The 70,269-nt window shown below is 35.9% G+C and overlaps 1 protein-coding gene across 1 annotated transcript; it reads right to left on the bottom strand.

Moving 5' to 3' along the window:
• Positions 1 to 12,672: 12,672 nt before the first annotated feature.
• On the bottom strand, positions 12,673 to 69,102 carry LOC128554064 (uncharacterized). Its single transcript, XM_053535281.1, has 13 exons — positions 68,970 to 69,102; positions 68,722 to 68,809; positions 59,019 to 68,481; positions 56,695 to 56,873; positions 42,045 to 42,296; positions 34,527 to 34,667; positions 33,098 to 33,433; positions 27,810 to 27,905; positions 21,270 to 21,388; positions 20,534 to 20,705; positions 17,272 to 17,538; positions 14,721 to 14,882; positions 12,673 to 12,716 (listed from the first exon to the last, which is right to left on the bottom strand). Exons 5-13 carry the CDS (start codon positions 42,202 to 42,204, stop codon positions 12,673 to 12,675), a joined length of 1,497 nt encoding a protein of 498 aa, XP_053391256.1. The 5' UTR covers positions 42,205 to 42,296; positions 56,695 to 56,873; positions 59,019 to 68,481; positions 68,722 to 68,809; positions 68,970 to 69,102.
• Between the last annotated feature and the right edge of the window lie 1,167 nt (positions 69,103 to 70,269).

The following is a 70,269-nucleotide window of genomic DNA, read 5'->3' as shown; positions in this document are numbered from 1 at the left end:
GATCAATACCTTGAGCAGTTTTGCAGTTTGCTTTGTACACAAAATACAAAGTACAGATTTGACATTCAAGCTAAAATATGTGAGAGTGATCTTGACGTTTGACATCATATGTTCATGGGCTCTGCAAATCGTCTCATCGCCATCTACCTATATGTAACGTTTGAAGGCAACACCTTGAATGATTATTTAGTTATGCTCCGGACACGAATTATTACTGATAAAGTTAACATTTAAGCTTATTCTGTGACCTTGCCCTTTGACCAACCGACTCATTTCATGGGCTCTGCACATTGTCTCATTGCCACCTACCTATATGCTAAGTTAAAATTTATTACCTTGAATGGTTATTAAGTTATGCTCCAAACACGAATTATGACGACCGGACAGACAGGTGGACGGACATATGCACTCATAATCATGTACATGTTATACGTCAGCTTTTCCAAAATTCGCGTATAGAAATTAAACATACGAGGTGTATTCAACTTATACGAGGGACGTTCTAAATCAAAAGGGTCATTATGGCCCTAGATCGTTTACCTGAATTACGCTGCTTGGATGAACAGTTTTAGTAAATGGTTATGCATGGAAAAAGTCTGTAAACGTATACTGAAATAGTGCCAGTGTTTCCTGACAAAAATATTTTAAAAGTTTCTACTAAATAAATATAGACAGGCAATGTGTAAGTGTGTTTTGGGAGGAGGTAAGGTAAGAAGTTGGGGGAATGATATGATATGACAAAATCAAACAAGAAGATTTTCCCCCTACAAATCAAACAAGATCTTTCCACTACATATCTGTAGGGAAAAGTGAATACACCCAAGCGGCCTGCTTTCTTTTTACGAAACAGAATAATTTGTACAATCTTCCAAAAGGGTTACCCAAGAAACGTTTTATGACAAATCAAAATAATCAGAACAATCTTGGTACATGGACACACACGGACCATTTGAGTTAAATTATTTTAACATCTGGCTAGCACTTTCATACACTTTCATAAAAGAAATTGTTTTAATTTCCACTATATACATATAGGAAAAGTGACATGCCCTCTTGCGGTCATGTTTTTAAATGAATCGAAATAATTTTAACATTCTTGGTAGAAGGTCACACAAGGATCACTTGTGTAAAACTATTTCAAAATCGGGCCATATACATATAGGGAAAGTGACCACGCCCTCTGGCGGTAATGTCTTTAGATGAATCGGAATAATTTGAAGTTTTTTCCTATATAAGTCTATGTAAAACTTGGGACCCCCGGAGCAGGGCCTCTTTTTAACCCAGAGTAATAATTTTAACAATCTTGTTAAAGAACCACTAGGCAATGCTACATACCAAATATCAAAGGCCTAGGCCTTGAACTTTTACACAAGGAGACTTTTATAAAAAAATTTTCCCATATATGTCTATGTAAAACTTGGGACCCCCGGGGTGGGGCCTCTTTTCACCCCAGGAAAATAATTTGAACAATCTCGATTGAGAACCATATGGCAATGCTACATACCAAATATCAAAGTCCTAGGTCTTGTGGTTTCAGACAAGAAGATTCTTAAAGTTTATTCCTATATATGTCTATGTAAAATTTGGGACCCCCAGGGCGGGGCCTCTTTTCATCCCAGGGACATAATTTAAACAATCTTCAAATTGGTAGAGGACCACTAGATGTTACATATCAACAAGAGGGTCATGATGGCCCTATATCGCTCACCTGAGTTTAGCTGCTTGCTTGAACAAATTTTCTTTGCTATAGCTTCAAAAACAAAATAAAACAAAACAAAACAAGAGGGTAATGACGACCCTTGATCGCTTACCTGAGTAATATGAGCTACATGTTTCAAATGCCAAAATGATGATAAAATATTAAGAAAGTCAGTAGGTCACATTCAAGGTCAATGATATTCAGTTTACGATTTGTGTGCAAAACTGTGTATGTCATCAAAATTTCAAGGCTGTATCTTAAAATACAAGAAAGTAGGTCAGTAGGTCAAGGTCACAGTAAAGTACCATAAGACAGTTCTACAAACCAAATATCAAAGGTCTAAATGTTTTGTAGTTTCAGACAAGAAGATTTTTAAACTTTTCTCCTATATGTCTATGTAAAACTTGGGACCCCTGGAGTGGGGCCATATTTGACCCTAGGGGGATAATTTGAATAATCTTGGTAGAGGACCACTAGATGATACTACGTTCCAAATATCAAAGCCCTAGGCCATGTGGTTTTGTACAAGAAGATTTTCAAAGTTTTCCCTATATAAGTCTACATAAACCATGTGACCCCCGGGGCAGGGACATATTTGACCTTAGGGGGATAACTTGAACAATTTTGGTAGAGGACCACTAGATGATGCTACTCACCACATATCAAATTCCTAGGCCCTGTGGTTTTGGACAATATTTTTAAAGTTTTTTCTTTCGGTTGCCATGACAACCAGAGTTCTGCATGGAACTCAATTCTTCGAATAATTTTGAAAGGAGGCTACCCAAGTATCATTCCTGTGAAGTTTGGTGTAATTCTGCCCAGTGGTTTTCAAGAAGAAGATTTTTTAAGAAATTGTTGACGCACGACGGACGACGCACGACTGACGACGACGACGCACGATGGGCATCAAGCGGTCACAAAAGCTCACCTTGTCACTTTGTGACAGCGACGATTGAGCTAAAAACAAGAAAGTAGGTCAGTAGGTCAAGGTCACAGTCAAGTGACATCATATTACATATTTATCCTAGGGGGATAATTTGAACAATTTTGGTAGAGGACCACTAGATGATGCTACATACCAGATATCAAAGCCCTAGTTTTGCCATGGCAACCAGAGTTCTGCATGGAATTCAATTTTTGAACAATTCTAAAAGGGGGCCACCTAAGGATCATTCATAAGTAGTTTGGTGTAATTCTGCCCAGTGTTTTCAAGAAGAAGATTTTTTTTATAAAATGTTGACGAACGGACGACACACGACAGACATTGAGCGGTCACAAAAGCTCACCATGAGCCTTTGGCTCAAGTGAGCTAAAAACTAGGTGAGTAGTTCATGGTTAAAATTATTCAAGATAACATCTGAAATCTGTTAAAAACTATACAGATGGTAAAAATCTCTTTACCTTGGTGTAAAATCAAGAATTAGGCCTGTAGATCAGGGTTAAGAATATTCAATAAGCCTAGGCCTTAAAATTTCAGACAAGAAGATCTGAAGAAAAAATCCTATATAAGTCTATGTAAAACTTGGGACACCCCGGGCTGGGCCTCTTTTCAACATAGGGGCATAATTTGAACAATTTTGGTAGGGGACCACTAGGCAATATAACACACCAAATATCAAAAGCATAGGCCTTGCAGTTTCAGGCAAGAAGATTTTTAAAGTTTTTTCCTATATAAGTCTATGTAAAACTTGGGACCCCCGGAGCAGGGCCTCTTTTTAACCCAGAGTAATAATTTTAACAATCTTGGTAGAGGACCACAAGGCAATGCTACATACCAAATATCAAAGGCCTAGGTCTTATGGTTTCAGACAAGAAGTTTTTTTTCCTATATACGACTATGTAAAATTTGGGACCCCGGTGCGGGGCCTCTTCACACCCCAGGTGCATAATTTAAACAAACTTCATAGATGACCATTAGATAATGTTACACGCCAAATATCCAGGCTCTACGCCCTGCGGTTTTGAACAAGAAGATTTTTATTTTTTTTTCCTTTTGGTTGCCATGGCAACCAGAGTTTTGTGTGGAATTCAATTTTGAAAGGGGGTCATCCAAGCCGTTTCAGAGGAGATGTTGTTAAAAGGAAATTGTGGACGGACGGACGGACGGACGCCGGATGGTGAGCGATCACAAAATCTCACCCTGAGCGTTTATCAAAGCCATAGGCCCTGTGGTTTTCAACAAGAAGATTTTCAAAGTTTTTCCCTATATAATTCTATATAAACCATGCGACCCCGAGGGCGGGGCCATATTTGACACTAGGGGGATAATTTAAACAATCTTAGTAGATGACAACTAGTTGATATAACTCTATATAAACCATGCCACCTCCAGGGCTGGGCCATATTTGACACTAGGGGGATAATTTGAACAATCTTGGTAGAGGACCACTAGATGATGCTACATACCAATTATCAACGCCCTAGGACCTGTGGTTTTGGACAAGATGATTTTTAAAGTTTCCATTATATATATATATATATATATATATATATATATATATATATATAGGGAAAAGTGACCACGCCCTCTGGTAGCAATTATTTTTGAATAATCTTGGTAGAGGGTTACATAAGGACCATTTGTATCAAATTATTTCAATCGGACCTGCCGTTTAGGAGATGTCTTTAAGGATTTTTTTCTATTTTTAGCCCTGGCAGTCCCTATGTACTACGAAGCAGAACCATTTGAACAACTTTGAAAGAGGACCACCCAAGGAACATCCAGGCCAAGTTTCATCAACTTCCACCAAACGGTTTCTGAGGAGATGTTTTATAAAGGAAAGTGTGGACGGACGGATGGACGGACGCCTGACGGACGGACGCAAGATTTGCTCAGGTGAGTTAAATATCAAAGCTACAGGTCCTGTGGTTTTCACAAAAAGATTTTTAACGTTTTTCCCTATATAAGTCTATATAAACCATGCGATATCCAGGGCGAGACCATATTTGAAACTAGGGTGATAATTTGAACAATCTAGGTAGATGACTACTAGATGATGCTACAAACCAAATATCAACGCGCTAGGACCTGTAGTTTTGGACAAGAAGATTTTGAAAGTTTCCATTATATACAAATAGGGAAAAATGACCACGCCCTCTGGTAGCAATGTTCTATGACGAATCGAAATTATTTGAACAATCTTGGTAGAGGGTTACATAAGGACCATTTGTATCAAATTATTTCAATCGGACCTGCCGTTTAGGAGGAGATGTTCTCTAAATATTTTTCTATTTTTAGCCCTGGCAGCCCCTATGTGCAACGAAGCGGAACCATCTGAACAACTTTGAAAGAGGACCACCCAAGGAACATCCAGGCCAAGTTTCATCAACTTCCATCAAACGGTTTCAGAGGAGATGTTCTTTAAAGGAAAGTGTGGATGGACGGACGGACGGACGGACGCCGGACGACGTACGAACGGACGCCGAACGGTTAGCGATCACAATAGTTCCCCCTGAGCCTTTTGCTCAAGTGAGCTAAATATCAAAGCCATAGGCCCCTGTGGTTTTCAACAAGAAGATTTTTAAAGTTTTTCCCAATATAAGTCTATATAAACCATGCGACACCCAGGGCGGGGGCCATATTTGACACTAGGGGGACAACCCAAGGAACATCCAGGCCAAGTTTCATCAACTTCCACCAAACGGTTTCAGAGGAGATGTTCTATAAAGGAAAGTGTGAACGGAAGGACGCCGGACGCCGGATGGTAAGGGATCACAACCGCTCACCCCGAGCATTTTGTGCTCAAGTGAGCTAATTAGAATTTAGGACGGACTAATGATAATAGTGGTTAACTTTAAAATTGGTTTATCATAAAATAGAACAAGCCAATTCGATGAATTGGTATCCTCCGCCGAATGGGTTTGTGGTGAGGAATGGCAAAGAAATATATCCGGTGTAACGTTGTAAACTGACCCCCATAGAATGACCCCCGGTCATTATTTTATATAGAATAATGACCCCTATTCTATAAAATACTGACTCCCCTTATAAAATAATGACCCCCGATTTTATCTATAAAAATTGACCCCTCCCCCACCCCCGCCTAACCTACCTGTTACTAACATACTCTTTATCAATTCAAGTCACTATCGTATTTCTATTGCTTGTTGTTGTTGTTGCTTCTGCTGCTGCTGCTGCTGCTGCGTCTATAACTGACATAACAGCAGCATATCTTACAGGCCCCGCTAAGAAATAAACGTACATCTATTGAAAATTTAAATTTAAACGGGTTTTTATTTGAATTATCATTGTTGTGCATAAAGAGAAGTATTACAATAATAGGAGAAATACCAAAGTCATTTTTAGGTTACTATAGAAATAGAGAGAACCGATATTTAGGCTGGAGTATAATTTGGTTTTACCAACAGTGTATTATCATCTTTTATTAGTCATCTGAAATTATTCTGGTCATGTTTTCTTGATAGCAAATGAGATCATCCTTTAGAAATAAAGCAAAAGCCTCACCATACAAACTTTGGTGAGAGATTTGGCCTACGGAAAATGACCATTTGTCACTTACAGTGATTTTGCTTAAGTATTTGGTTGGAGTTGCCGAGTGGTTAAGGTCGTTGACTCCTAATCCAGCGGCCCGGGTTCGATAATGAATGAGGAGTTGCGGTTACAAAAATGTTGCACGGACCCACGCACGGACGGGTACCATTACCATATTCTCCTCCGATGCCTATCGGTGGGGATAATTATGCTGTAAGTGTACCTTAGATGGGTTAGAATTTGGGGTAGGGGTCGTTATTCTATGGGGGTCACAATTCTATTTGAGGGTGATTTTTCTACGTGCCGGGGAGTCATAGTATTATGAACCCCCCGGTCATAATATTATGACCAGGGAGTCATTATTCTATATAAAATAATGACCGGGGGTCATTATTCTATATAGGATAATGACCGGGGGTCATTATTCTATGGGGGTCAGTTTACAATGTTACACCGGCAAAAAGTTAAGAATGTTAAGCAGCAAATAATTTCATTAGTCCGGATTAATTTAACAGAAAACTAATGTTTTAATTGACATAATAAACGTATGCTACGTTTTGATCCTGACTAATGAAATTATTTTAAATGGAATATGTTTACTGTAATAAGCTTAACTTTTAGAAATGTATGGAGTTATTTGAAATGTGAGCTTGAAGTATAACTAGAACGAAATATTGTATTCGAGAAGTTTGGCACCAAGTGTCGCTGTTTAACATGTACATTTGAACTTTAAAAGAACAGATGCCCTTTAAAGAGAGCACAATCAAGTAAGAAATCTAGAACGTGGGTGGTGGCGGGGCTGAGGGGTGGGTGGGTGTTGTGGTTACAACTACACATGCTGATAAATATTCATGGAGGGTTTAAGAAATTTAAAAAAAATGGAATGAAAAAAAATGTTTGTATTTTTTGCGGAGGGAGGGGAGGGGAGGGGGACCGGTTGAGGGAACAAGACCTTACATGTTGATAATAAATTTTGATGGAAAATAAAAAATGAAGAAAATAAATAGTTGGGGGAGTGGGGGTGAAGGATGCTGCATGATCGGGGTGGTGGGGGTGACTGGATGGAGAAGCCAGGTGGGGGAAGGGTACAACTTTGCAAGTTGATAAATATTCATGGAGCATTTGATTTTTTAGGGTGGGAGGGGGTGGGAGGGGGAGGGGTGACCAAGGCGGTGGTAGTGACCAGGTGTGGTACACAACTTCATATGTTTACAATAAATGTTCATGGAAAAGAATGAAAGAAGTTTAATATGTACAAATATGTGGATTTTTAAACAATTAAAGGGCAATAACTATGAAGTAATTAAAGAGATCTTGACGAAATTGTGTGTGCACTAACATATTATGGTGATCTAAATTCAGTTTAAGTTTCATAGTTCTAGGTCAAATATATCACAAGTTATGAAGCAGAAATTGCCATATTTATTGTACCCTATATAGTTAACGCTAGGAATTTCTAAGGGCCATAACTCTGGTGTTACTGACTGAAACTTGACAGGCCGCGTAAACTCAAAGTGGTGAACATGCATATGAAGTTTTATTTAAATATTCCCAACCACTTCCTAAATATGTTTCCGGACGGACGGACGGACAGACAACGCCAAAACTATATCCCTCCGCCTTCGGCGGGGGAAAAAAGTGGAAACCCTCAGGTCGTCCAACACGACATGTTGCAGTCAAATGGCCTGTCCTTTTAAAGGGGTGAACTACAATAAATGACACATCGCTTCACTTTTACATTATGAGCTTTAATCACGAACAAAGCCTTTTCGAGCTTGTTTCTATCTTTCAATAATAATCGTAACTTTAATGCAATTTAATTCTAGTTTGTCTGAACGATTTTTGACGGAAAAAAGCGACAAGAAAATGACTGCAATATTTTTTTGAAAACATTATGACTAAGCTCCATTCATAAACCTCGAGAAAAAAACTAATTTCAAACGGTTTCAGAGGAGATGTTCATCATTTGATGTGATCATTTGACCCAAGTTTCATGAAAATCCTTCAAGGGGTTTAGGACATACAGAGCTCAAACCTTTGACCTTCAGTTGTGACCTTGATCTTGAGTTGACATGGCTGACTTATAAGTTCTTGATGAGGTGATCATTTGACCCAAGTTTGATGAAAATCCTTCAAGGGGTTTAGGAGATACAGAGTGGACACAAAATGGAAGGCTCAAACTTTTGACCCTTAGTTGTGACCTTTACCTTGAGCCGGCCTGACTGACTCATAATTTCTGCACATCAATTTGATGAGGTGATCATTTGACTCAAGTTTATAAAATTCCTTCAAGGGGTTTAGGAGATATAGAGCGGACACGAAATGGAAGGCTCAAACCTTTTACCTTCAGTTGTGACCTTGACCTTGAGCGGACATGGCTGTCTCATAAGTTCTGCACATCGCCTTGATGAGGTGATCGTTTGACCCAAGTTTGATGAAAATCCTTCAAGGGGTTTAGGAGATACAGAGCGGACACAAAATGGAAGGCTCAAACCTTTGACCCTAAGTTGTGACCTTGACCTTGAGCTGGCATGGCTGACTCATGGGTTCTGCACATCGTCTTGATGAGGTGATCATTGACCCAATCTTTTTAAAATTCCTTCAAGGGGTTTAGGAGATATAGAGCGGACAAAAAAGGCTCAAACATTTTACCTTGAGTTATGACCTTGACCTTGAGCCGACAAGGCTGACTCATGGGTCTGCACATCGTCTGGATGAGGTGATCATTTGACCCAAGGTTCATAAAAATCCTTCAAGGGGTTTAGGAGATACGGAGCGGACACGAAACTGTTACGGACAGACGGACGGAAGGACGGACGAAGGCCATTCCTATAAACCCCCACCCCCTCCCACCACTTGTGGCGGGGGATTAATAAATTTATATGTAATACTTTTTGAGTTAAGCGTGTCACAAGATGAAAATGTGCATTTTTGACTAAGTCAGGGGCCATAACTCTGGATATAGGGGGGAGGACCCAAATGAAAAAATAGGAGGTGCGCAAGTTCATATCATGATAAAGACTCATGCAAGGTCTAATAAATTTATATTAAATACTTTTTGAGCTATGCGTGTCACCAGGTAAAAACGTGCATTTTTGACTATTTCAGGGGCCATAACTCTGGAAATAGAGGGCGGACCCAGATGAAAAATAGGAGGTGCGCAAGTTCATATCATGATTAAGACTCATGCAAAGGTTTAATGAATGGATAATTCTATATCAAATACTTTTCGAGCTAGGCGTGTCACAAGGTAAAAATGTGCAATTTTGACTATTTCAGGGGCCATAACTCTAAACATAGGGGGCGGAACCAGACGAAAAATAGTAGGTGCGCAAATTTATATCATGATAAAGGCTCATGCAAGGTTTCATCAGTTATATCAAATACTTTTTGAGCTCGGCGCGTCACGAACTTCGGACAGACGCACAGACGAACGGACGTACAGACGGACGGACGGACGGACGGACACACGCACCCACGCACGGACAAGAGCAAATCTATATGCCCCCACCACTCGTGGGGTGAGGGGGTGGCGGTACAAAAACTAAAATGATATCAAATACTTCCACGTGGTCGGATATAGTAAAATGCGCTTTATAAAAAGCTTATAACAAGTACCTCAATCAGCTTATCTGCAAATGTTCCAACCAGTATAACAGGAGGTTCTCTTGACATTCCAGATGCGCAGAAAGTGTGTATTGAGTTTAGCCAGAAGGTAACGAAATCTAAAACAAGCAAGAGGGTTATGATGGCCCTATATCGTTCACCTGAGTACCACTGCTCTTAATGATAAGATAAAGTTTTGACATAGATCACATAGGCATACACTTTAAATATCATCAGGATGAATATTTTCTTGTAACAGCCCCTTTTGACCTATGGGTCATGTACTAGTCATAGCCAATCTCCATACCAAGTTTGAGGGTCCTAGGCTTAAATGCTGCATTTTTGTACTAGCATGACTATTCCTTACCCTGGTAGACTTAAATAACATTTAAAACCAATCTCATTAGATGCTGCTGAGGTATATTCATTTACATGAAATAAAGGGAGGTAATTTGTCATAAATTCAGTCAAAAGTTATCTACCCTGATTGTCCGAATCCATCTGATGGCATAAATGACATTTCAAATCAGTATCTTCATTGGTTACTGAGATAAACCTATTTTAATTTGAAACAAAGGGAGGTAATTTGACATAGATCAGTCCATAGTTATCTACCCTGATTGTCTCAGTCCAACTTAAGACAATAATGAAATTTCAAATGAGTCTTATAAATACTTATTGAGATAAATCCATATTTATTAAAATCAGGGGAGATAATCATGCATCGGTATATGCATGTAGAAAATACAGAGCACAGACCTTTACAACAATATATTAGAAAAGTAAGTAAAAGTAGAAATTTCTTACCATGGAAGACATAAATAACGTTTCAAACCAATCTAATTAGAAGCTGCTAGGTATATTCATTTACATAAAATATAAAGGGAGGTAATTTGTCATAAATTCAGTAAATATGTATCGTCACTGATTGTTCAAGTCCATCTGATGTCATAAATGAAATTTAAGATCGGTATCTTCATTAGTTACGGAGATATACCCATTTCAATTTGAAATAAAGGGAGGTAATTTGACATGAAAACAGTCCATAGTTATCTACCCTGATTGTCTGAGTCCAACTAATAAGTACGTACTGCTATAAATCCATTCTGATTAAAATCAGGGGAGGTAATCAAATATAAAATAACTCCAGAACCTATGATTGGATCTGACAGATTCATCATAGAATCCAAGATTTTGTATTGTTGAAGATATTTTGCAAGTTTGTATCAAATCAAACCATAAATGAAATCTCTATATGGCTGCAAAAGCAAAAAATAACAAATATTGGACCTTTAAGGGATCATAACTCTGGAACCCATGATGTGATCTGGCCAGTTGTCGAAAGGAACCGAGTTATTATGCCAATACAAGTTGTGTGCATTGTGTGCATGTGTGCATGTTTGGTTAAAGTTGATTGCAAAATCTTGTCTCTATCGTGTTCACAAGCCAAAAAAAAGCAAATTTTGGCCCTTTAAGGGGCCATAACTCTGGAACCCATGATAGGACCAGGCCAGTTTTCGAAAGGAACCGAGATATTATTACCATACAATATGAGTGCAAGTTTGTTTAAAATCAAATACAAAATGTAGTCTCTATCGTGTTCACAAGACAATTGTAGACGGACGACGGACGACGGACGTACGGACGACGGGTGATCACTAAAGCTCACCCTGTCACTACGTAGCAGGTGAGCTAAAAACGATATATATAATTTTCATAAATTTCGTTTCTTATATCTTCATAATAAATGTGCATGATGTATTACAATGAAATAGGTTTTAAAACAATATGTCAAGTTGAGGACTGTGTGGTCTTACCTGAAATTTTACGTCGTGTTTCTCCCCTGAATCGATGTAGCAGTCGATGTTACGACATGTCCTGTGAGGTCTGTTACCAATTATGGCTCGAAAGATTCTGTGTGTCCATACATTGCTGCGAATAGGAAGGTAGATGTTAATTTGGTGCAGCTTTAATGTCTCATTATAGATCATTATTGGCTGCTTTCTTGTAAAAGACAGTAGACGTCCATGATTGTGCCATAAGAATGAAACATAATTGTCCATGGAAATCCCAGACGAAGTCACGATGACTTTTGAATTGTGAGGCAAACGCTCAAGTGCCTTAATTATCATCCACACAAAACGGCAATTTAGAGCATGCTGTTCATAAAATTCTAACAACGAGTACGTCAGACCGATCCAATATCATCTGGCATTACGATTCAAGTACTTTATATATGTTTAATATACATTTTAACAGTTTTGATCATTTCAGAATGAATTTTTTTTGTTGGATTTAACGTCGCACCGACACATGACGACTTTCCAGCTTTAATGGTGGAGGAAGACTCCAGGTGCCCCTCCGTACATTATTTCATCACGAGCGGGCACCTGGGTAGAACCACCGACCTTCCGTAAGCCAGCTGGATGGCTTCCTCACATGAAGAATTCAACGCCCCGAGTGAGGCTCAAACCAACATCTCCCTATTGAGCTAGGCAGGTCTGCTTTTTCACCTATACTAGTACCATACCCAAAATTCCAGTTTAGTTGAGGTAAATCAGGAGTTAATTTGTATCTCCAATTGTATGTTTTCGAACACATATTGTAACGGCGATTAGCAACGAATGTCAAACCCGCAACAGCGAAGTAAATGTCTCATAGCAACAGTGAATAATAAAAACATATATGCTTATTTCCGTCAAAATTCTACTTTAAACAGTAATCTTTGATTCTTTTGATTTCTCTTGCCCTCATCGATGTGGGTTCGAGCCTCTTTCGGGACTTAGAATTCTTCATGTGAGGAAGCCATCCAGCTGGCGTACGGACGGTTGGTGGTTCTACCCAGGTGCCTGCTCGTATAATAATTCAACGTTCCTCACTCGCCTTTTTGTTGTTTCGAGTCAACCGCTTGCTTTTGTTCTGAAACAGCATATACATATACAATCATGAAAAAATGTAATGTATCTCAAATGTCACACATAATGTAAGCGATAAGCGTGTAAACGGAGTAGTACAACCGGTAAACAGATACCTTTAACAAATCTGTGCCTTTGTTTCAATTTGATCCCGTTCATGAGATAGCTTTCAGTTTGTCTCAGCTTTCGTCCTTTGTTGTCGAGGTCATCGCTTGCTTTTCTGAAAAGCAGTATTATCAATAGAAAAAATAGATCGTCAAACCACATACAATGGAAATGTACAGCCAGTTTGATTGAGCCTGTTCAAGGAGGTAGTGCATTGCAAGCTTTCGTCCACGCTTTTTAGCCAGGGTTGAAATAAACATGATACATGTTACAAGAATAAATACTTATTTAAGAATCTGCAGATGTATTCATTCGGTGTTGCACATTGAACGGTTTAACTGTGACCTTGACCTTTGACCTACTGATCTCAAAATCAATAGAAGAAATAGGCAATAACTCAATAGGAGCAAAAGTACAAGAGACACCGATGGTTTGTTGCAATAAGGATCATATACTCGGCATGTCCTATTATCCCAAGAAGTTTCAACATTATGGGCCTAGTGGTTCTCAAGTTATAAATTGGAAACGGTTTTCCATGTTCTGGTCCCTGTGACCTTGACCTTTGATGGAGTAACCCCAGAATCGATAAGCGTCATTTACTATGCATGTCCAATCATCCTATGAAGTTTCAACATTCTGGGCCAAATGGCTCTCAAGTTATTGATTGGAAAGTGTTTCCATGTTCAGGCACCTGTCACCTTGACCACTGCTCAAGTGATCCGAAATCAATAGGGGTCATCTACTCTGTAAGTCTTGTCACCCTATGACGTTTGAAGGTTCTGGGTCAAATGGTTCTCAAGCTATTGATCAGAAACGGTTTTCCAATTTCTGGCCCCTGTGACCCAATGAAGTTTGAAAGTTCTAGGTCGAATGGTTCTCCAATTATTAATCAAAAATGAAGTGTGACAGGCAGATGGCCCCTGTGACCTTGATCTTTAATTGAGTGATCCTAAAAAACATCAGGGATCATCTACTCTGTACAACCTATCACCCTATTTGGTTTAACGGTTCTTGGTCAAATGGTTCTAAAGTTATTGATCGGAAACAGATTTCCATGTTCTAGTCCCTGTGACCTTGACGTATAATAGAGTGATTCCAAAATCAATAGGGGTCATCTACTCTGCAAGTCTAATTATCCTATGAAGTTTTAACATCCTTGGTCAAGTTGTCTAGCTATTGATAGGAAATGGTTTTCCACGTTCAGGCCCCTGTGACATTGACCTTTAACAAAATGACCCCAAAATCAATTGGAGTTTTCTACTCTGCATGTCCAATCATCCTATGAAGTTTCAACATTCTGGGTCCAGTTGTTCTCAAGTTATTGATTGGAAATGGTATTCCATTTTCAGGCCCCTGTGACCTTGACCTCTGATGTGACCCTCCCCCCCCCACACACACTAAAAAAAATAGCCGTCTACTCAATAAGCCTTACCACCCTATTAAGTTTAACGGATCTCGAGTTATTTATCGGAAATAAAGTTTAACGGACGAACGGACGGCCTGACGCACGGACAGGACAAAAACAATGTCTACCCGAGTGGGTGGTGGGGGGTGGAGTGGGGGGGATGCGGGTGAATACATGACATAATAAACACCGTAAGGAAACACACACACGCATGCACATGCGCACTTACACGCACGTACACTATATATATATATATTTTGTACGAAAATTAAATCTAGTCTACTTCCTTAATCATATAGGGTATGTGAAACATTATCGGACAAATTACTATGTAATTAACTTTTGAGAGTAATCCCTATACATGTGGCAGACTAATCATTAAATTTTGAGCTATTGTCCTGTCCTGTAGCAATTGTTAGAATAACTCTTTTGAATGTATAAATTTACAAAAGGTATCTTTTCGCTATGTGCGGGCAATAAGCCTTATAAGATACATACTCTTTATGCTTGTTTTGTCACTCGTTATGTTGCAAGCTTTGTCTAAGTTTATTTCTTTTGCCGAACTCTTAACATCAGTACCACTTTGTTGTAACCCTGAGTTCTTTGAAAATTCTGATATCATAGACGCAAAGCGATTGCAGAATGTTTCCTGGTAACTTTCTGAAATAAAAGAAGAATACAAGAGACAACTTTTGTAAAAGTACATGCCCCATACTGCTTCATTTGAATGGAAGTGCTAACTGATATGTAATATCTGGGTAAATATTTGGTCATTTTTTTGTAATCTATTATTTTAAACAAAACTTATTAAATAAACACTATTTATATTGCTTGTGAAACATCTTAAACCCATGATGAAAACTACACGCATAAGTGCAGATCTGCAATATCTCAATATCCATCTAAGTGAGTGCATATACATAACTTGCCCATATTTAGTCTGTGCAGTCATTTTTCGTGGGGGAGGGGGGGGGGTCTTTGAAAAACACAGTACAGTTAAAGACAGAATAAACTCTCTATTTGTGTCTAATCAGTTCAAATAGGAAATAAAACTTCATGTGAAACCAGTACTTCGACTAAGGAATAAGGCTTCATACTGAAGCAGTGCCTACTACTTCCTCTGCTATGTATTGCCCAAATAAGTGACATCAGTGTTTAACTCTGAGACAGATTTCCCAGAGGGGTCACGTACAAAATAAGCAAGGACGAGATATGATTCTTGTACAAAGCACTTTCTGCCAATATTCTCTATCACCATATTTAAATTAAATAAATTACCTTCAGTATTTCTAAATTTATTCCCTGTTTAAAAATCAGGAAAGGAAAATACCTGACAAAATGCGTCCTGTAGAGTTATAGAGTTATGGTCTATGTACACAGCATATCCTCTAATTGTCCTCTATCATTATGTGCAATTTTCAAATATTCCCTCCCTATAGTAGTTTTAGAATTATGAGTTTTAGGTCTTGAACATAATTGGTGTCATGATTTTTTTATATCCATCCATGGATGACATAGTTACAGACTGTAAAGGAAATCCAGATGGACATTCAATGAAGGGAGATAATTAAAAAGTAAGCGATGTTGATCAAGCCTTTTTTGCAGGCGATATATTGCCACAAAGTTATAGACCGAACACAAAATCTAGATGGACATTACATAAAATGTTAATTCAAAACGTAAGAAGGTATTATAGGTATTATAGGTTCTTGCACGTAACACATTGTCATGTCATGTCATACTGATCATGTGTGCCAAAGCTTTAAGAAATCCATCCATGAATGACAAAGTTTCAGACCAAACACTTAAACGAACAAACGAACGGACGGACGCTATATACCACCCCAAAGGAAAGACGGGGGGTGGGGGGGGGGGACTGCTCACAGTACAACCATCTTTCACTTTTCTAATGTAAGTTTTCTTTCATTTTTTCGGCTGCCATAAACATTTTTGGACTTCTTTGAAATCTGACCCAAATTCAGATATAATAACTAGCCGTTAATTGAATCATTAGTATATTTTGCTACGGAAATGATGCCTTAAGTTTAAATGAAAGGTATGTTTTGTAAATTATTACAGATGTATTATAAACACGTGAAACTACAGGCCGTTTTTGTACAGAAAACATGTCTTTGTATACCGCTTCATTTAAATAGAAGTGTGAACTGATAAAAATATCTGGCCATAAAACAAGAAGAGTAAAAATTAACTATAAGCTGATTAAGAGGTGCGTCGCTTCATATGATCTTAGTAAGGTTGTAATGCATATATTGTACAAGGAATTAAACGGTAGATATAAGTGGACATCAATTAGCCTATCTGATTTTTTTTATCTTGAGATATCATGTGATTTAAATGAAAACATAAAAACACAGAGGGCAGACAGTTGGTGGTGGAGGGGGGGAGGGGGGGGTTAAGGGAGGGGAGGGGGGGGAGATTATTAAAACATCGACAATGTCCGGCATGCTAGAGACGAGACGGAATTCTTCAAGAAAACAAAAGAAATAGAGCAAACATGAAATTCTGTCATGGACTATCAAATTCTGTCTATCAGTAGGCTTAATATGCGACCTTGGCCTTGTACCATCATGGCAAAAAGTTACCGTATTGTGGGAATATTGGTGCAAAGTAATATGAAATTTGTTACGATATGGAGTAAACATAAACTACTGCTTACATGGCATTTGTTTACACTTATTAATCTTTGCTTTTAAGCGACAACCTCGAAAGTTCTGTTCTAAACTTGACCTTATTATGTGTTTTGTGCTAAGGTATTAAGGGATAAAAGGATATGGAGCAAACGAGTCTAACTGACCTATGATATCACTGTAATACCTTGATCTGACGTAACCAAATGATGTATTATGCACTTCATATCGATAGGTAAAATCTCTGCCAGTTTAATTCTACATCCTACATGGGTTTAAAAAGATATGGATTGGACAACATTTAGTGGCGGACGAACTGCAGTCGAGCGTACGACTTGAACAAAAACATGTCCTCAATCCCGAGGTTTGGGTTTTTTGCGAAACATATTTTCAAAGTTAACCTTTATTGACTGGCAGCCAGTTTGCATCTGTCAGACGAATTTTACATCTTTTTATATGAACATCAATTCCATCAGTGCTGGCAATATCCTCATTGACATCAACAGTTTCTCCAAATAATCTTTTTGTAAGCGTTGTTTTCCCAACTCCGCAATGTCCAACTATCATCACACGAATAGTATTTATTGCTTGCTTTCCCTCCATCAATGCTTTCTTGTACAGACTGATAGAATTTTCATCCATTCTTAGGATCTCTTCGGGAAAAGAACCTGAAGTGCAAATTTTATTGCATAATAAATATAACCTCTATACTGCAATACAATGCTAAGTTTTACGAGCAGACTTTCATATATTCTGTACAAAAATACATAATATTGCAGTCCTATCCAGAAAGGAATCGTAAGTCGTTATACCGAGGTTAGTGTATGGTACATTCATTTCTTTTTATATGCGTTTATGCATTGTATATTTATCTTTTTCTTTGCGTTTAGATGTTTCTTGTTTTTATGCAGTAAAATATATTTCTTTTTCAGTTATTCACTAGTATAAAAGTTGTGTTTTTCATGCAGTCTATCATATAATTTATTCAAATAAGTTAATACTATGTTTTATTACCGTAGCTATTATACTTAGATAGTTTAAAGCTACGTAATGCATTATACTATTTTTCTTCCTTTGACTTCTTGTTTACCTGCAATAAAAGAACACATATAGAAGTATTGCTTTAAGGCATATGAGATCTCGGGGTGTTAATTTGTTTTAGTCCATCAAGAATTCCGGATATGTTATAAAAACTGTTTAATAAATGCCACAAAATATCGATCATAAGTACGGACGATTTTTCTACGCTTCATGCTAATTTACCACATAATCTCATAAAAGAAAACCTGGTAGCTTAAATTTACACACTATGGTAAGAGAAAATGCTAACATGTAATGAAACAAGAACATGTTTCTAACAGTAAATTTAACAAATACATCTTGACGAGTTGTAATTAGGTAAGTGAAACGTTGTGGTAAATCTTTCAATAATATATACAAAGACAAGTACTGGGCATTCCCCTGGGAACTAATTGTGCAACACTCATTGCTGATTTATTTTCATACTAATATAAACGAGATTATGCTCAGTTTGTCTACTGAGAATCAGTTTGAAGCTTTAATGAAATCTCGCGGTACCTTGATGCTATTTTAGATATGGACAACACAATTATCCAAAATATACGATGTCTATATATCCCAACATTTGCGTTTTGGAAGAGCTTGCTCAAATTCAGGCGATTTTAGTCATGGAATTCTTTGTATTACCGAATAGTTATAACAATAGGGTTACCGATATCACAAACAGCGGACGACTTTCACTAAATTGCAATACATCCCAATTTTAAAAGAAACATAACACGAACCTTAAAACACTTCCAAAAGCACACCCCGTATGCTATTGTATGTTGCCTTTAAGCTATACAAAATGAAAAAATCTTATTCGAATTGAATATTTGTCCTACAACAGAGGGAGTGGAATTTTGTCATGCATCTTGCTTATTTGCACCCTTAAAAGTTAGGCTATTGGTGCTCTGACTTCAGACAAATAGTTGAATACATATTGTGCTGATACCTATGCTATCTTGTTTACTTGCCATCTTGCTTTTCTTGTTTTATTTTGGTATTTGTCAGTGATATTAAAGCTTTCCTCACCGGGCGAATATTTTATTTACATTTTTTTCTAGTTTACTGAAAATAAGGTAAGTGCAAGGTTGGCATGTCACAAATACAAATGGTATTTCTTTGTCTGATTGTTTTTGCCCACATTGCCTGTTTGTACTATGTATATATGTTTGTGTTCACGTGCGTATGCGTGTGTTAGTCTTGTACTGCTGTGGAGTCTGGAGCCTGTGTTTTCAGAAATAAGGTTGTTCGTATTGAATATTATAATTTCTTAACCACGTCCCCATTTTTACATAAGTATTTCATGTAATATAAATGTTGTTGTTGATGGATAATTGAAGCAACCAGTCTGTTATACCTTTCGACTTCATTTTTACTAACTTCGCGATGTGTGCCTCTTGCTGTGTTTATTGTGTTTTATGCTTCCATAAAATGTACTTTTACTTTTCAATTTCTAAAAATCCGGTAAAAAGTTTGAAACCACAGATACTATATTTTATTACACCAATGATCAAGCTCACTGTGGTCTGGAGACGTAAATGGTTTTCACTTTAAGTTATAAAGTATAACAGCTTTGACTTTTAAACTTTATACACGAATGTGTATATGAAGGTCCCTACTGGTTTTGGTCATTGACTCAAAGGTAGAGGTCACTGGGATTTGACTTAACGGCTAGTAATTGTTCCGTTGCTTGAGCCGTAAATTTGAAGAACAACAGCCAGAGCTTTTAAAACTTTACATGAAAACTAAGAACCATTTGAAGAAGATCCATTTGGTTTTGTCATTGGCTCAAAGTTGATTTCACTGGGACCTGGCTTAACAACTGTTGACTTTTCCTTTTCCGCACCATTTTAAGTCTCCAGACCACAGTGAGCTTGACCATTAATTTATTGACACTAAAACAATAAGGGTACTTCTCAAGTAGTGCTTAGTGATCATGTAAAGTCTGAAAACTTTACCTATTATATTTTCTGACTTACCGATTTCTCTCTGGATGCAGAAAATATTGGCAGATAGACATTTTAGAAATGAAGTTTTTACTCCGATATAATTTAAAGTTATACCTTATGTTTCATACTATTTAACTGAAAACTACATTGTCATCAATGTTATTATGCTATGTGTCGTGAACATTTACTTTTAAATAGCAACATCTATGAAATAATTTTCAGCTGGCAACAGAAGAATATTGAGGGCTATTTTAAAAAATGACTGCATTGCTAAGAAATGAAAGGAGAATGCGCACAGTTTAGAACAATATAACGCTCTTTTAAACTAAAACAACACTATCAGACAAATTGTTGCTATAAAAATGTAAGTTTTCTCGCCAAAGTGAGAACACCAAAAATGCGAACATAGTGTATGTTTTACGCCGAAAATAGTCAGCTGTGTGAATTTGTTAATACTTGCTCACTGTCTTCAGAGTAATCAATGTTCTTCGAAAGATATCAAGGTAGTTGTATCATTTACTGAATAACTCTCGTATAAAAAGGAATTTTATTTCTTCATACGGTTTCATTCCTTTGAAATAAAGCAATGATGAAAGTCACGAAAGCCCTACACTAATACTAATGCTATGATTACAACCATTCGGATTACCAATCAAATGATCTGGATCCAGGCGATCGGCAAGTTCTGTACAGCCAACACTCGGATGTCTCAGTGCAAAAACAAACTGCTGAAATCCGTCTGGTCTTCTTATCAGGTGATTGTGCAATATTTGAGCTGCATATCCTCTAGATAATGAATTCTGTGCAGTCTCTATCTCTTCCTAATTTTAAAGACAACAAAACACTAAGATTGTAAATGTGCAGTGTTATATCTGTGAAAAATGGGCTAAGAGGCATACTAAAATTCTTTTGTTGTACAGCGGTTGCTGCTTAGGTAACGTAAGTGTGATAAGAAAATGGTCTGGTTGGAACTGGTTTTTGTAGGAATGTATTTGCTGCTAACTGGTGTCATTAGGTAGAGGACAATTGGAATCTAAGAAAGATAAGATTTTATTAAGTCCATAACAACTGCTTGTAAATCTTTCAGGAAATGCTGAAATAAAATATATCAAAACTACATGGAGTCATACTACAAAATATTTACAGAAGTTAGGCTGTATAAATAAATAGGGTTAAGAACAGTAAATGCTCCCTTGTATGTCTTACATTTAAATGTTACTGCAATAAAATAATCAGCCTGTCAAATGAATCGTACCTCACTTAATAACAATAGACATCTTTATGACAAATGTTGTTCAATGATAAATATGACCGACACATATGGCCATATCTTGATAGACACGGAAAAGTACAATGTTGTAATATGATAGTCAGTGGAAAGGTACCTTACTATACTGTGATAAACATGGCAGATGCATAAGCAACTGTTGGGGGTTCACACGATCCACAATGTCTGGCAAATGCCTGGTCAGTATCTTCGTGTGCCTTGTATCCATAGCATATTCTTAAAAAATAAGACTGTAAATATAGTACCAGGATATTGACTTAGAAGTCATCTTTTTACTAGTGATAGAAACCAGTCAAAGTTTCCCATCAATGTTGAACACCTGAGCACGAACCTATACATTTTGACCTGACTTCTATCCAAGTAACATGAACATCCGTTAAGCAGTTCGTGAGATATTTTAGCAGTTTTATTGTTACAGTAGTGGTATTTGACTGAGAAAGAAAGTCGGCGGAGCTAATGCGTATTAAAAGTATCATACTTCCCAGTCTAAGCTGCGAATTAAACAATTATCATTATCTTATTCACCATGTCCATGCGTGTTCATAAAACAAAGCTGACGTAATCTAGTAAAATCTCACAAATCTAATTTTAATTAAACAGTATAAATATAATACACTGAACGAATTAACATATTTTAACACATGTTTTTTACAAAGTTTTATTGAAAACAAGTCAAAATCAAGCATATGTGTTTTATTGTGTCAGAATAAGAACGTGACTTTGTTTATTATTAACAAGAGCTGTCCGTAAGACAACACGCTAGACTTTTCTCGTGCTTGACTCCGAATAAGAGCTTTACAAGTTAAAGGGACTTAACTCGATCAAATATATTTTGATTCTCCGGGTGATAGCAACTAACTATTTTAAGTTTTAATTCAAAAGCTTTGATAGTAACAGAGATATTTTACTTTATCGAAAAAATTAACCACAATTTCTAAGTTAAAAAGGGGCATAACTCTGTTAAAATTCAAATCAGAGTTACGGGGATTCCTGGTAAAGACTTTAATAGTCAATAACTGTCTTGAGTTTCAAGTCAATAGCTTTGATAGAAACAGAGACATCTGACTTTATCAAACACTTTAACCAACGGCGACTCCGATGACGGGGCGAGTGCAATAGCTCTACTTTTTTTGAAAAATCGAGCTAAAAATCTATACTTAATATATTTTGTGCGGAAATCTCTTCAAAAAAGAGGTTTGGCTGTTAAAGATTTGTTATGAAACTGAGAGATTAAATAATGACATTTTCAACCACTTGGAGTTAACTGTTCACTGTTAGATTCAAAATAATCTCGTAGTATCTTAAACAAGAGGTTCGTGATTGCCCTATATCACTCACCTGAGTTTAATTGCTTGCTTGAACAGTTACAACTTTCTACGAAATAAATACAGGCCAGTAATGTGTAAACCATTTGAACAAACTTGATAAAGATCCATGTCAGGAAGTTTCTGACCAAGTGTAATTCTAACCAGATTATTCACGATAAGTGTTGAAATCTGTATGAAAAATTAGACTTTGGGCTCAAATTTCTTTATCTAAGCTTCAAAAATAAAAAAAAAGAGGTGAGCAGGTCAGGATAAAGATTATTCAAGATAACTACTTAAATCTAATAGGGTTATTATAACAGTAGCTTGATCTGGGATGAAGTATTCGTCTCGAGTGGATTTTGCCAGATCGGCGAGTGTGATCCAACCTTGCAAAATCCACGAGAGCCGAATACAAAGTCCCAGATCTAGCTACTGTAATAATGACCCTTTTATTATATACCTTTACCATTTTGATTCTTGTTTTGTTCTTGAACGAAATCTTCAAAGTTTATCGATATTAAATGGAACTTAGTGAAGTTTTTATGTGCGCCATTTATAGAAATACGCCGGGTCATGCGTATTAATGAAAATAGTCCGGCAGCATACAATACCGAAGGTACAATACGGAATTTAAAAGGTATAATACGGACTTTTTGTCTGTCTGTTCATATTTAATTGTGAAATACAAGCCGATTTTTACAGAATTTATATAGGTATGTAATAAATAATAAAAATATACAGTGGTCAAAAATAAAAACATTATACTTGTGATCCTTTTTTTTTTGCCATTATTTCAAAACCAAATAAGTCTATGTAAAACAAGGGACAACCCAGTTTTCAGCAAAATTTGTTTATCTTTATTTCTTTACAAATGGTATTCATTTTCAAAGCAAGGCAACCTTTTCCGATTATTTTAAGTACAAATGGCATTTATTTTCAAAGGGAGACAACTTTTCCCGATTATTTTAAGTAATCGTCGAGAAAAAGTTGTTTCCCTTTGAAAATGAATGCCATTTGTAAAGAAATAAAGATAAACAATTGCTGAAAACTTTGTTCTACTTTGTTGTGTGAAATTTCACCACTCGCACGCTATTGCAAATGCATCAAAACGAACATGTGTAACAGTTCTTTGAAAATAGTGAGTTTTTTAAAGGCGTTTGACTGTCCGGAAGTAAGGCCCCTATAGGCAGTCATTTTCTGGAATTCAATATTTATATCAGTATACTGACACTGGTTTCGTAAAGTAATATACATGCTTTACCTGCTGTTCAATTTTTATGTCAAACAACTCTTTCTTTCTATGACTTGGTATTGTTTGATTTTTGTTTTTTAAGGCCTACTTCTTAACCTTAAAGAATTGACCTGTTGGTTTAGGAGGAGATGTTGTTCGAAGGAAAATGTTGACGGACGACGTACGACAAACGACGACGGACGCCAGACAATTACTGGCCGCAATAGCTCATCCTTCCATCCTTACACATTTCGTGCTCAGGTAGGCATTTTAATAGAATAAATCGACTATTACTAACAAGAAGGTCATGATAACCCTGGATCGCTCACCTGAGTCATATAAGGTACATATAAGGTACATGTTTCAAATGTTTGTTTGTTTTAAGTTTAACGCCGTTTTTCAACAGTATTTCAGTTATGTAACGGCGGGCAGTTTACCTAACCAGTGTTCCTGGATTCTGTACCAGTACAAACCTGTTCTCCACAAGTAAAAAACAAGAAAGTAAGTCTGTAGGTCAAGGTCACAGTCAAGTGACCCCTAATTGCTTGGGATCATCAGGTTATTATAACTGAATAGTCTAGGAAGTATGAGCAGATAATTTTTGAAGTATTTTTACCTATATGACTCATACACAAGTGACACCGGGGCAGGACCTCTTTTCACCACAGGGGCATAATTTGAATAATCTTGTTAGAGAACCACTAGGCAATGCTACATACAAATATCAAAGGCCTAGGTCATGAACATTCAGACAAGAAGGTTTTTAAAGTTTTTTTTCTTTATAAGTCAAATTTTGTCTATGTAAATAAAATCTGAAAAGTAGATCCGAACAAGGTAGACAGTGAAAATTGAAGGCTCGGTTTGACTGAGTCTGTTCATAAGCAGTAATGGAAGATGCAACACTGCCCACAAACCCTAGCACGGGCTTAAGTAGTATTCAGTCTTTAAATCTAAATGAGTTGAAATCAATATTTCCAAAGGACAAGAAAATATAACAACACTGAGATGAAGTCGGGGCGATATTTTACAGCCGCCACATAGCACTTAACACTGCTCTTGTGAAGTAAATAAATTCTGAAAAGTAGATCCCCCGGAAACGCCGTTAAGAAGGCAAAAAATGAACATTATAGACTCGGTTTGATTGAGTAAAACTTGGGACCCCGGCGCAAAACCGCTTTTCTCCCCTGGTAGAGGACCATTGGGTAATGCAATATACCAAATATCTCAAAACCTACGTCTTCAGACGAAAAGATTTTTTTTCGTATATAAGTATGTGTAAAATTAGTGATCCCCGGGACAGGACCTCTTTTCACCTAAGGTTCATAAATCGCACAATCTACTTAGAAGACCAATAGATAATGTCAAATACCAAATATCGAGGCTCTACGTCTTGCGGTTTTGGACAAGTTTTTTCCTCTCGTTTGCCATGGCAACCAGAGTTATGTATATAATTCAATTCTTTGAACAATTTTAAAAGGGGGCCACTAAAGAATCATTCCTGTGAAGTTGGCGTAAATCAGCCTAGTGGCGACTGACAATGGACGACTGACGACGGACATCGAGTTGTCGCAAAAACTCACCATGAGCCTTTGGCCCAAGTGAGTTAAAATGTAGATTAAAAATATATCAATTTATGTATCAGCTAAAGCTAAATACATTTGATTGGGATTTTCTATATATAATAGTAAATTTCGAAAAAGAAATTATCTTAGTAAATTACAAGTGAATGAAGTATTGCCATGCACTACAAAGTCCCCAACTGGAAGGCACCTACTTTTCTCCACTGCATTAAAACATAATGACTTGATATCTGTCAATGATGTATAAACAATATTGTACTATCTATACTAAATGTTATAACAAAACACTTGGATAAAATATTTGTATATATAAAAACCTACAGTTGTTTTCATATGGCATTATTTTTGGCCGATTATAAAAAAGGTATCATATAATCATATAAGTTATTTATAGAAACAACAAAGGGAAACTAATCCTAAAAAAATTATATATAATGTAAGTCCACAAGAGACTTTACCCGGTACAGATAGGTCAAAATACACATAAAAATTGGATGTAAAATAAGTTGTACCACAGAAAACCGGTCTTGATTTTTCCGTACGGCCAGTAATAAATAACTTATAATATAATCTATCTATAGTAAAAACAAAGGGACGTAATTCTAAAAACGAGGGTGCTTCATAGTGGTAACATCTGTGCCAAGTTACATCAAAATCTCTCCTTGCATGAAGAAGAAATGTTCCGGACAAAGTCATTCTTGAATTTGACATTTGACCTCTAAGTGTGACCTTGACCTAAGACCTGGGGAGCTAGTTCTTGTGCATAACAATCCGTCTCATGGTATAAAAGATTTATGCCAAGTAATATCGAAATGCCTCCATGCAGGAAGCAGAAATGTTCCAGAAAAAGTCATTCTTGTATCTTACATTTGACCTCTATGTGTGTTCCGGACAAAGTCATTCTTGAATTTGACATTTGACCTCTAAGTGTGACCTTGACCTTAGACCTAGGGAGCAGGTTCTTGCGCATGACACTCCGTCTCATGGTAGTAAACATTTGTGCTAAGTAATATTAAAACCCCTTTAAGGGTTACAGACTGGACAGGAAAAAGGCCCTTTGGCCTTTGACTTCCAAGTGTGACCTTGACCTTGCAGCTAAGGGCCACGGTTTTGCGCAAGACACATTGTCTCATTCAGGGGAATATTTGTACAAAGTGATATTCAAATTTCTTTTTGCATGTCAAAGTTATAGACCGGGCAGGAAAAAAGTCTCATTGACCTTTGACCTCCAATTGTCTCATTGATCTTTGACCTCAAATTGTGACCTTGACTATTAAGCTAGGGATCCGCGGTTTGCGCATGGCACATCGTCTCATCATGGAAAACAAGTGTGACCTTGACTTTTCAGCTATAGGTCTGAAAGTTGTGCATGGCACATTCTCTTATTATGAGGTACATTTGTGCTAAGTAACATTAAAATCCCTTCATGGATGGCAAAGTTATGGACCGGACAGAAGAAAAAGCTCTGTTAACAGTTGACCTCCAATTGTGAACTTGACATTTAAGCTAGAGCTCTGGGTTTTGCGCATTATACATTGTCTCATCATGGGGAACATTTGTGCCAAGTAATATTAAAATCCCTTCATGGATGACAGAGTTATGGACCGTACCAGAAATTGCGGACGGACGGACGGAAAGACGGACGAAATGACGGACGGAAAAGCGCATTGCTATAGTCCCCGAAACTGATTTTCAACCAGTAGGGGACAAATTACCATTAAAAACAAATGTTGGTTATAAAATTCACTTCAAACTGCTACATAAGTTAAAGAAACGCAGACTTTAAAGCTTTTTCGGCCATCCTAAGATTTTCTTGAGACTGTGATGCAACGCCGTTACCATCATGTTTTTCCTGCACCATAGATGTTTTTTAATCATTTTTTGATAAATTTTCTCTGGATATCTCCTCAATCGAGACACACACACCTGGGACTGTATTGCATCTTTAAACGTGAAATATACATAAACTCAGCTCCCTTTTGTAATAGTCTTTATACCAGATTTATAAAGCACCCTTACGTTGATAAACATGTTCAAAGGAGCTTTATATATAAAGACAGTTACTATTTCATCATCTTCCAGTACCTACACATGACAATCTGATCAGAAGAACAGAGCAAGATCAAGCCCCTAGAACAGAAATCTTTTAGATACAGGCATCTCTAGCTCTTTTGAATAAACAACCTTGTTCTTCAATATGCACGGTGATTGGCAACGATACAAGCAAAGTACTATTTCATGGGAAGAAGCCGTACTAGTCTCTTAGTTGGGTGAACGAAACTCGAGAGCATCTCAAATTTCCAAATGCCTCGGATGGGATTCATAACCCCAGACCACGAATGACAGTCAAGCATGATACCACTGGCCACCCGTATGGTATATGTTTACTGAATGATACAGCTGCTACAGGTGAATCAATGAAAAAGATTTCCAGCTGTCAATCTAATTGAATTACCAACTACCTTAAAGAGATTTTAGTACACTTCTGAAACAAAATGTGAAACATAATGACTTCTCACCACAATCTTTACAAAGTTCATGTAACTCATTCTGATCTTCAGTAGACAATCTGTCACTATTTTGTATATTCTTCTTCTCTTTGTACTTCAAACTTTCTAAAAGAAAAGACATTAAAATAGCATGACTTTTTATTCAACCTTATTTAAATGAGAATCGATCATGTATTTTGACAAGTCTATCACTGGAATACATTTTTGACAAAAGTTTAAATATTTACAGTGTTCAGTCCTGCCATAAGCATAGCACAAGGATAATTTTGTTAGGTAGTAATATAAAAATGCCAGTTGATCCAAGTCACAGGGTGAGCAAAGTGCTCCAGTTGTACAGGGTTTTGCTAGAACTTGTGTCCACGTAGGACACGGATTACCCCCTCATATTGTGCCATCCTCTGCAATAGCAAAACAATTATCAAAGGACCATAACTACAGTTAAATAAGCACAGTTAAAATTCCTTCCTTTATGGTCATCTGCACATCAAACTTGTTCATCTGTGTAAGTTTGAAGCAAATCCGCTAAGTGTGTTAAGAGTTGGACAAACAAGATTTTTCTCTACATTCCATATAGCAAAAGCTATCAAAGGGTAATCACTGAAGTCAAAATAGCCACAGTGTCTTTGAACGTTTGAAGCAAATCAGGCAAACAGTGTGGAAGGAATAGCAAAAACTATCAAAGGGTCATAGCTATGGTAAAAATAGTCACTGAAAATCATTCCTTCCGTTATGGTCATCTAAACATCAAGCTTGTTCATCTGTGAAAATTTTAATCAAATTAGGCTAATAATATGGGAGGAGTTTGACACACAAAATATCTCTCTATATTCCATATAGCAAAAACTATCAAAGGGTAATAACTGAGGTAAAAATAGTCACAGAATACAAATCATTCCTTTATGGTCATCTAAACATCATGCTTGTTCATCTGTGAAAGTTTTAATCAAATCAGGCTAAAATTGTGAGAGAAGATGGACACATAAGATTTTTTTTCTTTATTCCTAATAGCAAAAAACTATCAAAGGGCCATAACTGTGGGAAAAATAGTCACAGGAAAAAAGTGTTCCTTTATTGTCATAAATTTACAAATCAAGGTTGTTCATCTGTGGAAGTTTGTACCAAATAAAACTTATAGTGTGGGAGGAGTTGGACATACAATAATTCGGGACGTACGCACGTACACTTACGGAAAGACGTACGGACAGCAGCATTGCTATATGTCCCTACATGAATGTGTGTTGTAAAATAATCAGTTGGGTTAGACAGTACCCCAGCTACACACCTGTCAAATTGATATATGATGCATGTTTGTAATTGTTTATTATATCAAACCCACACGTTTTATACGTCAAATTGTCAGACAGTACATATGTATGATGTTACAGAACGACTATATAATGAAGGGTCTTGGAGAGAAGGGCTTAGGAGTCCAGAAGGACTTAGACCTAGGAATGGGTCTCGTGGATATTAAGTTAGGCTTTAGATATGACATTTGTTAAGACTTAAGAAGTTACAAAATAAATTATGAAAGTATGTACGAAATATTCCATTGTGCAAATAAACATCAAAAATGTATAGACTCGTGTCGTGTCGTGTTTGTGTTGTGCTATGTGACACAACTTTATTCAATTTTTGGTGCCGTGACCAGGATGTCGAATTTCAAGATGGGTTGTTGCGACATTGCCAAGCGAAGTACTCCGACGACGACGACACGCTGCCAAGACGAATGAAGAGAAACTGTAAGTTACCATCTTACCTATCTTCTTGTATAATTTTGCAAGCTAGTCTTTTCTTTTATTAAATTTTTGTTTCTATTTTTGAACAAAATTTCAAGGTAAATTTATTTTGATCAATTGTTAGACATGAAAAGAAATTCAAATTTATAAAATGATAAAACCTAACTCATAATATACAAAATTCTTAAAAAAGAGTAAAATAAATAGAAAAAAAACGTAAAACAATAAGAAACAATGCATGGAGGAAAATACTCAAGAGACTGAATTAAGAAATGCAAATGTGAAAATATTTGTTTTTCAAAAATTTTACTTGTCATATTATGTTTATTTTACTTGTTCCATATGATATTTGTTTCCCTTATGGCCACATTTAAACAGTTTTGAGCATTCCCGCATTGACAAATTGTTTAAATGAAGGAAGATGGATTGTCCTATGAAACTTGTGTATAGTCATAGATATGCGCAAAATGAGTTGTAAATAGTTTCTGTTGAGGTTATGGGTAATATTTCATCACTAATATATGTAAAAATACAAGGAACGGCTGAAAACTAGTTAGATATGCAAAATTCATGTTCAAGATGTTTTATGCATGATAATGCATTGTTTGGTTAAATTGTCATTGCTGAATAAATGTGTACATGGTTATCTTTCTAACCATATGGTTACCTCAGGTCTCAGTAAATTAAAAGGTTGGTCTGGTCTGTTGTGCTGAAAATATTTTGAAGCCTGATATGGCACAAGAATATGTTAATTATGCAAAAATGACTTGATATTTTCGCTGGAACATGTGGATTCCAGTAAGGTTGAATTTATATATATTGTGAGATACTTAGAGTTACTTGATATTGTGTTTGTGAGACTGGAAGTTGTGATCCCAGTTGTTTTGTAAGATGTATACTATTATACAGACACAGATACTGTCTTCCGAAATCTTAAATCGGAGTCTTACTATCATAGCGTGAAATCGATGCATATATTGCATTAAGAGGTACGGGTGTTTACCAGATATTATAAGCGCAACAGCTTTTGTTTTATGAGACCTGATGTAGTATTTTTGTCAAAGAGTTGCAAAAACAGTCGAACGTGCTGTTACTTTTAGGTTACCCTTTCAAGTTTTTGCAGAGTATTGTGTCGGAAAATTTATTTTTCTCGCGGACGACATAATATTTCTGTTGAATCATCTGGAAAGGTTACATTGTGTAAATATAAGCATGGAAGAAATCATTATCAGTTATTCTGTTTATATATTGGTGTTGGTTTTGTATGTATGTCTGTTTGTATTTGGAAATGACTAAATGCTTTATTTTGTAGAATTTTTATAGCTATCTTATACATTTTAAAAAAGTATATTTTTATGTTGAGAACATGTTTTGCTTTTTGTTAGAAACATATTTTGGCTGATATCTTTATTTTTCGAATAATGTAAAACGTAGGACATAGCTTGCAAAACAAAGTACAAAGAAGTAAGGTTTTCGGTAACATTACGGTTTATTCGAAGTACAGATACCACTTATGAAAAGAAAGTACGAACGAACTGCCTTGAAAAAAATACGAACTGTCCGAAATAAAATACCAACAAACTGTCAAATTAACATGGGAAAAAGTGTATTCCAAGTCAACATTATAAGTCTTGTCGTATTGTGGACTGTCATTATGTAATAGCCAAAGGGAAACTAATTATACCTAACGGTTACATATCGAGAAGTACCTGTCAAAGCAAAATGATGACATTTGCATTTTGTATTATGACAATTTGTAAACATGCAGACTTGATTTTATCTGTCATAAACTGTCATTTATGACAAATGGGAACAATGAATAACAAAGTATTTTCGGAGGTCATCGGAATATTGGACATGACTTTAATAAAACAGTAATATTATAACTTGGAGAACTCTAGAAAATGCATCTGAAATATTGAACATTTCGTTAATGAAACAATAATATTATAACTTGGAGAACTCTAGATAATTTCAGAAGTTAGCAAATGAAATTAGATGGATGAACATCATAAACTTGGATAGTGCGGTACAACGTTACGGCCTATGACGGGAGATTTTTAGCTACTGAGACTGATGGTGATGCGTTACGCTGTATAAGAATGTCGGAACCAAAGGACAAATGTGTAGAAAGATGGCGAAACCAAGCGACAATGGCGAAAGTGGACTGCAAGCTGTGAGCCTGTGAAGTTTGGCGAAGAAAATGGTCCAGTTGGGAAATTACAGAACACTAAAAGAAACTAATTATCTACTCTCTCTTTCTACTTATCAATACATAATTCATACACTTTGGTCATTACATATCGATTTTACTATTTATTTAAGATCTGTAGTCAAATATCAAAATATTTCGAAAGTAAGATTAATATGCTGAATAAAATCTTTGTATAAATAAGTGAAATTTAAATATCATGATAAATATTTTTACACGCGACAATAATTACAGGCAATTTAGCAATGTTATTAAACGAAATTGTTATCTTTTTTCCTAACTCTTATATAGCATATATTCTAAAAGATACTCACCTGTGTTTTGCTTTATTTTACAGATATTGGTTTTGTGAAATATGGATGTAACACGGGTTAAAGAAAAAGTCTTGGAGGAAGAAAGGAGAAGTGCCACTACAAAGGCCGATAAAAAATAAAAAAGACTTTCTATGAAATGTGAAAATTGTTTAGTTCTAAATACTATTCTCCTTTGTTCTTGTTTACATTAATTGCAAAAATGACTTAAGATTTTTTCTTTAACACTGTTTTTTAATATCATTCCTTCAGATTGTATTCTAATGTTCTTGATCATATTAAATATCATTCTACATGTCATATTGTAAGGCGATAGATAGTACTTCAAGTCTGAAAAATTTAAATTTGCAATTCAATTTTTTTCTTTCGGTGGGTAACGAGTGTAAAATAATCAGTTGGGTTAGACAGTACCCCAGCTACACACCTGTCAAATTGATATATGATGCATGTTTGTAATTGTTTATTATATCAAACCCACACGTTTTATACGTCAAATTGTCAGACAGTACATATGTATGATGTTACAGAACGACTATATAATGAAGGGTCTTGGAGAGAAGGGCTTAGGAGTCCAGAAGGACTTAGACCTAGGAATGGGTCTCGCGGATATTAAGTTAGGCTTTAGATATGACATTTGTTAAGACTTAAGAAGTTACAAAATAAATTATGAAAGTATGTACGAAATATTCCATTGTGCAAATAAACATCAAAAATGTATAGACTCGTGTCGTGTCGTACGTGTTTGTGTTGTGCTATGTGACAGTGTGGGCATAATAGACCACATAAATTGCAAAAGCAAGCAGGGATGGATTTAAGCTAGCAATGTTTTACTTTATTGCAAAAGAAAGAACAGAGTGTAAAAATGCATATAACTTATTGCTCAGTGAATTGCGGAAAAGTTAGATATTGTACTTTTAAAAACTGAGATAGACTTAACAAAAACCTGCCATTTTAAAGATTCACTGACTTATTAAACTGGTACAAAATTAGAAATTAAAGAAAAGATAAATAGGCTTTACACTGTCTGCACATACTTACTTTGATAAAGGTCACTATCTATCTTTTCAGCAAGATATTCAAATCCTGACTCAATAAGGCAGAATATGAATTTAGAATACCAGCATTCCTGCCTATTTGGTAATATTAATAGAAGATCCAACGCAGCATCAATCTTTGAACAATTTCGTTCAATATTTAAGAGACTCTCCTTTTCTCTATGCACTATCAATTTGTGATGTTCTAAAGATTGAATTATGTCACTAACGACTAGGGTATCACAGATGGTCTTCATTACTTTCTGAATTTTCTTTGTTTGATAATCACTGTTTGACGGCATCATTTCTCCTTTCAAGAGACGTACAACTTTTTCATTTTCTGGAAAAAAGCACGACACATTTAAATTTCATTAAAAATGTTATGAAACATTTAGTGGTATCATGTTGTGTCATTTTTGTACATTTTCGAGTAGGATAACAATAATTGTAAATTTTTTACATTTGTAGGGGTGAAAATATTGTGGATTTTGATTTAAATCAGGACTTTAAAGACGAGCGCACAAATTTAATTCCAATATTCATGAATTAATGTCTCTGCAACCAAAGCTTTCCAAAACATACCCGAGAATGTGAGATGTATAGTAAATATACATCATGAGCTTGAGAAGATGAGATGTTCACATGATGTTAGTTAAGGTATACTGCTCTATCAAATATTACATTGTTGCAACTTTTTACTCCATGGAAACATTTCCTTGAAAAAGCTTCATGCCCATGCAACAGAAATCTGATTCCGGGAACTGGCATGGAGTGCTATGACACAAAAACAGTATTAAATACTAGAAAATTCAATATACTGATGTCTAACTTCAAACCACGTTTAACAATATATACTTGTACTAGGATCCAAAATTTGTGTGATGGATGCAAACCAGCAGTCACCTCAGTTGAAACACCAATAGAGGACTAATAAAGACACATTTTTATAATTTTGGCATCACTGGTCATAATGTGGTGAAAGATTTATTTTCAAAGACTCTGAATGACTGACATGCTGCAGCTTCAAAGTGAGTAGTTATTGAAAGCAAACTACTTTTCAGCTTAGGATCTATAATGACCTGTCTAAAACCAACTTTGAATCAGAATAAACTGATAAAAACTACTGCATTAACACTTTTACCTCTCAAAAAACAATAAACTATCTGAACAGATGTTGAAGCATTGCATTATTTTATAACAACACCTCCTACATGAAAAATGTAAACTAATAATTGTAACAATTTTGGAGTAATGAAACAGTTTTAGTAGATACATACTTAAAATACATGTCGATACTTGCATTTTGTTATAGAGTGCCTACACACACTTTGGTAAGGCTACAGATTTTCCCATGGAAAACATTTATTGAAAAAAATGTCAGAATGGCGTAATGGACCTAACAGGGGCTCTTTACAGTATAACAAAATACTCACCCACTTCTGTTTCAAACAATCGGACAAGGGATGAATATCTGTCAGGCTTATCCTTCATCCAAAGAATTGTTTCCACCATTCGATCTGTAACATCTGCATTATCCGCTTTCTTAGCTAGATTTCGAAATTTTCTCCTCTCATCTGTCAACAATTTAGAATGCTTTCGGTAACATAAAAGTCAAATCAGTTTAAGACTTTTATCGGGTATTTGTTAATTTTTATCATGCAACTACATTGTGCCTGATATCACTTGCCTGATATTTTATTTTGATATCAGGTCATTGACCTGATGTCAAAATTATGTTCCTCCCATATTGACGGACTAGTTTTTACATCAGTTTCCTTCCAGATTGAATTTTATCACAGAGTCCAGTTTCGATGTTGCACATATTTTGTTTTCTAAATAGATTCTGTAATCTCAACAAATTTCCTTGAATATGGTTGTCTCTACATATATCACACAGAAAATAGCACTGAATTACGTCATTGTGTAACGTTCATCATGACATTACAATGTTTACATGGATCGATTCTTGGAAAGGGTAACAATACACTTGACACTGTAGATACATATTCTTGATTTCTGCCTTATTTAAGGCATGCACATTTTATTAAGTATTTGCGCAAGTATTTGTGTTAATTATTGTTTTTGGATCAGTTAATAATAATTCTCGGATCAGAGAAAATTTAGTGATTAAACTTTAAAGTATCTTTGACATGAGTCTAGAACTGGAAGTGAAATATTCAGCGCTTTGGACATGTCGTTGTCCGAGTCAAATGTTTAATAATGTGGAAATAAAGTACGTTCTGGTTTATTCAAGAGGATGATGCTTGATGTTCAAATACGCAGATAAGAGTTTATTTCATTGTTATTTTTACAAGAATATCAGAAAGTCAGAAAACATTGTCGAAGTGGAATTCAATATGGCTGCCGTATTGTTTCGTTTAGATGTTTCAGGGGCAGATGAATTTTCAAATTAGTAAAGTATAAATTTATAAATTTTTTGCTTCAGAATTCATTTTTTTACGATAAAAAAGATGAGGACATATGTTGTTCTAGGCTGTTTGTATGAGTTTCACGATAAATAGAATAACCGCCACTGTCTGTTGATATCAATGTTATCAGGTCTCGGCTGATATGGGCTGATAACATTGATATCAACAGACAGTAGCCTGTTATAAATAAAGCTAAAAAGATAAGTAATGTAGTTCAATGTATTTATGCTATTGTCAACAATACATCAAATTTTATTCTGCAAAACAAATTGTTTAACCTGAACAAGAGCTGTCGGAGGACAGCAACGCTCGACTATTCAACAGCCTTGTTGACTGAATGAATACGAAAGTCGAAAAAGGGGCATAATTTAAAAAAAGCAAAATAGGGTTATGGAACCTGCATAGTGCTTATCAGCTCATGACAGTGGACAAGTGTGTGAAGTTTCAATCCATTCCCATTAGTGGGTACTGAGATACCAGCTTACATATAAGAATTTAACCCAAAACTCCTAAGTTTAAAAAGGGGCATAATTTTGTAAAATGCAAAGTTGAGTTATTGACCCTTTGCACTGCATGTCATATTATGACAGTGAACAAGTGTGTGAAGTTTCAATCCTTTCCCATTAGTGGATACTGAGATACCAGCTTACATACAAAAACTTAACCAAAAATTTCTATGTTGAAAAAGGGGCATAATTTTGTAAAACAGAAAAATAAAGTTATGGGACCTGCTTTGTGCATGTCAGATCATGACAGTTAACAAGTGTGTGAAGTTTCAATCCATTCCAATTAGTGAGTACTGAGATACCAGCTTACATACAAAACCTTAACCAAAAATTTCTAAGTCGAAAAAGGGGCATAATTTTGTAAAAAAGCAAAATAGAGTTATGGAACCTGTGCAATGTAAGTCAGTTTATCACAGTGAATAAGTGTGTGAAGTTTCAATCCATTCCCACAAGTAGTTGCTGAGATACCAGCTTACATACAAAAACTTAACCAAATCGGGACGCGGACGCCGACGCGGACGCCGACGCGGACGCGGACGCCGACGCATGGGCGAGTCCAATAGCTCTACTATTCTATGAATAGTCGAGCTAAAAATAACAATGACTTTAAGTTGTAGTTTTACACATTCAACATGTCGCTATGACTTGCTTTATGATCTAGCTTTCAACAGCTGACATCCATTCACTCCAACGGAAGCTGAGTATCACTTTAAAAGTTGACTTTGACTTCTACATCCTCTTATTTGGACTACAATTGTATTTTATGATGTTTTTGTCATTTTCATGAGTTTCTATTCTTCGTGTATGTGGACGTATAAAGCTATCAAAATACTAGGGGGTAAAAACTAATTTGTCTATTTCTTACTCTTCCTGATATATTACTTAGATTTGTTTTAGACGCACATTATGCCAATGAAATGGTATTACAAACATTTAATAAATGATTTGGCTGGAAATGTCTTCTACAGGTCTAAACAGATAAAATAAAACTGACCATTGCTCCATTAGCCATAAAAGCTTTGATCTTTGATATTTGTGTTCAAATTATTATTATGCCTTGTGACAGATATTTGTGCCCCCTTAAACATACCAAAATGCCATAAAATTGAAACATCTTTGACTGAGAGTAGTTGAAGAATTTGAAGAAGTAGAAAACCACAGAAATGGACACAAATACTTAACCAATACTGACTGTAACATATGGCACAAACATGGATAACATAAACAACATTATTTCTGATATTCGTAAGAGGAAAAAATGAAATATTTTGCAAAACATAATTGTTTGTTTGGATATCATTGGCTGCAGGAATCGGTATTATTTGCTTGAAACAAATTTGCTTTTTTTCGTGCAATGCAGAATAGATATTTTTTGACAATTGTCTGACAGCCAAACCAATATATTTATCTATTTATTGGGTTTAACGTCGCACCGACACAATTATAGGTCAGGTAGCGACTTTCCAGCTTTGATGGCGGAGGAAGACGCCAAATGACTCTCTGTACATTATTTACATGAAGAATTCAACGCCCCGAGTGAGGCTCGAACTCACGTCAATGAAGAGCAAGTGATTTAAAGTCAGTGGCCTTAACCACTCGGCCACGGAGGCCCCCATAGCAAAACCAAAAGATAATAGGTAAGGATATATTTCTCGGAAGCACAGAGCATCACAAACACAGCTTCACAACCACGCATTTGCAAAGTAGGCCCACAACAAAAAGAAGCTGTAACGAAAAAAAATTACAGATGGGTTGCTTCAAATATCCAACAAATACATTTTAATTTTATGCAAAATATAGATAGGGAGTGAAAGGTGTAAGGGATAAAAAGGGGTTGGGGAGGGGGTTGCAAGGGAAAGTAAAACATTATGAATATACAAAGGGAATGCAACCTTCCTTTATCACGGTTAAACTACAGCGTAAACCACAGTAGCGCAGACAATCATGTTCCAAAGACAAACACACCCACACCCACACACAACTAACATTAACAGAAAAGTAAGATATATCGACACTGTAGGGCACCGCCTAAGCACAAAAACACACACATAAAGGCAGGAAAAAACAACGATCGGGCACCGCCTTTGGGATCCCGGCAGCCAAAATTAAGGTTGGCACGAAAACTTACTTATAGTAAAGGGGGTGGGGGAATGCCAAAGAAAGGGGAAGAGACGGGGGCGATAGGGGGAGTGAGGAGAAAGGGGAAAGAAACGCTAACAACAAACAAGTCAACATACGCATCATTAAAAAATACAAGACAGTCAGAAAACATGTTGAAAAAAGGGGCACGACCTTTGAACGGTTAGTAACCTATATAAAGGAAACTCGGGGGTGGGGGGGTGGGGGGGGGGTAAAACGCGTTTAGGGCATGCTGACCTCGACCTTATCCTATTTCCAACAAGTTAGACAAGATTATGTTAATAAAATGCCAACAATAAACAATACTATACGCGCAACACAAAATAAAATACGGACAGTTAATAAATGCCAGCATCAAACAAGACTACATTCGCAACGCAAAATACGACACGAAGAGAAAACAAGTTGAAAACAGGGGCAACACCTTGGAACGGCCAGTAACCTATATATAGGTAACTGGGCGGTTTAAACGCATGTAGGGCATGCCAACCTCGCACTTACCCTATTTTCAACAAGTAAGACAACACAATGTGAACAAGCAAATTCGATAAATTGGTATCCCCCGCCGAAAGGGTCTGTGGTGAGGAATGGCAAAAAATATATCCGGCAAAAAGTTAACGATGTAACTAAGAAACAAATAATTTCATCAATCAAAATAAAAAAAAACAACAGAAAACAAATGTTTTGGTGTGTATGTTGGGGTGACCGGGTGAGGGTACAATACTTCATTTATAAATATTGATGGGAAATAATTAAAAATAAAAGAAAAAAATGGGGGTGGGGATGCATGATCGGGATGGTGGGCATGACTGGGTCGAGGAGTGAAGTCGGGGAACGGTACAACTTTGCATGTTGATAAATATTCATGGAAGGTTTGAAAAAAATAATAAAGAAAAATGATTTTTTTTGGGGGGAGAGGGGGTGGGGATGGCGGGTTTGGTGGGGGGGGGGGTGGGGGCAGGAGGTGTGACCTAGGCAACTTCACATGTTTATGATAAATGTTCATGGAAAAGAATGAAAAAGTTTTATGAAATTCTACCAATTGGTTGGTTTGTTATGTACAAATCTGTGGATTTTTAAACAATTAAAGGGCAATAACTCTGAAGAAAATTGACCAATTAAAAAAAAGACGGGCATCATCGAAGCATGTTGGTTCATATTTATTTCAAGTTTCATGAAATTCTACCAGCTTGTTACTGAGAAATGACTTTAGACGTGGATTTTTTCATTAAATCAAGGGCAATAACTCTAAGGGAAATTGAACAATAAAAAACGTGCATTATCGCAGTATGTTGGTTCATGTCTATTTCAAGTTTTATGAAATTCTACCTGCTAGCTACTGAGAAATGGCTGCGGACGGACATTTTTGGGCATTTTTCATTAAATAAAGGGCAATAACTCTAAGAAAAATTGACCAATCAAAAAAAAAAAAAAAAAAAAAATTACGGGCATCATGGCAGTATGTTGGTTCATGTTTATTTCAAGTTTCATGAAATTCTACCAGCTAGTTACTGAGAAATGGCTGCGGACGGACATTTTTGGGCATTTTTCATTATATCAAGGGCAATAACTCTAAGGAAAATATACCAATACAAAAAAAAAAGAACTTAACGAGCATCATGGCAGTATGTTGGTTCATGTTTATTTCAAGTTTCATGAAATTCTACCAGCTAGTTACTGAGAAATGGCTGCGGACGGACATTTTTGGGCATTTTTCATTATATCAAGGGCAATAACTCTAAGGAAAATATACCAATACAAAAAAAAGAACTTAACGAGCATCATGGCAGTATGTTGGTTCATGTTTATTTCAAATTTCATGAAATTCTACCTGCTAGTTACTGAGAAATTGCTGCGGACGCACGGACGGACGGACAACGCCATTTCAATACCCCTCCCGATTTCGTTGGCGGGGGATAAAAAAAAAGGCTATAACGTTGGCGAAACAAACAAAAAAAATACAGATCATATTAAGCAAAACATAAAATTAAGTTAAATCTAAGGTATGATTAAACCAAAGTACTCAACAACTTGTCTGAAGTCAGAGCACGATGAGCCTAACTTTTAAGGGCACGGCTAAGAAGGCTGCAAGACAAAATTCCGTTCCCTCAGTCCGTTTTATGTAGGATTTAGGAGAAAAGAATCATGGAATCTTACACTTTATTAGTCATTGCACCATCAAATAGGAAAGCGTAGCGATTATTTATAGAGGGGTCAATCACCAAACATGCACCGATAAATAACTGACTAAAATAAAGACTGTTTCATTTTCCGAATTTTACAAACTACCTCTCCATTCTATTCCGTGTGTGTAAGTCCAAGTTTAATAAGTGTTTTTAGGTTAATATTGTATTTCTCTAACAGTTCGGACGATCTGCAGTAAAATTTACTGAAAGCTTTCCGTAGCTTATGATAACGTTAACCCTGTTGTAAACCAATAGAACTGCTTGTATGGGCTAATGCTTGAAGAAAAGAGTATGGTTCTTTGTATTCTTACCCTCCTGTTGAAGATGAAAACATTTATAATTTTTAAGCTGTAACATTCAAGAACAAGACAATATACGCCCGAAGGGTTACATCAGAGGATGGGGGCGAAATTAAATGAATTTGACCGTTGAATCCCAAAGGACAGGAACAATAAAGGGAAGAAATTCCAAAAAAAAAACATATATGACTTTGACCCCTAAGTGTGACCTTGACCTTGAAGTGAGTCATCCGAAGCATGCGCTCTGTTTGTCGTCTCGTTGTGGTAAACATTTGTGCCAGGTTTCTTTGAAATCCTTCAAGCAGTTCAAGAGTGACAGAGCGGACACGAAACAAACTGATATAACGTTTGATCCTAAAATGTGACATTGATCTTGAAGCGAAACATCCAAAACATGCGCTCTGCACGTCGTCTCGGTGTGGTGAAAATTGGTGTCAAGATTCTTTGAAATATTTCAATTGTTTCAAGAGTTACAGAGCGGACACGAAATTGCTCAACCCTTCGGGCGTATAAAAATGAACATAAACAAAAGAATGTAGTACAAGAAATACAATTTAGTACCATATTTTAAGTACGCAAACCATTATTCTGATTTAATGCACGTTCTTGGCAGCAAAGACCACTACCGATTACAAGCAAGTGTGCAAAGTTTCAGAAGCTTAGAATCAACAAGAGCTGTCAGCATTAGTGATAAATGCCCCCAAAGCGAGCCCAAGAACGCTAGTTGTCTGCGCAAAATATGCCAGAATAGTTGATGTATGAAACATTGTTTGACATTGACCCGGGAGATCCGGGTCATAAGCGCGACACCACACCTTCTCAATACGGTTAACATTCGTGTCAAATTATTTTCAAATTCATTGATAAATGGCGGACCAAACAAAAAACAGACCATGTTAACCTTTGACTTCTAAGTGTGACCTTGACCTTGGTTCTAGGTTCAGGGTCTTGGCATGACATGTCATCTCATTATAGGAAATATTTATGCCAGTAATTTTGAAATCCCTTCATGGATGGCAGAGTTATGGACCAGATAAGAAACAGGCCTAACCTGTAAGTGTTGCCTTGACCTTAGAGCTAGGGTCTGAACGTTGTCTCATTATGGTAAACATTTATGCCAAGTTATTTCAAATACTTTCCTAGATGACAGAGTTACAGCCCGGACAAGAATAAACAAGAACGCACAGACTGACGCCACACGGACGGACGGACAGTGCGATTTTAATATGTCCACCTTCGGGAGCATAAAAATAAAGGAATATAGGATAACGTATTATCTCACTAGGTAATACATTGTAGTACTGGTTTTACTGACAGGTCAGACCTATGCATTTCTCTTGCATTTAAATGAACATGTAAGCAGAGCAATATTTTGATTAAAATAATATTTACCTAGAGTGAAGTACTTAAAAAGCAAGAGATCCCTGTAGTCAACAGTCTGTGCTATATATACTCTGAAAGCCTCAAGAAAAAATTCTATTCTAAACTCATGATCTTTTTCCTCGGGTTCCATCTCGTATCCAACAGGAGGCAGGCCATTATAGGAAGCCATTGTAACAGGAAGTGCGTATATCTAAGTTTATCGAGCAGTTTCCGTAACAAATAACTTATTACCTTCCCACATTCTTCAATGTACACTTACATCTGAAAGTAATAAAAGAAAGAGTTTAAAGGTGGTCTGCGATGATTGTGTAGTCATGGTGTATCGTGGTTTGTTAGAGAGCGCAAACTGGCCTGGTACATGTCTTCAGCTCTCTAGGTTTTATGTCGGGTTACCTCTCCCTTATATTCCAGCAAAAAGACCTACCCTTGAATTACAGGGATTTGATCATGGGCAACACCGATGGGCCTTGCACGCCGCATGTCTGGGGCAGACTTCCTCCGTGTCCTATACAGTTCGGCCTGAGGCCACAGGGTACTCAGTACCCCTGTGTCGCCACGAGAAGGCACTGCATAGGACTTGTCTACAGAGCGGCTATGTACTGGCAGGGAAGATTTACACACTTGGCTTCCTTTTTGCCCAAAGGGCTAGCCAGCGGCAGAGGCTGAAAGCGAAAGGTGACAAGCACACATCACACAGCGCACCACACTAGACGCATTAGTAGATCATTTGACACACTACAATGGATACCTGTGTCAGGAAATGAGAATGCAGACATATTAGTAAAACTTGGAGCTACAGAGAACCAGCCACAAAATGCCATTACGCACGAGGAGGAAGTGACAATGATCATAGCACTTACAAAGCCAAGGTCAATCAAAAATGACCATCACCTACTAGACAGATGGGAAAAGTCATCATCTTTAGGCTTCGCACAGGATACAACATGTTAAATGCCAACATGTGCACAACGATCGGGGTTGTGAGGGTGACTGGGTGGAGCGGCGAGGTGGGGGAAGATACAGAATTTCAAGTTGATAAATATTCATGGAAGGTTTGTTTAAACAAGCAAATTCGATGAATTGATATCCCCCGCCGAAAGGGTTTGTGGTGAGGAATTGCAGAAAAATATATCCGGCAAAAAATTAAGGATGTTACTAAGAAGCAAATAATTTCATTAGTCAATATCAATTTAACAGAAAACGAATGTTTTAAATATACATAATAAATGTATGTTACGTTGATCGTGACTAATGAAATTATTTTTGAATCAAATATGTTTTCTGTAATAAGCTTAGCTTTTAGAATTAAATGGACATATTTGAAATGTGAGCTTGAAGTGTAACTGTGTAACTAGAACGAAATATTGTCTTCGAGTAGTTTGGTACGAAGTGTTGCTGCTTAACATGTATATTTAAACTTAAAAGAACAGATGTCCTTAAGAAAGCACATCAAGTGAGATATCTTGAACATGGCTGGCGGCGAGGTGGGTGTGGTTACAACTTTACATGTTGAAGGTTTGAACATTTAAAAAAAAAAAAAAAAAAGGAATGGATGTTTTTTTCGGGGGGAGGGGTCAAAAGGGGCCATAAGTCTTGCAAAAAGTGGCACAGAGTTATGTTTCTTGCTGTACACGGTCAGCTTATGATGGTAAACAAGTGTTGCAAGTTTTAAAGCAATAGCTTTGATATTTTAGGAGAAAAGCTGACCTAAACATAAAACTTAACCAAAAAAACTGATTTTCTAAGTCCAAAAGGGGCAATAATTCTTGAAAAAAGCAGGATGGAGTTATGTTTCTTGATGTACAGGGTCAGCTTATAATGGTGAACAAGTATTGCAAGTTTCAAAGTAATAGCTTTGATAATTTAAGAGAAAAGGCTGACCTAAACATAAAACTTAACCAGTAAATCTTATATTTTCTAAGTCCAAAAGGGTTCATAAGTCTTACAAAAAGCGGGACAGAGTTATGTTTCTTGCTGTACATGGTCAGCTTATGATGGTGAACAAGTGTTGCAAGTTTTAAAGCAATAGCTTTGATATTTTAGGAGAAAATCTGACCTAAACATAAAGCTTAACCAAGAAAACTGATTTTCTAAGTCCAAAAGGGGCAATAATTCTTGCAAAAAGCAGGATGGAGTTACGTTTCTTGATGTACAGGGTCAGCTTATGATGGTGAACAAGTGTGCACAAGTTCCAAAGCAATAGCTTTGATAGTTTAGGAGAAACGTTGACTTAAACATTAAATTTAACCAAGAAATCTGATATTTTCTAAGTACAAAAGGGGCCATCAATCTTGCAAAAAGCAGGATGGAGTTATGTTTCTTGCTGTACAGGGAGAAAAGCTGACTTAAACATATTACTCAACCAAGAAAACTGATTTTCTAAATCCAAAAGGGGCCATAAATCTTGCAAAAAGCAGGATGGAGTTACATTTTTTGCTGTACAGGGTCAGCTTATGATGATGAACAAGTGTTGCAAGTTTTAAAGCAATACCTTTGATATTTTAGGAGAAAAGCTGACCTAAACATAAAACTTAACCAAAAAAACTGATTCTCTAAGTCCAAAAGGGTCAATAATTCTTGCAAAAAGCAGGATGGAGTTATGTTTCTTGATGTACAGGGTCAGCTTATGATGGTGAACAAGTGTTGCACAAGTTTCAAACAATAGCTTTGATAGTTTAGGAGAAAAGTTGACTTAAACATTAAATTTAACCAAGAAATCTGATATTTTCTAAGTACAAAAGAGGCCATCAATCTTGCAAAAAGCAGGATGGAGTTATGTTTCTTGCTGTACAGGGTCAGTTTATGATGGTGAACAAGTGTTGCAAGTTTCAAAGCAATAGCTTTGATAGTTTAGGAGAAAGCTTACCTAAACATAAAACATAACCAGGCAACGCCGACGCCGACGCCGATCAAGTGATGACAATAACTCATCATTTTTTTTTTCAAAAAATCAGATGAGCTAAAATGTATTGGGGTGGGGGGGGGGGGGGGGGGGGGGGGGTAGGGGGATGCATGATCGTGGTGGTGGGCATTGCTGGGTGGAGGAGCGAGGTTGGATCTAACGTCGCACCGACACATGATAGGTCATATGGCGATTTCCAGCTTTAATGGTACAGGAAGACCCCAGGTGCCCCTCCGTGCATTATTTCATCACGAGCGGGCACCTGGGTAGAACCACCGACCTTCCGTAAGCCAGCTGGATGGCTTACTCACATGAAGAATTCAACGCCCCGAGTGAGGCTCGAACCCACATCGATGAGGGGCAAGTGATTTGAAGTCAGCGACCTTAACCACTCGGCCACGGAGGCCCCGGAGCGAGGTTGGGGAACGGTACAACTTTGCATGTTGATAAATATTCATGGAAGGTTTGGAATAAAAAATGCCAAGAGGGGGGTGGGGGTGGGGGTAGGGGAAAGGGTGTGACCAGGGTGGTTGGGGTGACCGGGTATGGGTACACAACTTCACAACTTCACATGATAATAAATGTTCATGAAAACAAAAGGGCCATGATGGCCCTATACATCGCTCACCAGAGTTGATCTGGCCTACTGACCTAGTTTTTGACCCCACATGACCAAGAGTTGAACTTGACTTAAAGATCATCAACACAAATATTCTGACTAAATTTTATAAAGATTTGGTTACAACTGTGGCCTCTAGAGTGTTTTCAAGCCTATCCTTTGATTTGACCGGTGACCTAGTTTTTGACCCCGCATGACCCAGATTCGAACTTGACCTAAAGATTATCAAAACAAACATTCTGACTAATTCTAATGAGTTTCAAACTTAAATTGTGGTCTCTTGAGTGTTGAAAAGATTTCCTTTGATCTGGCCTAGTGACCTAGTTTTTGACCCCACATGACCTAGATTCAAACTTGACCTAGAAATAATTAAGACTAACATTGTGACACAGTTTCATAAAGATTGAGTCACAAATGTGGCTTCTAAAGTGTTCACAAGTTTTTCCTTCGATTTGACCAGGTGAACGTATTTTTGACCCCACATGACCCAGATTCAAACTTGACCTAGAAGTCATCAAGCCAAACTTTCTGACTAAGTTTCATAAATATTGGGTCACAACTGTGGCCTCTAGAGTGTTCACAAGCTTTTCCTTTGATTTGACCAGGTTACCCAGTTTTTAATCAAACATGACCCAGTTTTAAACTTGACATAGAGATCATCAAGACTACAATTCTGACCATGTTTCATAAAGATTGGACCACAAATGTGGTCTCTAGAATGTTCACAAACTTTTTCATTGATCTGACCTACTGACCTAGTTTTTGACCCAACCTGACCCATATTCAAATTTAACCTAGAGAGCATAAAGATTGACTCAAAAATGTGGTCTCTAGAATGTTCACAAGCTTTTCCTTTAATCTGACCTACTGACCTAGTTTTTGACCCCACATCACCCAGTTTCGAACTTGATCTAGAGATTATTAAGAGAAACATTCTGACCATGTTTCATAAAGATTGGTTTACAAATGTGGTCTCTAGAGTGTTCACAAGCTTTTCCATTTATCTGATTTACTGACCTAGTTTTTGACCCCTCATGACCCAGTTTCAAACTTGACCTAGAGATCGCCAAGACTAACATTCTGACCATGTTTCCCAAAGATTGAGTCAAAAATGTGGTCTCTAGAATATTCACAAGCTTTTCCATTGATCTGACCTACTGACCTAGTTTTTGACCCCACATCACCCAGTTTCAAATTTGACCTAGAGATTATTAAGGCAACCATTCAGACCAAGTTTCATAAAGATTGGTTTACAAATGTGGTCTCTAGAGTGTTCACAAGCTTTTCCTTTGATCTGACCTACTGACCTAGTTTTTAAACCAACATGACCTATTTTCAAAGTTGACCTAGAGATCATCAAGACTAACATTCTGACCAAGTTTAATAAAGATTTGGTCACAAATGTGGCCTCTAGAGTGTTCACAAGGCAAATGTTGACGGACGACGGACGAATGATGACGGACGCCAGACGACTGACGACGGACGCCGACGGACGCTGGACAATGACTGGTCACAATAGCTCACCTTAAAGATAAACAATTGCTGAAAACTGTGTCCAACCTTGTTATGCGAAATTTCACCACTCGCACGCTATTGCAAATGCATCAAAACGAACATGTGTAACTGTTCTTAAAAAATGTGGTCTCTAGAGTGTTCACAAGCTTTTCCTTTAATCTGACCTACTGACCTAGTTTTTGAAACAACATGACCTATTTTCAAAGCTGACCTAGAGATCATGAAGACTAACATTCTGACCAAGTTTAATAAAGATTTGTTTACAAATGTGGCCTCTAGAGTGTTCACAAGGCAAATGTTGACGGACGACTGATGACGGACGCTGGACGACTGACGACGGACGCCGACGGACGCTGGGCAATGACCGGTCACAATAGCTCACCTTGAGCACTTTGTGCTCTGGTGAGCTAAAAATGAAAGAAGTTTAATGAAACTGTACCAATTTGGACTTTTAAACAATTAAATGGCAATAACTCGGGAGTTACTGGAGAGATCCTCACGAAATTGTGTGTGCCATACCACATTATGGTGATCCAAGTTCAATTAAGTTTCATAGTTCTAGGTACAATATGTCACAAGTTATGAAGCAGAAATTGCCATATTTATAGTACCCTATATAGTTAACACTAGAAACTTCAAAGGGCCATAACTCACGTGTTATTTGGGCAAACTGACTGAAACTTATCCGGCCGCATTTCCCAATAGTGGCAAACATGTACATTAAGTTTTATCCAAATATTTCCAATCACTTCCTAGGTATGGTTCCGGACGGACGGACGGACAACGCCAAAATTTAAAATTGATATAGACATTGCTAACATTAACAAGTATGGTTAGCAGCTTAAGTTAATTCTTTGATTTTGGTAATCAGGGTCAAAGAATGCAAGTGAAAAGAAAGACACACACGTTTTATTAACGTTACGAAGTAGGCCTTGAGAAACAAAAATCAAACAACACCAAATCATAGAAAGAAAGATTTGTTTGACATGAAAATTGAACAGCATGTAAAACATGTATATTACTTTACGAAACACGTCTCAGTATACTGATATAAACATTTAATTCCAGAAAAGGACTGCCTATGGGGGCTCCACTTCCGGACAGTCAAACGCCTTTAAAAACTCACCATTTTCAAAGAATTGTTACACATGTTCGTTTTGATGCATTTCCAATAGCGTGCGAGTGGTGAAATTTCACATAACAAAGTGGAACACAGTTTTCAGCAATTGTTTATCTTTATTTCTTTAAAAATGGCATTCATTTTCAATATTTTAAAATAATCGGAAAAAGTTGTCTCCCTTTGAAAATGAATACCAAATGCATCAAAACGAACATGTGTAACTGTTCTTAAAAAATGATGAGTTTTTAAAGGCGTTTAACTGTCCGGAAGTGGAGCCCCTTTAGGCAGTCCTTTTCCGGAATTCAATATTTATGTTAGTATACTGACATTTGTTTCGTAAAGTAATATACATGTTTTACATGCTGTTCAATTTTCATGTCAAACACTCTTTCTTTCTATGATTTGGTGTTGTTTGAGTTTTGTTTCTCAAGGCCTAATTCTCAACCTTAATAAAAGTTTTTCTAAAAAATGAACTAAGCACATTGACTCACGTTGAGAAGTGTCAAAACAGGAGGTATATTTAGGTAACTGGTATACAACGGATAGATGTAAACAGGTCTAGGATTTTGATGTTATACAGACATTCTGTAAATATACAGACAATCCATAAATTCAAAGATTTTTAATTCAGTCTATAAATTTACAGACTGTGAATATTATGAAATCTGCTGAAATTATATTTTAACCAAAAACCGCAGTTGAAAATTATAGATAGCATGCACAAATGAAGGTGATTAGTATGGATGACTTTGAATGTTTTGAAAATTCATAACAATTAACGTAATCAAAACTGTCTAAATTTCTCCTGTTTGTTTTCTCTATGCATACAATAAGTGAAACATTTCATTCGAAGCTGTGGTTTCGAGTTAAACAGCAAACTTTAACAGGTTTCATTTACCATATCTGTACATTTACAGACTGAAACTTTTTTAATTTATGAATAATCCATTTAATTACAGAAGGCCTGTAAAATAACGAAATCTTAGACCTGATAAAAGTAATGACAACAACCTGTCTTCATTTGAGTATCAAGACATTACACGTCCGGGACAATTCACCCTTGGACTTTACTCCTCCAGGTCTTTACATCCTGGGTCTTTACTCTTCCCTATTTTATATACTATATAAACATCTATTGTGTAGGCCATATAATTATGAATTATTCAAGTTATAACTGATTTGATTAAATAGAAAGTGTCTGGCACACTTATAATTGATAAGTAACATGAGTTTAGTCAAAATAACTTTACGTCAGAACTGATTCTGAAATATTTTCGTGATAGGGCAGAATGAGATATTGACCTGTGCAAAAATTATCACAATATCGCGACTCGCGTACAATTAATTGGACTAACATGAGGTTAGCAGAACTTCACAACACTGTAACTTAATGCATGTCCAAACTTAATCCGCTGTTTGTGGTAAATTGAATACAATTGAAATATTGATTAAAAAAATTGAAAGTTAAAGAAAGTTGTGAAGATAGATTGATTTTCTCTCAACATGAAATAATTATTATATTGTTAACATGAAAACCGACAACACCATCATTGACATTTCTCCAAGGATGTGGCTTGGGATCAGGAAACAGGACCTCTAGACCCGAAGTCTAGAGGTCCGGTAATCAATATACATGTACTATTATGTACTATTTCAGCAATACATAAGGTAATTACTGGTAAAAAGTTACTATAAGTTCTCACTCGGATTCAATGCATATTGAATATAAAATTTTAACAGTGATTCCGGTATTACCGTAATCACCATTATTTATTTACTCAAGCAGTAAACTGAATTTAACAATTCATAAGCACAATCCATGTCCTAAATACTTAAGAAAACATTATAAGTTAGTATTTTACTCATCAGTCCCAAGAAAAACAAGAATTAATTATAAGCTTCAGATTACGACGAACAAATTTGCTGTTGCGATTTTATTTTCCAGGGATTAAAGAAATTATTTATAAATACTTCTGTTTCCTGTCTGTCATTTGTATTTAAAACGACGAGAAAAATACAAGAGCAAGTTTTAAAAGCATCTCCCGTTTTTAAAGATAAAATATAGTCTCCTTTTTGTAAATACCATTCTCAGTATTCCTACTGATTACCTGGTATTCCGGAGACGCTAGCATGTCTTTTTATTCTTTCCATTCTTAAATTTTACTAGAAACATGTGCTATGATGAAATTAATTAATTGTTAGACGGGGCCTCCGTGGCCGAGTGGTTAAGGTCGCTGACTTCAAATCACTTGCCCCTCATCGATGTGGGTTCGAGCCTCACTCGGGGCGTTGAATTCTTCATGTGAGGAAGCCATCCAGCTGGTTTACGGAAGGTCGGTGGTTCTACCCAGGTGCCCGCTCGTGATGAAATAATGCACGATGGGGCGACGACTGGGGTCTTCCTCCACCATTAAAGCTGGAAAGTCGCCATATGACCTATCATGTGTCGGTGCGACGTTAAATCCAAAAAAAAAAAAAAATTGTTAGACATGCTAGCATCTCCGGAATGTGAGAAATGATTTGAAGGAATATATAAATTGATTTCTGACACTTGTGTCGTTACTTTCTAACAATGACACTAACTTAGACTGAAATTTCACAGGAATGTGAAAGGTATATATACACATTTAAGACAATAACTTTATCACAGTTCTGTTTAAAAATGGATCTCATTGCTTCATGATTTATATTTTCCAAGACTGAAGAATAAATTTCTCAAAATCTTAATTGGATAATTAAAAAGTGTGTTTGTTAATTCATTATGTGTGTGTGTGTGGAGGTGTGTGTGGGTGTGTGTGTGTGTGTGTTCGGGTCTTTTTTCAACAATTTTTCAGTCGTTATGCTTTATATAATATAACTGATAAAATCATTTTAACATATATTATGTTTTAACATATCATAGTACATCTAGAAACGCAACACTTGCTCTAAAGTCAATTTTTTTTAACCTGACAATTGACAAAATAACAGCACTTACTTGATTTTTTTTGGCTTTGGATTATGGTCAGGTTTCTACACGATTTTACAATCCTTCTACACAAAATTCAAATGTACATGTACAAGGAAAGTATGAAAACCATCGAGGGTAAAAACGTTGCGTTTCTAGATGTACTGAGCTTATTTTCTCTTGACAATATCTGACTATTAATTCTAAGGTGATCAATTACAAACCACAATATGTTTTGTTACAAAAATGTAAATATTCATAACACAAATCACAAATAATAAGTCTGATTACATTTTTAATCTACTCTAAACTAAAGTCATGTTATAACGAATATTTATAGCAATTGTTTCAAAATAATAAAATCCTCTTCCTCTCACATATTTGCGACTTCTTCACCCTCAAAACTCCAATCAGCACACAAAACATAAAAATCTCTTTTATACCAGCTACAAAATATTGAAAGCTATCTCCCAAATATGGAAGTTATCTCATAAATTATATTAGCATTAGCCCTGTCAGCTAGGTAGCCTAGATCCTAGAGATTTATTGAGCTACATGTTGAAATACATTGACCCTAGCTGATCTCAGCATTTTGCAGAAAGTAGCAGAGATTCTCTGCAATGAAATACTCTAAGGAAAAGAAACTGAGACATTTTCATTTTTAATTTTTATTAAATTACAACACCCCCTTTCCCCCTGTTTAATGTTCCATATTAAGAAACAATGTAATATGCTACTGGAATTCTACAAATGAAGTCAACAAATACTCTCTACACACAAAAAAATGATGTAATGAAATAATGAAATTTACATTAAAAGTTCATTAAGACTTATATTAATGAAAATAGTACTCATGTTTGCAATGATTCAAGAAATATTCGCATACAGCCCCTTGCAAAACTATAATCCACCATGGAATATAATAACACTATTAAACTCAGTCCTAGAAAGGTTGTACATTTTTCAGTCCTATATATTCCTAAACCTTAAAAACAATAACACTCTAAAGTTTTTTTTATTTCACAAACACACTTAGTCCTGGTACCATTTCATTTTCTATTTAAATGAACATGATATAAGCATTTAAATTTAACAAATCACATTTTTCAAAATTCCTACATTAATTTGACACAATAATTCATATTTCTTAAATGCTATCAAAATCATATCTGAAAGGTTTATGCAGGATAATACTCGCCTGCCTACAAAAACAGTACTTCGATATCAACATGAATCCTCGGAAAAGTAAACAATACTTTCATTTTTGTAGATAAAATTCTCAAAACACCAAAAGATGGTGTCAAAACTGTTTTAAAAACCTTTTAAGTACTAAAAGTGTCCATGAAGAAACTTGATATTTGACAAAGGTCACACAAATCCGCCCGTCCGGAGCCATATCCACGTCAAGTTTCAGTCAGACTGCCCAAGTAACACCAGAATTATGGTCCTTAGTAGGTTCTAGTGTTACCTATATAGGGTACTATAAATATTGCAATTTCTGCTTCATAACCTGTGACATATTTTAGAAACTTCAGAGTTATTGCCCTTTAACTGTTTAAAATCCACATATTTGTACATAACAAACTAACCAATCGGTACAATTTCATTAAACTGTTTTCATTTCTTTCTGTGAAGTTGTGTACCCACACCCGGTCACCCCATCACCCTCGCCACACCTTTTCTCCCCACCCCACAGTCTTTACCTTAAACGTTCCATGAATATTTATCAACCCAACTCGTTCCTCCGCCCAGTCACCCCCACCATCCCGATCATGCATCCCAATCCCAAATTTTTATTCATCATTTTTTCCATCAGTATTTATTATCAGCAATCAGCATGTGAAGTTTTGTACTCTCACCCGGCATCCACCTCCTTCCGCCAAAAAATAAAACAAATCTAAACTCTCCATGAATATTTATCAACATATGACGTTGTTCTAAATCTAAGCCTATTACAGTAGTTATAATTCCATTGAAATAATTTCATTACTCAGGATCAACCTAGCATACATTTATTATGTACACTTAAAACATTTGTTTTCTGTTAAATTGATCCTGACTAAAGAAATTTGCTTCTTAGTAACATCCTTAACTATTTGCCGGATATATTTCTTTGTCATTCCTCACCACAAACCCATTTTGCGGGGGATACCAATTTGCTTGTTAAAATCTGTGTTGCTTAATATTCAATTGTTCTAATTTATTCGGCTGAGAATAATCTTTTGAGTGGAATATGCTGGAAAATGGTGAATTGTATAATTTTTTGTCTGCCTCAGTGGTAGAGCGGTTATGCTTTATTTACATAATTTTGACTTATTATTTTGATTTCACATACATACATTTTTTTATTTTTTCCTTTTATCTTTTACGGCTTAATGTGAAAATTAGGAATTCTTAATCATGTATTCATTTAATAATAATACATGTATGGTGCATTTAATAACAAAACTATTAATAAAATTATGCATGCTTCTCTTGAAAATCCGTTTATTTACCACTGGTTATTTTATTAGGTGATCATGAGCAATCATGATGAAATCACAATTAAAAACATGTTATTGAAACATATTTATGTGTTTGATAGATGCTATTTCATCACTTTTTCACATGCTCTGGCCTGGAACAGCTAGACCTCTGCACGAGAATTATTTTGTTCAAAGAGGTCTTTCAGAAAAATATAAACCTCTGTCTAACAAAAGAAGAGGTATGTAAATGTTGAAATACATTTACCCTTGCTGACCCTAGCAGACCCCAGCAATCTGCAGAAAGTAGCAGAGATTCCCTGTAATGAAATATTAAGGAAAAGAAAATGAGACATGTTTCATTTTAAATTTTTATAAAATTGCAACAGTTAATTAATGAGTCATAAATTAGAATACTATAAGTTACGATAAATATGAAAAATAAGCCTTATCAAAAGTTGACATTATTTTGAACCAGTATTAATTTAAAAAAAATACAAAAGAAATAAAATCTAGACAGTGGCTAGGGGTTCAGTAATCAACTAGGAATACTGAGAATGGTATTTACAAAAAGGAGACTATATTTTAACTTTAGAAACGGGAGGTGATTTCAAAAGTTGCTCTCGTATTTTTCTCGTCGTTTTAAATTCAAATGACAGGAAATAGAAGTATTTATAAATAATCCTTTAATCCCAGGAAAATACATCTGTACGGGGTAAATCGGAAGCTTTTACCAAATTCTTGTTTTTCTTGAGGCTGATGAATACAAAGTTTTCTTTAGTATTAGGACATGAATTGTGCTCATGAATTGTTTAATTCCTTAAACTGCTTGAGAAAATAACTAACGGTGATTACCGGCTGTTACAATTTCATATTCAATATGCCTTGAACCCGAGTGAGAGCTAATCATAAATAAAATATTTACACAAACAAGAGGGCCATGATGTCCCTATATATCACTTACCAGAGTTGATCTGGCCTGATGACCTAGTTTTTGACCCCACATGACCTAGAGTCAAACTTGACCTAAAGACCATCAAGACAAACATTCTGACTAAATTTCATAAAGATTTGGTTATAACTGTGGCTTCTAGAGTGTTCACAAGCTTTTCTTTTGATTTGACCATGTGGCCTAGTTTTTGATCCCACATGACCCAGATTCAAACTTGACCTAGAGATGATTAAGACAACAATTGTGATCAAGTTTCATAAAGATTGAGTTACAAGTGTGGTCCCTAAAGTGTTCACAAGCTTTTCCTTTGATTTGACCAATTGACCTATTTTTTGACCCCACATGGCCAAGATTCAAACTTGACCTAGAAATCATCAAGACAAACTTTCTGACTAAGTTTCGTAAATATTGGGTCAAAACTGTGGCCTCTAGAATGTTCACAAGCTCTTCCTTTGATATGACCGGGTGACCTAGGTTTTGACCCAACATAACCCAGTTTCAAACTTGACCTAGAGATCACCATGAATAACATTCTGACCAAGTTTCATAAAGATTTGATCACAAACGCGGTCTCTACACTATTCAAAATCTTTTCCTTTGATATGACCTACCAACCTAGTTTTTGATCCCACATGACCTTGTTTCGAACTTGACCTAGAGAGCATTAAGACTAACATTCAGACTTATTTCATAAAGATTGGGTTACAAATGTGGTCTCTAGAGTGTTCAAAAGCTATTTCTTTGATCTGACCTATTGACCTAGTTTTTGACCCACATAACCTAGTTTCAATCTTGGCCTAGAGATCATCAAGAATAACATTCTGACCAAGTTTCATAAAGATTTGGTCACAAATGTGGTTTCTAGAGTGTTCACAAGCTTTTCCTTTGATCTGACCTACTGACCTAGTTTTTGACCCAACATAACCCAGGTTCAAATTAAACCTAGAGATTATCAAGATTAGCATTCTGACCAAGTTTCATAAAGATTTGGTCACAAATGGGGTCTCTAGTGTCCACAAGTTTTTCCTTTGATAACTACTGACCTAGTTTTTGACCCAACATGACCACCTAGTTTCACACTTGACCCAGAGATCATAAAGACTAACATCCTACCAAATTACATAAAGATTGGGTCAAAAATGTGGTCTCTAGAGTGTTCACAAGCTTTTCCTTTGATATAATCTACTGACCTAGTTTTTGACCCCACATGACCCGGTTTCAAACCTGACCTAGAGATCATCAAGACTAACATTCTGACCAAGTTTTATAAAGATTGGGTCACAAATGTGACCTCTAGAGTGTTCACAAGGCAAATGTTGACGGACGACGCACGGCGGACGACGCACGCCGACGGACGTCGGGCAATGACCGGTCACAATAGCTCACTTTGAGCACTTTGTGCTGTGGTGGGCTAAAAATGCAATAACGGCAACTTTATGACAACTTATAACTTCTATCAGTAATTACTGTATACATTGGTAATACAGCACATAATAGTACATGTATAAATTTGGATTACCGGACCTCTAGACTCCGGTTCTAGAGGTCCGGCTACCGGACCCCAAACCACTTTCCTTGGGGCAATGTCAATGATTGTGTTGTTGGTTACCATGTTAACAATATAATTATATTTCATACTGAGAGTCTACAAAAACATCAATCAATCTACACAACTTGAATTTTTTTAGCAGTAGATTCAATTGTATTCAATTTACCACCAACAGCAGTTCAAGTCTGGACAGGCAGTGAGTTACGGTGTGGTGAAGTACTCCTAATCTCATGTGAACGCGAGTCGCGATATTATGATAATTTTGGCACAGGTCATTATCACATTCTGTCCTATCACAAAAATATTTCAGAATCAGTTCCAGCTGACGTAAAATTATTCAAATGGACTAACCTCATGCTAATTATCAATTATAATTTTAAGTGTGCCAGACACTTTCTATTTTTATTAAATAAAATCAGTTAATATGATTAATCCATAATTATATGGCCTACACAATATAAATAAGGGAGGAGTAAAGACCCATGGACATGGTATAAAGACCAGGAGGAGAAAAGTCCAAGGGTGCATTGCCCCGGAGGTGTAATGTGTTGATACTGGGAGAATGTACGTGTTCAGTACGGTTTTGAACTTACGTAGTCTTATCTTCAATCTCCTAATTTAAAGTGAATCGCACGTCTATATGTTGCAGTTCTGTCCATTTGTCATTATCAAACACTCACAAAGTATACAAGTATAACAATACTTCATCTATCAGTTCATATGGTATATATTTCTTCAGATGTCTGTTAAGGTGATGTATACATTCCAGGCACTGAAATAACAAACAATTGCATTCGTATTATATATAAATAAATTAACAGTTAAGGGGACGCATACTTTGAAATTAGAAAAAAGTGGGTGGGGTATGATAAAATTTACCTGCAAAAAAGTACAAGGTTTTGGTACATGAAATGGATACTGTTTCAACTGTTATAAGTACACAAAGGATTGCTCACTAAAATAAAAATGAGAAAACTGAAACAAGAAAGTTATTGTTGAATTACATAAGACTTCTTGTGTACATTCAAAGTCAACAATTAAGACTTTTTGGTGCGAAAATAGTAGTGCTTCACTTTGTCCAAACATTTATCAATGTCCTACAGATTCTAATTTAAAGAAAGAATGTGAAATATGGTCACTGTCTTGCTTTTCATTTCGCATATGTAAGCTAAAACACATTATTTAGTTTGTTTACAAAGTAGTGCATAAGAAAAGATAAGGTGGTCAAGGAATGCCACATTCCAAAACTAAAAGAGTATATTCCCCTTAATACATTAAACATTTATCGTTACAGAAGTCTAGTGGCTTACAATAAGGGCCTAGAAATGTTGCCATTATTAATTTTTAACTTGGTATTCATGAACTACAATGCACTTAAATATCAAAACACATTCAACAAACTTTTGAAAATGTATTGTCTTAAAAATCCCTAAAATAAGGTATAAAATTTGGTTGAGAGGTCCAATCAATGTGTATATGTGCAAAAGTAACATTCTAATCTTGTTCACAAAAGTTACTAATACACAGCAGGCATGTCAATGATCAAAACTGGACGAATATACAGTTATCCTCACTTTAATGTCATTTATAATTTGTCCTTGAATTCTCCACCATACTTTTCATAATTCTGTTTGCACGAGTTGCACGAGAATGCTGTCATTCACGTAAAAAAATGGGGTCAAATAAGTTGTAAATGCAATATCATCTAAACGTAATTAATGGATTATGCAGTTCAAGATAAACTTTATCTCATAACGTAACGAACATGTATAATGTTGTAACAACAACTTTACTTACACTGATTTAAGTAGCAGTCGGTTTTTAAGTGACTTTATTGATTCATTTTATGTTTTGTTATTGCTGTCAAAAAGTATAACGGAAGTGCCTCACAACTGAAGCGGAAACCAGTTTGATGCGCAAAGTAGTCCAGTGTAAATAATATTTTTTGACAAATGTCCACAGAAATTAATAATTTTCTAATATTAAAGACGAATATCTGAATAGGATTCATTATTTGATAAGAAATTATAATCATCGACATGTTTTTTTAAAAATCGTACACGTGCTGACACCTAAGTTGTCTCCCGTTGTTTATTAGAGTTACCTTTCGTCCGGCGCAGTAATACATTTGCAGTTAATCGCCGAGAAGTCGTGGGAAAATTAAAAACCATGTAAATAAACTAAAATTAACCACCTTTTCAAGATGAATTTCAAGTGATCGCCATTATGCATTTAACCCGCCTGACCTGTGTAGCATCTTAGATATCTGTTCTAAGGTATTCATTGTGTAGAATGTCATGTTATGCCCTTGCAATGCTAATCCCACTCTGATTTTTTTGTTTACATTTTATCAATGAGAAATATGGCGTCCATCCCGAGCTGAAATGACATGGCGTTAAATTTTTACATGTTTAAGCAAACCTGGTGTGTTAGAAAGAAAATCTCATCCCTTCAACATTATTTGGAACACTGTTATTGTAAAAAACCTGTTTTTTCCTTATACAAAAGCTTAATATTTTGTGTTGAATGTACTTTCACAAAGACCTCTGTTTTCCTACTACATTCATAGTACCACATCCTTACCCACAAAATACTGAATATTACAGGTGTCCATCAGTATTATATCAGTTTAGGAATATGTTTTTTATTTTCCCACCATCGATTTCTTGAATATGCACCCCTTCCGCATTTCTGTATGAACTGTGAATGTAGCAATATGCTTCCCCTTAAGTAACTGTACAGGAGCATTATAAATCGGTAATGTTCTCAGTTAAATATTCTGTACTGATAAATATCTCATTTATTTAAAATCACAGTTTATGCACAATAGTGGTCTAATGCCTTAACTATGCATGTCATAAAATAATGCATACAATACATGTATAATGTTCACAAGATAATAAAAAGGCTAACTTACAGATCTAGGGGATCTTAACCCTTTATACACACAGTGACACTGGTCTGCACAGTTTCTCTCCACACATCTGCCACATGTGATGCAGATACTGTGAACAATGATTTAGATATTAATACATGCATGTTATAAATAGAAGTTCAGAAGTTATATACATGACCGCCATTTTGGAACACAAAGACAGCGCGCTAAATCATTAAATAGCACCAAAACTGAATAATAAATAATCATTCCAGCCATTGCAAAGTTACCTTTTAAGGCTATAGTAAATGCATGAAATGCATTTACCAGGCAAGCAGATTAAGAAGTGGTAGAAATAAAACATTCGTCAACCACAGTTATGCACAACAGTTCCTTTTACTCAAACTACCTGGGAGAACGACGTCATACACTTCAGATCATCACATGACCACAAATAAAATCAAAGTACTCGTAAGACCAATAATCATAATCAAAGTACTCACAAGACCAATATATATACCCAAAGAAATAAAAACATCGGAAAGCAGCAATGAGAGAGACATAACCAACATGTCATATGATCTGGAAAATATGACCCGGCTACACACTCTAGCTCCACAGAAAATGACGTCTCGTCATTTAACAATAAACCTCAAAAAATTTAGCGACAATAAACTTAAAGTTTACTATCAACAATAACTAAAGAATAATCTAAACATTCAAATACAATTATAACTGCGTCAGGTACATCTGCTGTCTCTGAAAATAACTAATATGATAACTTAAAACTACATACACACATATTGCCGGAAACTGCCTCTTGCTCTCCCCTTTCCAGAAATTGTGTCCCTACAATTTCAAATAACATGTTATATTCTATGAAATATACAAAGTAATGACAATCTAAAACAATCTTGCATACATTAACTAATATGTATCTCCAGTATGAATTCTCATCTGTTTCACTAAGTAACAGTGTTTATATGTATCTCCAATATGAATTCTCATCTGTTTCACTATCACTAAGTAACAATGTTCATATGTATCTCCAGTATGAATTCACATATGTTTCACAAGTAACAATATTCATATGTATTTCCAGTATGGATTCACATATATCTCATTGTATCAATAGCATTCTAAGTGTATTGTGTTTCATTAAGAGTGAAACACACTGTTTCATTTTGAGTGAAACATATCTTCAATTTTCAAAGTCTACGGAATAAAATTTTAAAATGTGTATCATCACTAGACATTATCATATGTACAGTCACATATCCTTTAAAAACAACCTGTTTCTTCAATTCATTACCTTAACTTTCAACTTTTCAATTTCTATTGGACACTATAAACACATCCTCATACTTTATAATGTTCACTCGTTAATCCAATTGTCAATATCTTTTAAAAACAGAATAAAATATCATTTCATTATTGCATCTATAAATTTACATGAAATGTCAGCATTCACTTTCTCTAGAATTCCTGAATTTACAAGTCTGTCTAGAGCTTGTAGTCTATCTACTGGTCTCTCAGAAATCTGGTTGAGATAATAATCCTTTTGCCAAGCCGGACTAGTCTTTTCCCTTGCTGATCTCCTTGGTACTGTTTCTCGTTTATCTTTCTTCTTTTTGTTTGTATGTTTGTCAAATTTAGGGTTTTCTTGTTCTGTGTGCGTCTCTGTTGTGTCATCATCAGTTTCTTTTGTTTTACTGTTATCACCACTATCTTCTATTGTAATTATCTCTTTTTCTGTTGTTTCATCTTCTGGTTGTGTATGACTGTCTGTAAGACTGTCTTCACCATCACCAGTATCTTTCACTGCACCTTCTGCTGAGTGATCAGCTTCTACTGATACTTCTTATCATACATCTTCGTCCTTCTCTACTGTAGCTGGAGTCCGAGCGTCCCCGGGAATACTTGTAGTTACTACAAATTCATCTCCAGACTCATCACTATCTATTTCCACCTCTGTGACGTCACATTTCTTTTTATTCCTCATATCATCCAATTCTTTCTGTTCTTTAGCAGCTACTGTATCTTTATCAGACCTTACCAATTTTTCTTGGTTTAGGTATGGGTTTCCCTTCATCTATCATTACAGAAGTTATCTTTTCCTTATCAGTTTCATTTTGGATGAATCCCAGAGGAAAAAGATGGTTTCTGTGTAGGGTTCTTGTTTCTCCATTTGGTGATTTAATGACGAACACAGGTATATCCTTGTTTGGTTGATCTATCACTTCACATGCATCTTTCTCGAATTTATCAGAAATTTTATGTTTTTCATCAAATGCTAGAATTTTAACCAATACTGTATCTCCTATCTCAATTCTCACTGCCTTTGCCTTCCTGTCATAACATGTTTTCTGCTTCACTTTAGCCTTTTCAATATTTTTGTTCACTATTTCCTGTGTAACTTTTATCCTTTTCTTGAGGTTTTCTATATACTCTATATGTGATGATGAATTTCAAAGAGAGTATCTACTGGTAAAACTGGTTTACGACCAAACATCAATTCAAATGGAGAATATTTTGTGACTTCGTGTTTTGTATAATTATACGCATGTACAAGTGTAGGGAGATACTTCTTCCAATCAGTTTTCTTTTCTGGTTCTAAAGTACCAAGCATGTTTAGTAATGTGCGGTTATAGCGTTCAGGAGTTCCATTTCCCATGGCGTGTTATGGTGTAGTGTGCGACTTGTCTATACTGAATAATTTGCAGAGTTCTTTTATTGTTTCGGATTCAAAATTCCTGCCTTGATCTGAATGTAAGCGTGTAGGTATACCATAATTCACGAATAGATGTTCATATAATGCTTCTGCAGTTGTTTTCGCAGTCTGGTTTTTAGTTGGAATGGCCAAAGCCTTTGCAGGGATCTACTGTAAGAAAGTCTATACACAGTAATTCAAGAGGGTAAGTAGTCACCACATTTACTAGAGGAGCACGTATGTTTGTTGAAGCCTTCCTTCTAAGACAGCGGTCACATGTCGTTATCCATTGCTCTATGTCTGCCGTCATACTTGACCAGAAAAATCTCTCACGTACTAAAGACATAGTTCTAACTCTGCCAGGATGGCCCACGTCATTATGACCTGTAAGGACTGTTTTCTTATACACACTTGGTAAAACTAACTGTTGTAATCTGTTTTCCCCATCCATAATTTCTCTGTATAATATCCCTCTTATCATCTTTAAGTTGTTAAAGTTCTTTTCATAGTATAATCTTCTCTAGTGAAATAATGTTTCTTGTCAGGTAGGTGTTTATCAATTGTTGCTCTAACCCACTTTCCAATTATGCAATCTTCACGTTGGTTTCTTCTGATTTCTCTGCTTTCGATTTGAGCAAACGGCTGTCCAGGTGTATCACTTATGTCTATGATGTTAATAGAAGCAGCAGGAAGTATTTCGATAAAAGCTGGCATTTGACTGGATGGACAAATGGTTTTGACTGTACTGTCTTCTATCTTGATGAAATCAGTATTCGATTCTGTAAGTTGATCATAAGGGTATCGGGACATATCATCAGCGTCTGCGTTTCTCAAACCTGCTCTATAGATAATTCAAAATTATATTCTCCAAGCGCTGAAGCCCAGCGTTGTCCTGTGGCATCTATTTTGGCTGATGTTAATTCATGTGTCAAAGGATTATTGTCTGTATACACTGTGAATTTATTTGCTATCAAGTAATCTGAAAATTGTTCTGTAATTGCCCATTTCAATGCAAGGAACTCAAGCTTAAATACAGAATAGTTCTTTTCCGATCTTGATAAGCTGCGACTTGCATAAGCGATTACTTTCTTCTGACCATTTTGTGTCTGATATAAGACGGATCCAAGACCTTTCGTCGACGCATCTGTATGAAGCTATAACGGCTGTTGAAAGTCTGAATATGCCAGTATAGGTGGAGATGTTAAGATGACTTTCAAATTATGAAATATTTTCTGCTGTTCACTACCCCATTTCCATTCCATTGTCTGTTTCTGTTTCATCTTCTTTGCTGATGTTGGCGGTAAGAGATCTGTTAGGGGTTTAGTAATCTTTGAAAAATCTTTGATGAACCTGCGATAGTACGAAGAAAAAGCAATAAACGATCGAAGTTGGTCAGGGTTTTTTGGTGTCGGCCAGTTGCGAACTTTTTCAATCTTATCCGGATCAGTTTCAATTCCTTCCTTGCTAACTATGTGTCCTAGAAATTTAACTTTTTCTGCCATGAAGTAACATTTATCTGCTGAAAGTTTCAGATTGCATTCTTGAAGTCTAGAAAGTACAAGGTCGAGGCGTTCTAGATGTTGTTCAAAAGAGTTACTAAAAATAATCAAGTCATCTAGGTATATGATACAGATTTTCATATTAAAGTCACCTAAGCACTCTTCCATTAGTCTCTGGTAGGTAGCAGGAGCGTTTGAAAGACCGAATGGCATTTTAACGTATTCGTAAAAACCAAGCGGTCCCACTGTAAACGCTGTTCTATCCTTATGAGTGTCTTCCATTTCGACTTGATGGTAGCCGCTTTTCATATCTATAGTTGAAAATATTTTCGATCCTTGTAGTGCGTCGAACACTTCTTCAATCCTAGGGAGGGCGTACGCATCGCGAATGGTCCTTTCATTAAGGGACCTATAATCGACACACATTCTAAGTTTGTTGTTCTTCTTTCGTACTAGTACCACATTACTAGCCCAAGGAGATTTAGATTTCTGTATAACACCGCTACGCAAGAGTTGTTCTAAATGGCGTCTCACCTCATCAATCATAGTGGGAGGAATACGTCGATGCCTCTGTTTAAAAGGGGTTTCGTTTAAAAGATCTATTCTATGTTTGATTTTATCGCAATGTCCAATATCTGTATCACTTGTTGAAAAGATCTCTTTATGTTTCAGAAGGAGCTCTTTGGTTTGTCTATCTTGTTCAGGAGTTAGCGATGATTCTATGTGTACATCATCGAAGATTTGATGAGTGGTTGTATTCTCTAAGTTGTTGAATACAGTTTCGTCTACCGTGACTGGTTGTAACTCGCACAAGATTGCTTTAGGGGATATTGTTACAGTGTTTGTGGTCAAGTTTGACAAGTTGACTGTGATCTCTCCATTCTTTCTGTAAACATAGTGTTGACTGAAGGAGTTATGTCATTGATTGGCAGCTGGGAGGTTTCTGTCTCTTGTAGAATTGCACATGTAGGACTGTACTCTAATTCTTTATCTGTAAAGCCTTTAATATTGATAGATTGATTTGGACCAAGTGTAACTTTAGATGTTTCGGCACTTCTTACTATGGCAATTTTGTCTTTATTCTTTTTAAGTTCTTTCTCTCTGATGGTGCTACAACGGAAGGATAGATACCACGGGGTATGTAATTTGGCTTTCCGTAAAAAGCTGTCACCAAAATTTTCTCTACAGTCTTTCATCATTTCATTTAAAATGTTAGTACCAATGAGTATGGGCGTCTTGTTATTGTAGTGTGTATCTGGAACAATGAGAAATAAACAATGTTGTTCTTTGCAGTTTGGAATTCCATGTATAGATAATGTTGTTTCAATGTATCCATGGTATGGTAATGTGTTACCGTCTGCACATTCAATGCTCAAAATATCTTTCACTGGCAAGAGAGGCTTATCTTGTAAGTTGTTCTCGTAGAAATTTTGGCTAATGGTACTTATACAACTGCCTGTATCTATAAGTGCTGTAGTTGATATATTATTTATCAAAATATCAGCTTCATTAGATTAACCTACTAACTTTGGACCTTGTTTTTCAAAAGTGCTGCTGGCTGGTCCATTGACAGAAGCACAATTCAGTTTAAATGTTCTTGACAGTATTTGGCAATGTGACACTTCTTGTTGCATCTATAACATGTAACTGTTGGGGATGGATATCTGACATTTGCTGGTGTGAACTTGTTAGACCCTAACGGGCGGGTAGGTCTGCAGTCTCCTCTGCCTTGACCATGGTAAAAAATTCCTCTCATATGTCTCCTTACTCTATATCCTCGTCCTCTACTCGTATTTAATGGTTCTTCTCTTTCTAATTCTAGTTTATTAATTCTTTCATTCATTTGTTGTAGTAAATCTTTCACTTCTCCTAATTCAGTCTTTTCTGGCTTAAGCTGGCTGAATGGCACTTCCCAGTTGTATCTTTCTGTAATGATTCAATTTCACTTTCTATTTTTCTTACTTCTACTTTGAACTTGTCGTAATCGTCTATTGTTTCAAATTTGTAATTACACATTTATTTCTGTGGTTGTCTCAATCCTGAATAAAAAACACTTTTAAAGTTTTCTCATGTTTAGGATCTAGTGCACCGATTTCCCCAGCTTGTGCAAAAATTTCTTCTAACTTTGCTGAATATTTTAGAACAGATTCATTTGGTTCTTGTTTGCTGGCATAAAACTTTTTCAGAATCGATTCTTGTGATTCAATATCCCCATATGTACTTTCAAATTTGCACATCAATTCTTCAATGGTCACTTTAGTCCCTAATCTTCTCAAAATATTTGCTGTCTCTCCTTTCACGCGTCGTCTAATACCAAGTAAAATCTGTTCTTTTGTGTAAGTTTTCTCTTCCAGTAGGCAACAAATCTCATACTTCCAGGTAGGGTAAGTCACTTCTCCCTTTCCTGTTTAACCATTAAACAATGATATCCGGGGGAACTTGCTACCGGTTACTTCCTTAATAGTAGTCTCCATCTTAACCTCGGCTGCTGTAGCACCATGCTTTGAAAAATCTGGTTCTTCTCCACCAAAATGTTTCATGTATGAAATTAGATCATCCATATTCTCTACTTTAGGGGAGTCTTTCAAACCGTGCATCAGTTCTAGAAGTTTCAAGTCCTCTTCTGTTACTTTTGAGATATCCATGTTTCTCTGTGTCACAAAAAATTATTTCACTGTAGTCACTTTCAGTTCCTGGTATTAAATATAGTTCTTCTCCAAGTATAACAAATATGCTTCCAATGTCTCTAAAAGTCTCTATTTGTGAATACAATGTGCACGCAAGCTTCACAAATTCTATATTTCAATTATATCACCCATAAATCACTCTGGTATGTACTATCGACACTGTTATCCAATTCCCGTTTGCTCTTTCTATGAACAATTTCAAACTATCTCAAGTCGTTTATTCTTGTATTCAGTTCAGTAGCTATTCACTTTTACTGAAAACTTTCAATAGTATACTACTACGTGTAGATTTAATCAAACTCCTTCACTCTTAATTCAGTATTGCGTTATATTCAGTACTAAATTACTACACAACTGCGCTTACTTTATGTACACTTGCCGCGATTATTTATCCTTTCAACTTATATATGATTTCACGGTACTCTTTTCAATCCTTGTATTATTCAATCAAACTTGATCAAACAAATCAATTCAATCTTTCAAACTATTTTCAAATATATTTATTCAATTTCAAAACTGAATTTTTTCAACTCTTTCAGCCTATTTCAAATCAATAACTCTCCTTTCAGTTCAACTGTGATATCCTATTCAACAAAGTAACTCAAAATTGTCTGTTACTCACTTCAATATTTGTATTACTTCAATACAATATGAATATTTTCTCTCAACTTTATTCTATTTTCAATTTCACTTTCAAATTCCCAACATTCCGTAATGAACCATACTTCAATTCATTAACTCTTTAGTAAAGCTACCTTTAACTACAATCAGTGTATACCGGTGTGCTGCAATATGTTTTCTCTTAACTTTTAAACCTTTGCTTCACCTAATTAATCTAAGTGTTTGTAGAGCTCTGTTATTATTTCCAAAATTAATTCAAAATTAATTTTAGAATGTTTAAGTAAGGTAATGATTAATGAAATAATTCTATTTCAAACACCCTTATATTGTTTATAACTTAATACCACCTTTATATGACACAGCTGCTTTATTACAACACCCGTATTTTGTTTACAGCTTAATAAAACTGTTATATGACACAGCTGCTTTAATACAACACTATTCTATTTATTACAACTTTTATGTGGAACACCACTGTTTAATCAATATATGAAACAGCTTCTTTAATAATTAACTACTAATTCTATCTATTAAGTAATTCTGTATATTGTTTATATTGTATCACACACTAAATAACACAGCTTCTTTTAATGTACCACCTCTGAAAAAAACATCTAGCTAATTATAATCCATCAACAAATTAATGTGTAATATTCAATCAATACACAACAATATATGTATATCAATGAAAGATAACTCTGTACTGTCTAATATTTCTATAAATAAAGATTAGCTATAGAATATAAATATAGCCAAGGTCAATATAATCCAATGGAAAACAACCAGAAATAGAACACAAGTCCAAAAATAGAACACCAAAGGATTCCAAAGCCAGATCAACCAATCAAATAAGAGAATCCCCACACACCTTCAGCTTGGAGAAATACCTGTACTTTTAACTGTCAAGTAGGTCACCAATGTTTATAAACAATGACAGATGGCTGGAATATGTTTTACAGCTAAAAAATGTTCAAAAATTGAATAAATCAGTTTTTTTCAATGTATTCAAATTACTTAAGAGTGTTCCAATATAGCAGTCACACTGTAAAGTAGTTAAATTTAGAATTTAAAGTGAAAAAAAAAGAAGATATAGATTCATGCAGTTATTTGTTAGAATCTTCACCAAATTAAAGTGCACTGAAATTTTTCTTACATTCAATACCGTACTATCATTCCTGAAAAATTTCTTGCAAATCACTCCGTATGAAAGGATCTTTTAACAGATTCTTTACAATATGTAAATTATATCCTGAAAATATCAGAATAACTTCTGTAATTCTATAAATATTTTCACACAAATATACTTGAAATACCGACAATACTGTTTAAAATCAGTGATAAAACACCAAAAACATCAAAGAGTTCATCACACTGAAGTCACTGTTCTTCACCGGTGAACATCACACTAAGATGTCTTGAAATGTTGATCTCGCTGTTCCGGAATACCACGACTTCTCGAAATGCCGCTCTTTTCTGTTCCAGAATATCTCGTCACGAACAACTCACTCGAAATGCCGGTCGGTCTTCTCCCTGTTCTAATAATTCGTGTCCTCACGAATATTTATACGTAAAATGTTTTTCCAAGCATATGGACGTCACTATTGTAAACTTTCTGGATAAACACTTGAACAGTTTAAGTTGGAAACCACAACTGCTGTAATTATTTGACTTTATGTCAAAATTTAGATGAGTGTTCATTTAATGACACTGACAGAAGTTAAATGACACAGACTGTTTTGTTCTAAAGCACTGTATATGATGAATTCTGTGACACTTTACTTAAACGGGGTCTCACAAAAATTGGGTAAAATGAGTTCGTCCTACTTATCTTGTACCGATATCACTTGGGGGTTCCATTGTTGCAGTTCTGTCCATTTGTCATTATCAAACACTCACAAAGTATACAAGTATAACAACACTTCATCTATCAGTTCATATGATATATATTTCTTCAGATGTCTGTTAAGGTGATATATACATTCCAGGCACTGAAATAACAAACAATTGCATCCGTATCATATATAAACAAATTAACAGTTAAGTAACTGTACAAGAGCATTATAAATCGGTTATGTTCTCAGTTACACATTCTGTACTGATAAATATCTCATTTATATAAAATCACAGTTTATGCACAATAGTGGTCTAATGCCTTAACTATGCATGTCATAAAATAATGCATACAATACATGTATAATGTTCACAAGATAATAAAAAGGCTAACTTACAGATCTAGGGGATCTTAACCCTTTATACACACAGTGACACTGGTCTGCACAGTTACTCTCCACACATCTGCCACACGTGATGCTGATACTGTGAACAATGATTTAGATATTAATATATGCATGTTATAAATAGAAGTTCAGAAGTTATATACATGACCGCCATTTTGGAACACAAAGACAGAGCGCTAAATCATTAAATAGCACCAAAACTGAATAATAAATAATCATTCCAGCCATTGCAAAGTTACCTCTTAAGGCTATAGTAAATGCATGAAATGCATTTACCAGGCAAGCAGATAAAGAAGTGGTAGAAATAAAACTTCCGTCAACCACAGTTATGCACAACAGTTCCTTTTACTCAAACTACCTGGGAGAACGACGTAATACACTTCAGATCATCACATGACCACAAATAAAATCAAAGTACTCGCAAGACCAATAAGTATAATCAAAGTACTCACAAGACCAATATATATACCCAAAGAAATAAAAACATCGGAAAGCAGCAATGAGAGAGACATAACCAACATGTCATATGATCTGGAAAATATGACCCGGCTACATATATAATTCTTACCTCTGCGTAATTTTTTATAAAATTCACGAATTATTCTAGTGCTGGCTCGTCACGATAGGATTTTACTATTAAATCTACCTAAAAGACAGAACATCTCCTAAACCTGGCTCTCAGCTTTTTACTTTCATTACAAATGCAAGCCAGCAACCAAGAAAACAAAATAGCGTTTCCTTTACGAGAAGTGTCCAATCGAAAGCAGGCTTACAAAAAGTGACCAATCGAAAGCTGGTTTACGAAAAGGTCATGTAATCCACATAGGCCGCAACCATCTTATATTAATGAACACAAAGAAGCTCAATGACACGCAAAGGATCAATCTATGCAAGTAGAAAATGCATCGATTGCCTGTCCCTTATTGTAGTTGCTGAAATTATGCAGAAAGATTAAGATTGCTCCTTTTCTGTGAAAAATGAATGAATATACGCCTCAGAACTATGTAGACAAGATCTGAAATAGAAATAAGGCAAAATTTCAAGGCGTTATCAACACAGAATACAGTACCCTTCGTTCCTTTTCGGTTCTTCTTGTTTAATTTTTCGTTTTTTCCCTTCCTTCCTTTTCGGCTCTTCTCGTTAAATTTTTCGGATTTTTGCAACTCTCTACACTGATGGTTCCCGCAAAAACGCAAGAAAAACAGAAAAAAAACGTACTTATATTACGCTATATGATATACATCGCCATGAATGTACAAGAGAGAGGAAGTTGGTTTTCTTTTTAATGCTAAGCAAAAAGCAAGGGAATTTCTGGTAAAATGCTCACGTTCAGGCATTGAACACATAACCTGTGTACCCACAACAAGTGTTCTACCACTGACCTATCCAGGCATCACAGACCCTATAATTTTCACTGGCATATCACTGTGCTTCATAACTGCCCTGTTAGAACAAGAGCTAAGCGAGCCACTTTCTAGCTTTTTTAAAAGCTAAACTTGTTTCGTTTACGTTAGATAATAAAGCGCCTTGCTTGACTGC

This window comes from Mercenaria mercenaria, unplaced genomic scaffold (genome assembly GCF_021730395.1).
Source record: "Mercenaria mercenaria strain notata unplaced genomic scaffold, MADL_Memer_1 contig_4682, whole genome shotgun sequence".
NCBI lineage: Eukaryota > Metazoa > Mollusca > Bivalvia > Venerida > Veneridae > Mercenaria > Mercenaria mercenaria.
This window is presented reverse-complemented; position numbering and strand designations above follow the sequence as displayed.

Bases quoted from the DNA above. Each gene is read 5' to 3' on its own strand.
- LOC128554064 (XM_053535281.1), bottom strand. From the start codon at position 42,204: ATGGCTTCCTATAATGGCCTGCCTCCTGTTGGATACGAGATGGAACCC. The intron at 27,906-33,097 runs GTAAGTATGTGC...CTTTTCTTTTAG, and splicing joins AGATAGTGACCTTTATCAAA to AAAGTTTGAAGTACAAAGAG. The intron at 17,539-20,533 runs GTAATCCGAATG...TTTGCACTTCAG, and splicing joins GGATCCAGATCATTTGATTG to GTTCTTTTCCCGAAGAGATC.